The sequence below is a fragment of the Citrus sinensis genome, chromosome 1 (genome assembly GCF_022201045.2).
Source record: "Citrus sinensis cultivar Valencia sweet orange chromosome 1, DVS_A1.0, whole genome shotgun sequence".
Classification (NCBI taxonomy): Eukaryota; Viridiplantae; Streptophyta; class Magnoliopsida; order Sapindales; family Rutaceae; genus Citrus; species Citrus sinensis.
Genome location: NC_068556.1, coordinates 8,359,817 through 8,429,755, shown reverse-complemented (window position 1 = coordinate 8,429,755; position 69,939 = coordinate 8,359,817). Strand labels below are relative to the sequence as shown.

Sequence of the window (69,939 nt, the reverse complement as noted above, 5' to 3'; positions counted from 1 at the left end):
CTACATTAATTTACTAATATCATCTGTAAATACATGATAATTAAAATATATTCACATTAAGTTTTTGGCTTCTTTGTACATGTATTTATAACTCATTAATGAATCTTAGTGAAAAGAATAATGCATGTACAAGAAAACTCTTCATAAACTAATAAATTTTAATTTATCGATAAATACATAACCTCACTAAAATAGTATTTTTCTCGGTCCCGACAATAATATTTTTCCCGATCCCAATAATATTACTTTATACAGGTTTTACTGAATATGTATACATGTGATAGAAAATTATGAAAATTGAGTATAGATTAGCTCAATACTAAATCTAAATTCAAAATGTAGAGTAGAATGAATCTAAAAATTTTTATTATTAATTTTTAGGAGTTCAAAAATTGTTCGTCCAAAAAAGTCATATAAAAAGTCATTTGTTTGGATATCAAATACCCAATAAACTATGAATGGATAGTTTACTACAACTAAACATTTTGATTATTAGTTGTTTATTTTAATGTGTTCAAAATTAATTTGGCAAAAATTTTCTATGCAATATTGATATGTACCAAACTAACATTAACAAAACGCAATATGAGCCATAAGTAAATTTAAAACATAAACAAAATAAAATAAAAATTCGTGACAAATGCCTCTTAAGGATTTTTAAATATCGTTGATGTGATTGAAAGATTTGAGATTAAAGTGGAAAATAGTACTCAAAATTGATTTAGAGATTTTAAAAGTCAATTGACAAGAATAAATTAAGAAACCTTAATACAATTAAAATGCACACGTCAACACTAACGTTAAAAAATAAACACATAATTTTTTCATTAAAAAATAAATTAGATTGTATATTAATATTTTATAGAAATATTTTTTTAAACATACTTTCAGTAATTTAATTTCATGCTTTAAAACTAAAAGTATTGTTTACGTTTGTTGTAAACTATTTGAACAACATTTTAATTTTCCGTTTAATAAATCTAAGGGTATATTAAGTATTTAGATGGATTTATTAATTAAAACTTAAACTTTCAATTTCAAATTTTAAAGCTGAGTTTATATAGTAAATAGATTTAATAAATAGTTTGATAGTTTTAAATTACCTGTTTTAAATGACCTTACTCTTCTGCCAGTTATCTAGGGTAGAATTAGATGTATTTATTGTACCTTTAAAGGTGTAATTTTTTTTTTAAACCTCGCAAGGTGTAATTTAGATAAGTTGTTATTATTTTAAAATTTTAGTAGTCATTTAACATAACTATCTTTGACGTAATGGATCAAATTTCTTATTTCGAGGTAAGAGGGTTTAAGAAGGTTTAGACCTAGAAATTTTCAAAATATAATGTACAAAAATGCTTGAGTCGTGCGACTTTTACCCGGTAAAAAAAAAGTAATCCAAACCAGATAAAGATCTTCATTTGATCTGAATTCTCATGAGTTTTTAATAATTTTGTGTTATGTGTATTTAAGTGATAATGTATGGGTAGAATTTAACTTCTTCATTTTCCTTATTTATTAACTACCAATCACCCATTTATATTTTTTCACAAGAAGAGATCAGATAATGAGAGAATCATAATCCATTCAAACGTAGGTACAGAAATAAAATAGTATCTCGATAAATTGATTACTAGTGTTGGCAAGTAATTATTGACGGTTGAGGTCATGGCTCAATTATCGTCGGAAGATGGCTTCGATGGATTATTCCTTTTTTTGCTACTTTATATATTATACACCTTATGAGCAGAATTTGACCTCTAAATCTCATGTATATATTATATATTATACACCATATGGCTTCGATGGATTATTAATAAAATTAATTACCATTACAATTGCTATTAGTTTGATATGATTCAACTTAAATTTTCAAGGTCTGAATTGAGATTAACAAATCTCATCCATTAAACACTAAATTTTATCCCTGTTATCACTTGTAACTCAAATCACCGCTAATACTAAGCATGCTTTTCCGCCAGTTGGGCTCCAAGAGAAATCAATAACTAATAGACTTTTTTTTTCTTTTTTTTTCAATTGATACCGATAGCAAATTGTAATACATTTATGCGATGCTCACTAACGGCAAAGACTCAGAACACTTGAAGCATTTGAATTAACGGTTACAAGACTCGAATCGCAAATGCCCTAAATGGCTAAATCATGTCGAAGTTTCTTCGAGAAGCCGTTAATACTATTCGTTTCTACATTAAACGTATTTCGATCGAATTATTTAAGTGAGATATTTTCTTCATTTATATGCTGCAAGAATCTCTCATTACTCGGGATGAGATTTCACGGAGGACAATATATGCAAACTTAGTATTATTAACCGAGTCTCTCATCATAATAATACACCATCCCAGTGCATAATATGAGATAAAAGAGCTAAATTTTTCTCATGCGTCGTATTAAAACTGAAGAAAAACAACCGAATCAATCAGCCATGGGCGTTGCAGCAACATCCGGAGGCCTGAGGCTACGCTAAACGTAGGCTAAACAATGATAATACTCATGTACATAAGTTTTGTGATATCTTGGTTGGTAGTTCTTCCTAGGCAGCTATCTCTTTCTTCACCAAATTGTCTTCAGTAGAAATGTCCGGTATCTTGGTTGGTAGTTCTTCCTCTTTCTTGTCTTCATTGACAATCTGGGTTAGTAGTTCTTCCTCTTTCTTGTCTTCAATGACATCTTTATGGTTCATAAAGCTTGGCTGATTTGTTGAAGACAGGAGCCTCGCCCACATCCTATCGGTAATCACAACATGGTGCTGTTTCTCAATTATTCGCTGCATAGTGCATTCCAACAATTCAGCTATCAATCAAAGGAAGAGAAGAATGTTTGCTTATAAATATAAGGAAGGTTAAAGGACAGAAAAGGTGCAAGAGGAATAGGAGATGAAGCAAGGGACAGATCATACTTTGAAATTTAAGTCCTAATTCTTCTGAAAAAGCAACAGATATGTATTATGTAGAGTGTGAACTCACATAGAAGGGTATGTAAGTTTGTCTGCCATTGACAAGACCGGATGTATAACCAGTGTACCCAGCCATTGCTCCATGTACACAACTTTGAGCAAGAAGCGTGCAGTACACATTATCGGATGCATTGCTTGGAACAGCACGGATCATGTATGTAGGATCTGCCAGAAAATATGCAATGCATAAACACACTAGAAAATAAGCTTCCATGAGTTAAATGTGTTGTGAACACAGAGTAAGTATAAAGTAGCAACCTATATATTTAAGGTTGATGGGCATCTTCTTTTCTTTTGCAAAATGATCCTGCAAAACAGAACGGGACCTATAAAATTATCTGAAAACATTTCAATTGCATAAATTAAAATAAATTGACAAATAATAAGGAAGATTTAACATTGTCCGCTTGAAAGCTGGAGTCTTTTGACAGTAGTATGAATTAGCCCTCGGGAAAGAAACTCAAAAGTTAGGCGAAATCTAAAATCAAGTTCTTAAATACCACCCAGCCATTTGGTTGGGTGGTACTAACAGTTGAGGGAAGTGGTTCGAGTCCCAAATTTGGGACTCACCCTCCTAATTATATAGTGAAGTAGTTTGTTGCCCTGTAATGGGAGTAGATATCTCTCCATCCTGGATTTAGAAGTCTGGGTTGTACTATAACAAAAATTATTCACTTGGTCGTAGTAGATCTCTAATTCTAAAATCATGTTCTTAAGTATGCAAAAATATGAGAAAGAATCAGAATGCTGATGATAGGGAACTCATTTTTAGTTGATATTGACAAAAAAGGCAGAGCGAAATATAGGGAAACTAGAGAATTAGAGAAATTACCTTGATCTTCTGTGATAACCACAGCCCAACATCTTGGAGGAGCTTGTTTCCTGAAGCATCCTGCTGGGTTGCTGACCGAATGCTCTCAGCAAGCAAGTCCTGTCCAGCACCTTCAGCTATCACAATAACCATGTGCCCATTTTCTTTCAGTCGTGTCTCAATATATTCAAAAAGTCCACCATGCCCTTCGAGATAAAAGGGCGACTCCGGGATTAAACAACAGTCCACATCTCGGCTAGCAAGAGTAGCATACATTGCAATAAACCCTGCACAATTTATCAAGTTTAGATTTCATGAATGAGAAATTATCAAATTTTGCTTTCAATAAAGGAAAGAACTACATAAAATTAACTCAAAATGAAAAGGTAGCAGAGAAACTCTGTCGACAAGACAACCAGGAATTTAAAAAGCCAGCAAAAACATGAAACTAAACATTATACATATATGAAGTTCAGTGGGAAAACCTTTTCTTAAAGATATTACAGCTTGAAATCCTCTTAAATTATGGGAGACTTAAAATTAGTTGAAAGAAGTTTTATCACTATATTCACAAAAGATACCAACATACGAGCCAAAATATTGAGGCATTTGCTTATTTGAACTTAAAGAAAAAAAATAAAAATAAAAGCAGAAGTGCAACACCAGTCCCGGTAAGATATTAACTAAAACACTGATTAAAAAGGAAAGGAAACATAACAGAACAATCACGACAGTTATATAAACCATCTTTGTTATCTACCCATGTAACGTTGATGTAAGAACTAGTTGGACGTGTCATGCCGACTTTTTAAACTGCTGAAAGGCAGAGGAGAATGCAGTAAGAAGAAAATGTTATCCATAGCTAATTTAGTAAATGGATGTAGCAGCCTTTAATTTCTTAAAGAGATAAAGTTAAATGTTCTCCATTAGGTATGAGGAGACCTCAATGCAACTGAATGCATGCACGCACATGCTACTGAAGATGTCTTCAATAAGAAACAGGAGCTTACCACTATAGCGGCCCATCAGCTTCACAAGTCCAATACAATTCTCACTACTTTCGGCTTCAACATGCGCTGCATTAATGGCACGTTGAGCCTCTTCAACAGCAGTGTCAAAGCCAAAGGACCTGTCAATGACCTGTCATGCAATAAACAAAGTTGAGAATGTAAACAGATTTGAGGTATGAGGTGTCCTGTGCAGGCAACAGTTAAGCTGTTGACAAGTCAAGAGAGGTACCGGAATGTCATTATCAATGGTTTTGGGGATCCCAGCAACCACAACTTTGAGACCACGTCTTCTAACTTCCTGCAGACATATAAAGAAAAATATTTTCCAACATCAATAAGATGTAGTCAGTTCAAATTACTTCCAAGCATGAAATTAATACTTTCTTCAGACCAAATGAAAGGAAGGAAAATATCATATCTACCAAGGTCCTATAGAAAACCAGCAAGGAACAAATTTAATTTATTTCACCAACTACTAATATTCTACGAAATGGAATTTACCTCATATATAACAGATGCTCCCTTCTGAGTTCCATCTCCTCCAATTATGTAAACCTGAGTTGTCATATAACAGAAAATCAAAATCCTTGGCTCACATAGGTCTCTCTATAACCGAGGGAAAGCATATGTGACTCTTCACTTGTAAAAAGTTTCAAGATGAATAATAAATTCCACAAACCTGATTGATCCCACGGTCTTGGATGCTGTCAACAATCTTTGAGGTATCATGGCCACCTCGTGAAGTACCAAGGACGGTTCCACCACGTTTATGGATGTCATTCACACCCTTAGGTGTTAGAGCAATTGTATTTTTAGCATAAAAGCCCCTGTATCCTCCCTACATCAATCAATCACCTGATCAGTTGAGGAGAACCAAATGATGCATATCAAAAACCACTTTAATTAGCAAATATTCAATAATGGAGTGAAAGGTGTAACTTTCTCTTTAATTTACAACCCATTTATTCAACATAGTTGACTTTTCCTTGACAACTCATGGAGGATGAAAACAAACACAAAAAACTTTAGAATTTCCATATGATAAAAAGCTTTTGCTCGCGTTCTAAACCAGGATAAAGTTTCTGGGCCAGCGTTTGTGCAACAGTTAGGCATAATTTCCTTGTGCAAGTTAAATTGTAAATACTTGTACATGTTTTGCGCATGTATTTTGTTAACAACAAGCACAGCAGAGTATAATCATTACAAATAGTCCTGAAATCACACTTAGAAAAGGGGATGACACTGGTGCTAGATACACTGCATAACAACAATTTCAAGGAGGAAACCTTTAACCCTATAATGCCCAAGAAGGTCTGTGAAATAGTGGTGGAAAATGAACTTCATGAAGTATTGAAGAAAAGGGTTGGAAGAGTTACTTACATCAATTCCCAGCACTCTCTTCACTCCATACATGTAGTAAAGACTGTAAACTATCTCTCTAATCACCGTGTTGAGTCCAGGGCATAAGCCACCACATGTCACGATACAAGCATAAACTTCATCTGACTCAAAATACACCTGAGAAACATCAATCACCCAAAGAATATGTAAATTATAAGCAGGTACCATTCCAATCTGGTACATTGGGTATATAAACACATACCTTTTGACGAGGTCCAGCTCTTCGGAAGTGAGTCCCTCTTGGACTATCCTTATGAACAACAACCTACAGTTGAAAAAAAGCAACAATCTCATATAAGTAAGCAGTTTGTGTTAATTAATCTCATGTCATGTCTCAGAGCATGTATATCCTTACTGGCCCAGTCTACCTCACAGAAATACAGACACATAAGCATTAACTAGCTCCGTTACGCATGATTGGGCACTTACATACTGGGGAGAGATCATGTAACAGCCCGGGCCAACAACCAAGTTGATATTGTTCGCTTTGGGCACACAGCCCATCACAGTTTCGTTATTTTGGCTTTGCAACCCAAACGCATTTACTTAGATAGGAGAGCCCTCAACTTATTAACCAGTCCTAGAACTCACTCACTAGCGATGCAGGATATTTCAGATCAACAGCTAAAAGATTCTCGGGTCAGCCTCTCTAAACCAAAGAATCATGGTAACATTAAATAACGAAGAGGCAGACCACTTCCAACTCCTCAATAGTGAAGCAATGTAGTTAGTAAAGTTAACTAAGACAAAAGTCGTTAACCTAAAATTTGAAGTACAAGAAAGAAAACAAAGTCAGAAGTTGAAGCTCACCTTTTGTGGTACCGTGTCATCCACATGAACAAAATATTGCCTGAAAAAACAAAAGAAAAAAGAAAAAAAAAAAAGAGATGACCCCAATGAATGATATGATAACCAAAAGCAGACATAACAGAAATCTGATTAACAGCAACAATAGAGACAAACAAAGCTAAATCAAAACTCACTTAACAACAGAATATGCAGGATTGTCTTGCAGCGGATTCGGATATGTCTGCAAAATCAAAAATTAATAAACAAATTAAAAGGGCGGCAATATTAAAATAACAGATCAACAGGTCAACAAGTCAAGCAATTAGAGAGTCTATAAAATATATTAACAAAAAGTTTTTCTTAAAAAAAAAAAAAGGAGGAAGTGAAAAAGCAAGTTACAGGAAGATCGGGGATATAATCAGACAAATGAGGAACATCTTCAAGAACATAACCAGCAGGACCAGTCACAATCTTTCGCTGTGAGTTTCCATTGTTGGATGCCGCCGCCATCGAAATAGCTTTTGTCGGAGATCGAAAATCGGAACACGAACTCGAACTAAAACTGACCGAAGATAACAACTGCTTCGAGTTCTGGGAAGGCTTTTGCAGGAAACGCGATTTCAAAGAAGAAGTTGAAGTTGAGGGTGATGGTGAGGGTGATGATAGAGCTACTGAGTCCATTCAAAAGAAAACGAACAATAGGAATCCATATTTATAGGAAACAAGCAAGAACCAGAGTGTTTTTGACCAAAGTAAAAGAAAAAATTAAAAAAATTAGAAACAGCTACGTAAATGTTTAGTTGGTTTTGAAAGGCTGTTTTGTGCGAAAAGTGTACGCAAGAAACGAAACGGGTGGCTTATGCCTTGTTTTAACAGTTTTTTGTTAGTGGTTTTCAGACCGCACAAATAAAAAAAAATGGTATTATTGAGAAAAAAAATAATAATAATAATTAATTAATGAAGAGAAAAAGGAAAAATTATAGCGTTGACACTTGACACAGAGAGAGTGGCGAAAAAGAAAAAGAAAAAGAAGACGAAGCGTGAGAAAGAACAGCACAGGTCCGACAGGATGTGTTTCTTTGGGGGACTTATATGTAATTTCAAGATTCCGTTTAATTTTCATTTTTTGTTTACGGCGACTTACTTGTTACAGTGGCTGTCTTGGGGGCTACGTAAATTATTTGCTAAAAATAATTAGTTTTTGGTTTGTATTATTATTATTATTATTATTATTTTGTTTAATTTGAGTTTTGTTAACATTTTTACGTTGGATTCTGTTTCTGTCGGACAGTAAAAAAGTATGCGGTTTTCACAATAATAATATACTTTTAATATTTTAAAAAAGAATTTATATATATATTAAAGATATCATTATTTTACTATCAAATGTTTTTTGACAATTACTTTTATTCGCTTAATATTTTAATTTTTATCATTTTATCACTAAATCATTAACAATTTATTATCAGTGATTTTTTGTTTTCAGACCATATAAATAAAATATTAATATTATTGAGAAAAGTAAATAATAAAAACAATAACTAATAAAGAAGAAGAAGCAGAAAATTATAGCGTTGACACTTGGCACAGTGAGAGTGGTGAAAAAGAAAAAGAAAAGAATAGTGTTTAGCGTGAGAAAAAAAAAATAGGATTTTTTTTTGGGTGATTTATATATAATTTCCAGATTTTTACTTGTTTCAGTGGCTGGCTGTCTTCAGGGCTACGTAAATTCTTTCTATATAAACAAGTAAAAAATAAATAGTTTTTGGTTTATATATATATTTTTTGTTTAATTCGAGTATTTTCGGTTACATTTTTATGTTAGATTCTATTTCTCGCGGACAGTAAAAAGGCACGTCTTCAGGGTTTTCACAAAAATAAAAGAACTTATAAATGATTTTTTTTTTTTTTATAAAGAATATGAGAGAAATTTTCTGTGGGACACCGGTCTATGATGACTTACTATCGGTCTATTCATGTGCAAATATTCCAATATGACTTATATATTAAACTTTTGATGAATAAAAAGAGTATTTTACAATTGAATTTAAAATACTATCAGATAAAATATCAAGGGAGCTTCTAAGTTGTAATAATTGTAACATACATCTCTCATGTGAACTACACAAAATTGTAGGATCCACAATTTATGTGGTTCACATAAAGAATGTATGTTATAATTATTGTAACTTAGCATTTATCAAATATCAATTATACCCCTACTAATTATACTGCCAACCATTTAGATGGTTTATTGTGAATGCGGAGAAAATTGTCTTTTTATCAAGGGTATTATTGCTACTTTATAGGTTAATACACGTGTAAGAGTTGGAATGTAAAGAGTTTGTAATTCCTCAATAATAAAATGTTAAGAGTATAATACTTATTGTATCAGTCTAAGATAAAAAAATAAAAATAAAATAAAATAGTTTTTATCTATCTCGACTTGCGCCAACATAGTAAATTAATAATACGATAAGTTTATAAGATAATAAATTCTTATATGATTTTTATTTTCTTATGGAACCCACTTATTATAGAAATTAATAATTACCTAATTTGAAATTAAATACATATGATAGTTCTTAGTGGGATTTGCAAAATATATTCTTTATTGTTGTGCTTGTGATTGATTTCAACTTGGATCTTATCTCTAACTTTTTTTGTAATATGAAATTATAATTAGTACTGCCATTTTGTAACAAAAAAAAACTATCAAATATCAATATCACTTTGAGTGTTCCTTTGCACAATACGGGCTTCATACGTCATCTTTAATTTAAAAAAAATCTAAAATGATCTTATTTTACTACCTATGTAAAGCAACTACTTATAATTCAAATAAAACATAATAAATACCAAATTAAGATAAATTAATAATATAAGTGTGATTATATTTTTCAAAATAAAGAATATCTTCACAGATTAATAATTTATTAATTTATCGAATATTAATAATTCCAAGCAGTTAATTTATTAAAGATTTTATTGCATCAAATACATTTTTAGAAGTGTAGATCATGTACACACGTCATAATATGCGGCATAAATTCTTAAATTCGAAATAGGCCCAATTTAGTAATTTACTGTTAATTTACTCATTTATATGATGCATGAAATGCAAAGGGAAGATGTAATAAAATTAACATATGCGACAACAGTTCGTCGAAAATCATCAACAAAATTTATATGGCTAGCAACCACACCCTCCCACCGACTGTTACTTTCAAGTAATTATTTAATCCTTGAATCATTTTTCCCCCCTTTTTAAACTCTTTATTTCGCATGTGATGCAACTGTCCAAACGAGCCATAAATTGATTAATTCTACAGCAAGAGATCCAACGTGGATCCATACGTAGAGAAGCAGCAGCAGCATATTAAAGAATGGTCAATAAACTTCTGCTTCATTTAAAAATGATGCAATTTCACATTAAACAAAAGCTGCCACGTGACCTGCGCCTGACTGCGTGTGCGATACAAACAACTTGCTGTATTATTTTTTTTTTAATCCCCAAATAATGCAATCTAATTTTTTATTATGGCATGGCCCATCCAGTTAATGCGTTTTATTTTTATATTAATCAGACGAGCGGTCAACTTTTTTCTAGAGATTGACCGTCGGCGTGCGTGAATGACGGAGTCATTTTCCAGAGTGCCTTGTAAACAGCCGCAGCTCACAGAAACTCCATGACTTGGGACAACGAAAATAATAATTTTTTTTTTCTTTTTTTTTTTTTCCTTCTAAAACAACAACAAACACGAGGTTCTTGGAAACTCGATTGCGGCCTCTCTAGAATTGCCTGGCATTCTCAATCTAGAAGCTGTGAAATAATAAAATCAACAACTCTGAAGCCTTTTATTTTGAATTTGAGTGGGTCAAATTATGACACTTGTCCTTCTATATGGATACAGCTAGCCATAAAGCCTTCAATTTTTTTTCCCCCCAATTTATATATCTTATTGGAAAATTATTTTAGGGTGTTGCAGAACGTTCTACCAAGTAGCCAAATATACAAAACAACATGATAGCACATTTTCTATGTTCCATATGGTTGAAAATTAATTGTCTTTTCAGGTCTGTGATGGCTGAGACTAAGTCTATTATTGGATTGATTTCTTAACAGTTTTGCTTCTTCTGGATGGTAAAACTTGTCTTGCATTCTTAGACTTCTCAGGTCAAATTTCATGAGGTAAAATGTCAATTTTTTTATTTTTTATTTTTTTGGGTCTGAATATCATTGCTCTTTCGTCTGGGGCATTATTCAAATGGAGATACAGGTCAAAGTATTATTATATGCACATTTTCTGTTGTGCACCACACACAAGTTTGGTACCCTAAATTTTCTCCTAATCAATAATCATTGTGGTATAAGCATGATAATTTTCCGTCTAATTTTGAGGCCAACTCATGGGCTATGAATCCATTAAAGCGATCATCATATGCTTTAATGCAAATGTCGATGACCTTCCTCGACATGTCATCTTCTAAATAAAATGGCTGTTTAACAAATTCTTCAAGAGGCATCCACTGATGATCAGGGGACAAAAAGTAAACGGGATTAGCTATGGAACTAGGAAGTAAATAAACAATAAAGCTTACGGACAAAAGCAGAGAGCAAATCTTGATTACCTTTGCAGCCTGTATTTCTTTCTCATAGATTGTGATTTCAAAGGACAGTGGCTTCAGCATGCACACAAAGAGTAAATCTGACTTCTCGAAAGCCACGAGGTGAACGTGTCTACGCACACAATGAGTACAAGGTTAGAAAAACCAAACAAACTGGCTTATATTTTTGTTAAGTTAAAAACTCCACCTGAAAGCAACCATTTCCAGGAAAATTGTGTCAACCTGCAAAAGCAAGGACGGGTTAAAAGAATTGTAATTAGCAATTTCAGGAAATTGATAATTGTAATGTGCTTACACCAGTTTCTTCTTTCACTTCTCTTACAGCTCCAGAGAATAAATCTTCAGACTGAGATGATTCAAAACAAGCACATTTTTTTGTATAACTCTTTTGTGAATCAATCATTTCAGGAAACAGGACAAAAGAATTGACACTATAAAGTGAAAGGCATCATCACCTTATTGATGTAACCAGTAGGAATCTTCCACATTCCAGAGCAACTACGAGGGCATTTTTCTTTCACCACAAGGACCTAATTAAATGTTGTAAAATTTTTCAATATGAAAGGATAGGTTATAATGTGCGGCGAAGAGAAAAGGGAAAACAAGAAGTTAACTGAACCTCTCTTTTATCGTTCATCACGAATCCGCCTACGCCAATTTGATGTGAAGGGCTACCAGGAAGCATGCATGGCTCCACAGGGATCCAGTAAGTTAACATAACATATCCTGGTTCAGCATGGTGGTAGCTAAAACCTTCCTGAAAACAAAAGAAAGAGAGAAGTTGAAATATTACAATGCAATTAGTTTGTGACGTAATGAAAGATTGATGATTAGATATTCTCTCTGTTGTTGGACAAATTTAACACACCTGAATTGCAATTGGAACAAGATCAGCTTGCTTGGATAGTATCTTGAGCCACACTCCTTTCTTCCCCTGCATGTCATAGGAGTTCACACGTCAATTCTCAAGGCACTTCCGCAAAGGGTGAACTCTATGGGGTCTCATTTATATAAGTGGGCTGATGAAAGAGAATCCTACATTATACTAAAGCCTAGATTGTTTTGCTATATAACAGTACTAAACAATCAATGCATGTATGAGATGATCTGATAATTTTAGAATCGCGTAAATCAATGTGTGTTTGTTCATGCTTCAAACCTTCAACTTCCAATTGGATAGAGACGCTCGAAGTGCTGATACAAAAGCATTTGCACTCGAGGGTAAGTTTTCCGGATTAATAATGACCCCATCATATTCATCATCAAATGCATCAAGAAATTCCGGGGCAAAAATTGGTGCCGCTATGTCCGGTGACAGAACGTTAATTTCTTTTTTCTTGATCACTGATCCACCCCCCAAAAGAGATGGCATCAATGAGGAATTCAGTTTTGCACTAGTGGATGTTGATGATCCCTTAGACGAGAAAGCTATAGAACACATCGAATAAGTTAGATAACTAAAACACAATAAAATGGTAAGTTGGATAACTAAGATACAATAAAATGGTCACATAGCTTTGAAATTACTCACCCTTTAACAGCATTGGGAAAGGGCGGGTTTTTGGCAGTGAAGTTGTAGGTTCCTTAGCAAAATTCTGGCAATGAAAACCTGATGAGCATCGAGCCATTCAAAAGTGCTGCTGCCATCATTTTTGTTGTTGCAGAACACCATGAGGCACCTCAGCTTGCATAGTTGAGTGTGTGTGTGTGTGTGTATAAAACCCGCAATCAGATGCATGGTCTGCAGAAAAAGGAGGTCAATATTGGAGGGAATAGCATCCTGCAGGACAAGTAGAAGCAAAAAGTTGAAGATCAAAGATTTAGCCATTTGGACAAATGCAATTGCATTACACATGGACATGGCGAACCCACTTAATTAATTACAACATCCAAATAGAAAAGTATAGTCAGTTTATTATATTCTTCTTTAAACCATAAACAAGCACAATGATGGCACCGTACAAGTGGAACTGCTATCCTATAATGGATGGGCATATTCTCTTGATTCTAGTACATCATTTTGTATAATTTTGTTCATGTTTAATTTAGGTAAGAGTAGATTTCACTCGACTGTTGTTAATGAGAGTAGATTTTGGAGCTAGTTTGTAAACCCCAAATTGAAATCTATAAGCAGATTTTAACCATTTCAGATGAAAAAAAAAAGTTGGTTTGAAAAAGGAATGTTGGACATTTTGCGACTCAATATTCGTTATCTGGCATCGTTTATGCTATAAATGCGACGGCAGAGAGGCTCAAGTTCCTGTCACACAAGGAATTGTTCTCATTCGGTTATTCCTTAAAAGGATAATTCCATTGCTTTGTTTTGTGAATCAAATACTATTCAAATTGGACGTTTCTATTTGCTTCGTGTGCATTGTTGGGCCACTCGCGCACTGACAGAACATTCTTGCTAGCACTCTTAATTTGTTTCGTATCAGCTCTTTAATTATTAATCTAACGTTATAATTAAAGCATTGCCAATTCAATGGGAAAACTTCCTTCGATACCGTCCTCCTCAAATCAGGAGAACATTTGGATTCATCATTACAGTTTTACAACGGTTATTCCATTAAATTACTTGTAGGTATCAATGAGAACAGACCTATGATTCTGCTTAAAAACAAAGCTTTCATTTTCAACACGTCACGAAGATAAATTAACATTAATAACTGTCTGCAGCCACAAATCTGGGTTGGATTAATGGCTAAAGCTGTCTAAAGCCACAGATCTGTATTGGGTTATTGGCTAATCAATGGCTAAGGGCCAATTTGGGAATGATATAGGTTTTAAAATAACCGTTATTAGTTGTACTGTAAAAATAATCAGCTGTGAAGAGAATTAATTAAGTGTTTGATAAATTTTGTTTTCAGAAGTGCTGTAAGTTTTTAAAGCACTTATGAATATTTGGTAAATTTTACTGTTAAACTGTTGAGAGAAAACAAATGACTAAAAATATATATAACGTAAGATAAGATTTACTTATACGTATAAAAACATGTACATATAATATTTTTAATTGTATATTATAATAATTTTTACTAAAATAAAATTTGTAATATATTGTTTTTTTATCTTAAAACAATTGATAATTAAATTTATAATATAATGAAACAAATTTAATAATAATTCGACCAATAAATTGATATTAATAAATTTATGTTGATGAATTATAATAAAAATTTATTAAAGTATTGATTTTGTTTCCAATTTTAATAAGGATAATTTTGGGTTTAAATAATTTTAAAGATATTTATGGAATTGTATTAAAGGATAAAATTAATTCTCGAAATTAGAATATAAAAGTTACTCATTTTTTTCTTTTCAAAATCAATTGTAGAAAAGGGGCTGATTTTGACAAAAATGATTGTTGAAGTGTGAGTTCTGAAACTGGTTTCCAAAAGTTCATACGTTTTGTCAGTTCGAAGTTGTAATGGTATATGACATGTCAGTTGATGTTCTAATTAGCTCGTATGACAATGATGTTGTGTCATCTATATCTGAATAAGTAGAGCACGTGGGCATCACGTGCTTTCACTTATCTATATGGCTGGTTAAGTCATCGTTTTGGGCTTGTAATTAACGTGATAGAAACAGGTGTCTAGGAGGCTATTATGTTCTGTTACAAAAGCGGGAAAATTCTGGGTGCTGATAACAAAACCAGAATGCAGTTGACTAATAAGGGAACTTTCTGAACTCTCTTTGGCGGGTATATATAGTCTTAAGAAAAGGGAAATTAGGGTGTGAAAAGCTTGTAACTTCGTCTTTAAGCTTGTATCCTGATCTTGGTGATTGAATAAAGACTGTTGCTCTGTTCTTCAGTTGATGTAGGCCATCTCCAGGCCGAACCACTATAAACTGTTGTTCCTTGCTTGCTGATTCTGATTTGTTTTCATTTCTTGTGTGGTTATTTTCAATTTCTTTATCAAATATCACAGAGTTTAATAGGTCTTGGGGTTTCTTGATTGGCTATCTTCAATTGAGATTCAACAATGATTTTGATTTTTATTTTTTTACCAAACACTAGCATTAACTTTTAGATTTTCAAAATCATTTTTAAGTCTCTCAAGAGAACTAATGAATATTTGGTGGGTGATACATTGTTGATTTCATGTAATGAATATTTTGTTTCACGATGTTCAGTTTCTTTATCAAATATGCTTCTTTAAGTTGCAAGGCACCTGCAAACTGAAATAATTTTTTTTTAAAAATGAAGAATTGAATAAAAATCAACAACTATATTCTTAACTTTTCTAGCTATAATTAAAAGAACTACATATTGCCATAGTATAGCTGCCCCAAACGTACCCTGATTCAATCAACAACATCAAGAAAACAGCATGCATATTGCATTTGACTTCATCAGCTGCACTTCAAATTAGATGTCGGATCTTCTATAAAGCCAATGTAAACTGTGATGTTTTCCGCAACTCCATCATGTCCAACAATCATCTTTGACATCATAGGAAACGCTACTCTCTGATCTACCCATCTCTTCAATCCATGTCTGTTTTCACCATACTTGCTTGCAGCATTTGATGCAACATGAACTAATGCTATAGTTGAAGAACACACAATCACACCCATTCTCTCAACAAAAGCCGAGTAGAATCCAATAAGGAACAACCAAATCAACCACTATCGATTTATCCAACAAGTTGAGCAACTCAGCCTTAAATAACCTTCTCGTCACTTGATTAACTCACCCAAACGATGTAGTAAGCATCACTTCATACACTTGTTCATCTTTCAAGTTCGATGGCATAATAATCAATGTGTTTGTAATATCAATGGCGACATTTATTCCTTCTATGTCCTTTGCCTCAAGATATGAACTTATCATAATCTTAACAAAAAAAAAATATATCAATAACAGAGGAATTAGTCTTCCCTATCTTGTCCAAAAGTAACACACAAGGCCTATTTCTCACCATTGTAGCAAGTGAACCAACAAAATGCTTAGTTCAAGCTTTGCCTTTTTAGAACAATTGGGTCCGGCGAAGAGAAACAACCTTGTAGTAATCAGCTTATTCTTGAACTAAACAAGGTTGATCACTACCCAAGATTTTTTCGATTAAATTAATTCAAGTTGCACAAATACAAGATTGAATAGATCATATCACACTCAATGCAACAACAAGAATTAATCAAGAAACAATAATAAACAAGAACCAAGAACAAAATCAACAGACGTCAAACATTTACATGGTTCAGGTGCGCACAGAATGCTCAGCATACATCCACATAAGAAGCCTTTAGATGAGTTTTATTGATTCAACAACGGAGACAGTTACAGAGCCTTATACTAGATTTTACAGAGAACGAGATGACATTTTCTCTCTCTCAAATCTCTTTCTACAGGACTTTAGAATCATGCCCAACTAGCACTCAAAACCCAGCCTTTATACTTCGTTTCAATAGCAGGCTTATTTCTAGATTGTACAATTTGTTGGCATGTAGTTAACAAACTTAACTAATTGAATTCAAGTTTCAGCACATGCTTCCTCACGTGGTTACTTAAGCTGCTGACAAAAAACGCACGATTAACATATCGTCTTGTAAAGTCGGGTTTTTGTTATATGCAAGTGAGTATCACGTGACTTTCTAAAGCTTCTCAAGCCTCAAATGCTGTCGTTACTGGAGAACCAATTTGATTCACCAGCCATCTTGACAAGCCCTAACGGTCGCCTTAATAATCTGTCTTCGGCTTTAGGTGGCTTCTTTATCAAGACATCAATAATTACATTAATTGAATCATTTTGTCCAATTACACTCTTCTTCAACCATTCTTAAATTGTCTTGTATCTTTTTTCAGGATTTATACAAAGCCAAGAAGCTGGTATTCCAGTCAAGTCACTAGCTACCTCTGCAATTTCTTCACCACCTATAGCCAGTTTTTTCTTGAATAATTTCCCACGAACCCATGCATCAATTTGGTCAAGAATCTTTGAATAATCATTCATTATTCTCTCAACATCATGCATATAAGCAACAAAATCATCATCATACTTGGCTTGCATTGTCAACTTTATAAATGAAGCCAGATCATAAAAAAACATCCTTTAATTCCTTATCAATCTGCCAGAGCCAAAAAGATCTATTGTTATGATTAGTCTTCCCTTTAACAAGCTGCCCATACTTAAGCACTGCTCGGTGGAGAATGTACTTGTGTTCGTCGAGTTCTTTTTGATACTTGTCTCTATTATTATTATTTACTTAAGCAGCCCTTGATAACCTTTAAAAGAATATCAATGAATCTCACATGCAATTCATCATCGGTGCCTTTATTTCTTGGTTGTTGTGCAATAAAAGAGGCTAAAAAGAGAGCTTCATCTTCAATTTGAAGACAATGATATCTCTGCAATGACACTATTTGGTTTTGCATATCCCTCCTTCAACAAAAACCTATGATCTTTCATCTTGAAACAAAATCTAGCTGTTGTGACTCGAGATTTTTAGTAGTTTATTTATTCTAATTGGTTCTCTTTTTGAGACACTAATATTATTTTATAAATTGGGTCTTTTGTATGCTATTCAATTTATTGAAAGAATTGCAACCGTAATTCAAGTAATTCCTATAACATTTAAGGGTTATTCAAAATAACTTTTAATTAAACAATTTTTAGTATTACTAAAATAAAAAATTATTGAAAAAATATTGCTCAAATTTAAGTATTTTTGACGTAATATAGATAATTTTTTGAAGAAGGAAAATCCTCTTTTAACTAAGATAATGAAGAGAAATTTCAATAACCATAAAAAAACAAAATTATTGGATTTTCTATATCATTCTATGATGTCGTGATTAAAATTACGGCATCAATACCATAATTAAAAATAAATTGTGTAAATGAAACATAATATTGTAAATTTAACATAAACTTTTAAATCAATGTTAAGTGTAAAATAAAACATAAAATTATGGCAATAGAACATAAAACTTGTAAAAGGAAGGTAAAATAAGTAAATTAACATAGGAGTCGTAAATTGGTGTATTATTGGTAAACAAAACAAAAATTTATAGATGTTTCATAAAACTTGTAATTCAATATTAAATCCTAAAATGAAAAACAAATTGTGTAAATTGAACATAAGACTTGTAAATAGAAAGTAAAATAAGTGAATCAACATAAGAGAGGTAAATTAATGTACTATTACTAAATTAAAACAAAAACTTATAGATATATTATAAAACTTGTAAATCAACACTCAGTGTAAAATAAAACATAAATGACATAAATGGAATATAAGACTTTCAAATGAAAGTAAAATAAGTAAATTAACATAATATTGGTAAATTAGTGTATCAGTGGCAAACAAAACAAAAATTTACAAATATAACATAAAATTTATAAATCAACAATAAGTTTAAAATCAAACATAAATTAAATAATTGAAACATAAAACTTGTAAATGGAAGGTAAAACAAGTAAATTAGTATAGAAATAATAAAAATTAATATATCATTGGTAAATAAAACAAAAACTAATCAATATAATATAAAACTTATAAATAGAAGGTAAAACAAATAAATTAACATAAGAGTAGTAAAATGATGTATTATTTTGGAAAACAAAATAAAAACTTACAAAATTTAACATAAAATTTGTAAATAAACATTTAGTGTAAATTAATATCAGAGTTATTGAAAAAAATAAAAACTTACCAAAAAAAACTCATTATAATAATGATTGCCTTCTATATTTACTGATTTTATTTCTAAATTTTTGGGTCTATGTAATGCATGTGATGATATGTGTGGAATTTTATTAAGGATAAGATTTATTCTCAAAATTGAACTTTAAAAACTATTCTTCTCATATTTTTCAGAACTACTTGTAAGATAAGTGATTTTGCATCTTTCTAAATCTTCTCTACAACATCACTAAATGATATTTTAGTATAAGTAAGAAGTAAAGTTTGAAACTACATAAAGTATAATAACACTGAAAGTTAGTCCAATTTTATTGATATTTCCTATGTCTAGTAATATAATAATATATTTTTGTTTTGTTTTGGCTTTATCCACATCAAGAAAAATAATTTTGCTTAATTAACATGAAAAAAAAGTTTATAAATTTCCTAGCATGAATATGGAATTATGGTTAAACCAACTCAATAAAACTTATTCCAATTATTTTCAATACAAATTTTTTGTTTTTATTTGATAAATGATTTTTTTTGCTTAATTAAATTAAATGAATAAACTATTTTTAATTAAAGTTTAATGTTGATTTACAAATTTTATGTTATTTTTAAGTATTTGTTTTGTTTGCAATTTTAAAACACCAATTTACTACTCTTATATCAATTTACTTATTTTATTTCCCATTTATTAGTCTTATGTATAATTTACAAAATTTATATTTGTTACTTCATCATAAAATTGGATTTTTCAATTAAATTATCTTCTTATACATTTCTTTCCTCTTTAATAAAGAATTATATTGGGATGTGATGAATGTTTGTATGGATTTGAATAAAAGACACTAATTAATGAGGTTTAATTAAGGGCAATTTGGAATTTAAAAGGGTGTGCAAAATAACAATTAATTTTCAAATTTAATTTATGGGTATTCAAAATAAAAGTTAAGTACATTCATAGCTCAATTTCAATTTATTCATATTCCCAAAACATTAGGGTTTGTATGGTAGTGAGGTCTGTGGCGTTTAACCTACAGTTATTGTGAGATAAAAGATAAAGGTCAATTAGTAATGTTGTACATTTTAAAATAATTGCTGCTAGTTATGCTATAGAAATAATCAGTTATAAAAAAAAATCTGTTAAACATTTGGTAGAATTTATTTTTAAAAGTGTTGCGAGTTTTAAATATAGTCATATGTGTTTTAGAAATTTTATTGTTAAACTACCACAAAAATATAAATGACTGAATTAGACATAGTATTAAACAAAATTTATTTACACATTTATAATATGCACATAAAATATTTTTTATTGTGTATATATAATAATTGATAACTAAAATAAATTTTTTATATTATTAATTTTATTTTTTATTTTGTTATTTCAATATAATTGATGATGATGATAATAATAAGCTCTTTAAAGTTAATGATTTTATATCATATAATAAGGATAATTTTGAATTTTTATAATACATATGAAAATCTATATGGAATGTTATTAAGTATAAAATTGATTTTTAAAATCAGATTTTGAAAAGTTATTCCTATCCTACTTTCCAAAATCTGCTACAAAGATGAGCTGAATTTGCCAAAAGTAATTTCTAAAAAAAATTACCAAACAGTAAAATTAATTTTTATCATTTCAAAATAAGTCTTAAGCCTCTCAAAGGTAATCCTAAATAAATGGACTCTAAGTTTGTCAAGAAAAAACAAAAAAGCTTATAGATTATGGTAAATAATAAATTTTATTTTTATTTTTATATTTAACAATTATTACAAAAGTTATGAAATTGAAAACAAAAGAAAAAAGAAAAGACCATCAGCTGGGCTGTGGAGCTACACTCCTAGGGGTTTTTCCAAACACCACAGCCCATCTGCTAGAAATCAGACCCAAACGGGTCCTCAGCTTTGTTGTCGCCATGCCTGAGTATTCTACATGCGCCGTTATACTGAAAAAAAAAAGGAAAATACCGATAAATAATCAAATTTAGAAATAAAAGCTCTCTCTTTCAAAAAAATAAAAATAAAAGCAAAAGAAATGGAAGCGAAATACCCAGCCAAGTTGTCATAAATAGACGGTTGAGATAAAATCAACAGAAAATGATTTAACGCACCAGATCGCTCACGCGTGTCCATCACTTCCAAGTAAACCCAACTGCAATAGAGAGAGAGGGAGAGCCTCTTTCTCTCGATTAGCTGCCAGTCTTCAACACTTGTCCCGTTCAAATTAGGGTTTTGGAGAATTGACTATCAAATCAATCAGCATGTACAGAAACGCAGCCTCTCGTCTTCGAGCCCTCAAGGTCGGTAGTGACTTCTCGATCCTCTCAAAGCCCTAATTTTTATTCGTTTCTTCTGTTTTCTCTTTCTCAATCTGCGTGAGCTTATCACTATCATATTACAATAATAAACTACTCGGATTGAATTGGATTTGATTCTTGTTGTTTCATTGGTGATTGAATCTGTGGTTGCGGTGAATCTATAGCTGGTAGATCTGTTGATACTTCTTCGCTGGCGATTTTGTGGTTGCTATTATAATCATCATGTTATTTGATTTGTGCAAAAATGCAATAGGAACTAGGAAGAATAAAGAAAAAGGCGATGCTAATAATTTTGATTCAATTTATTGATATTCTCGTTTGAAGTTGCATTTGATGCTGAATTTTTAATGTTGTCGAATGTGGACATTTTATAATTATTTACAGCGAGGACAACTGTTTCATTTTGGTTTATGGGAATTTATGCTCAAGTGGTTCCATTCATTAAGAAACCAAATGATGGAGCCAAAATGCGAGGATCCAGTGATCCAATTGCAGTTCATTTAAATCTTTATGGGATAAAGCTATGCAAATAATATTTCTGCAAGCTTGCATTAGTATAGGAACTTTGACATATTTTGTAAAAGTATTAGAATTTAGCTATTTGTTTCTTTGCTGCAAGTTACGAAAATAAATAAATAAATTTGGAGATTTAAAAAAAAAATAAAGAACAGCTAAGAAAAGGTTTGCAAGTTAGTGGAATGGTTAGTACTTAATATGAAGAAGTAAAATTTTGACTAAATAGTGTTTTAGCATTTGTTGGTAGATTTTCTCATTCACTTGTGATCTGGCCGGTGGTGCTTGTTTATTTTGTGTCATTGCATATGGGTAATTATCTGATTTCCATTATGAAAACAGGGCCATGTGCGTTGTAGGGTGCCTTCAGCCACAAGATTTGCAAGTTCCAGTGCCGTTGCTTCAACTTCATCCTCTTCGGGTGGTCTCTTTAGCTGGTTGACTGGGGAACGGTCCAGTTCTTCACCTTCTCTGGACTTTCCACTTCCGGGTGTCTCTCTTCCACCTTCATTGCCTGATTATGTTGAACCTGGTAAAACCAAGATTTCTACTCTACCAAATGGTGTCAAAATTGCCTCGGAAACATCAGTGGTATGTATGTGTATGCCTAAGGTCTCTTGATTTTGGGAAAATTGTTTTTCTTTATTTTTTAAATTTTTAATGAAAAAAGTGGTTATTTTGTTCTGTTTCCTTACCAGAGTCCTGTAGCCTCAATATCGTTATATGTTGGTTGTGGTTCAATTTATGAGTCACCAATCTCATTTGGGACAACACACTTGCTTGAGCGTATGGCTTTTAGAAGTACAAGAAATAGGAGTCACTTGCGTATTGTGCGAGAAGTGGAGGCAATTGGTGGCAATGTCCAAGCCTCAGCTTCTAGGGAGCAGATGGGTTACTCCTTTGATGCTTTGAAAACTTATGTTCCTGAAATGGTAGAGCTTCTTATTGACTGTGTGAGAAACCCTGTTTTTCTGGATTGGGAGGTCAACGAACAGGTACCTTTGTCACTTTGTTCGCATCTGCATACATTTCTTGTTCAATGTTATATTTATTATAATCCTCATGAACGTGACATTTTATGTCCTGCAGCTCACAAAGGTGAAATCTGAGATTAGTGAGGTTTCCAACAATCCTCAAAGCTTGCTTTTGGAGGCAATTCACTCAGCTGGTTACTCTGGTGCATTGGCTAATCCTCTTCTAGCCCCGGAATCTGCTATAAATAGATTAAACTCTACACTTCTCGAAGAATTTGTTGCTGTAAGTCCATTATGTGGGAGATGCTTGTTTCTTTCGCTAATTAAATCACAAGATCCTCTAACTGAGATTTTGTCCGAGAATTTCAGGAAAATTATACTGGTCCTCGGATGGTACTTGCTGCTTCTGGTGTTGAACATGACCAGTTGGTGTCTGTAGCAGAACCACTTTTATCTGACCTACCCAGTATCCATCCTCGCGAAGAGCCCAAATCTGTGTACACTGGAGGTGATTATCGTTGTCAAGCTGATTCAGGGGTATGTTATATAAAATTTAATCTTCTGTCTTCTTATCTAGTTAGGGGAGGTTTAACTCTGGTTTTCCCTTCCAGGACCAGTTAACCCATTTTGTTCTTGCATTTGAACTTCCTGGTGGTTGGCATAAGGATAAGGATGCCATGACTTTGACAGTTCTCCAGGTTATGATATCGAATCCCCATGATGAGTTCAAACTTATAATGTTTCCTTTTAATACATTTTGCAATCATGTGATTAGGATTTGGTATATTGATGGTTCCTTTTATTTACATCTTCGCTTTATGAGAAACTCATGCATCTTTATTTTTTCTTTCCAAGGCTTGCATCTTTATTTTTCTTTCCATGGCTTTTACTGAAATTATAAATATAATATAATTATATTATAGATGCTTTTGGGAGGAGGTGGATCATTCTCAGCTGGGGGCCCTGGAAAAGGAATGTACTCAAGGCTGTGTAAGTGAATCCAATCATACTTTTATCTCTTACAGGTCTATTGCTGAGTTTGAATACTTACAGTGGGCTGCATAATTTTGGAGTTTTGCTTGTGATACGTGGATTGTCAAATGGATGCCTTTGTCATTGTTTTCTTTTTCGTATTAAACAATGCTTTTTGTTTTATAGATTGAGCCTGTAATCTGCAATTACATCTTGGAATTGTACCTTGTCCTCTTTAAATAACTTTGACTTGTAAAACTTTATACTGCACAGATCGTCGTGTGTTGAATGAGTTCCCGCAAGTTCAGTCCTTTTCAGCATTCAGCAACATCTACAATCATTCTGGCATGTTTGGAATCCAGGGTACAACTGTAAGTCACTGTTAGAACTTCACTTTGTTACCTGCATTGCACCTTCAGAATAGACTGGACGGCTTTAGCGGGTTGCTTGTTCCCAGGGCCAAGCCAAAGATCATCTTCGGATTATTAAGTATGGGGCAAGCATAGTTTCTGAACTGGGAAAAAAATATTTATCCTACTATACTATTGCAATATCAACTATACCCATTTTTTAAGGTAGTATTGTTGCGTAAGATGTTTGGTGATAGGGTACACCTCCCCATTTATTGATTGTTATCAACTAGACTTTTTCTTTAACTGGTTATTGCAGTTCAAAAAAGAAATTATCAGAACAATGTTGATTTTGATTTCTTGTCAAAAAAGACTAAACAAATATAGACTTGGTATAATCTTGCAATGTAGGTGATCAAGGTTTGGGTAAAACTATGGGATGCCCGTGTGGACATCTCGGTGGGATTGCGTCTGATTTTATCAGAGGGTTGGGTTATGTTTTCATGGCTTAGAATCTACCTGGTGTAAGTTTGTAATGATTAAAGGGATATTATCATTTTCCCACCAAAGGTATTCTGACACATCATGTCAGTACCACGGCTTGGTAAAACCATCAGTTTACCACCAAACGTTTAAAATGTTAGCATTTTCCTACTATTCCGTTAAAACTCAGTTAATATGTAACGAAAAATTCATAAAAGGTCAATTTTACCCCTGGGGCGTAAAAGACCATGTAGTTAACCTTTTATGAATTTTGTTATTAAATCATCATTTGATGTTCTTCCTTCTTAAAGGGCAAAAATTGTCCTTTATGAATTTTGTAAAATTGATCTTTTGAAAGACCATGTAATTAACCTTTTATGAATTTTGTAATTAAATCATCATTTGTTGTTCTTCCTTCTTAAAGGGCAAAATCGTCTTTTACGCTCCAGGGGTAAAATTGACCTTTTATGAATTTTCCGTTATATATTAATTGAGTTTTAACGGAATGGTGGGAAAATGCTAACAGTTTAAACGTTTGGTGGTAAATTGATGGTTTTACCAAACCATGGTACTGACATGATGTGTCAGAATACCTTTGGTGCGAAAATGATAATATCCTATGATTAAATAATGTTCTATGGGAATAAGTTAACTGACAGCTTTCCATGTGAGAAAATAAAGTAATGAAGGCATGGCTGGATGGTAGTGAAAGCTGTTGCATGATACATGGACGTATTTCTACAATCTTCCCTGATTAGCACCAGTTATTCTCGTCAAGGCTATGTGATGTGTTATTTTTCTTCACGAATGCTTGAATGGTAGTGGAATTTTCCTTTATGCTTATGTATCTGGATTCAGGGCTCTGATTTCGTATCAAAAGCTATTGATTTAGCAGCGAGGGAGCTTATTTCTGTGGCAACTCCAGGAGAAGGTTTGCCCCATACCTTAATCTTCTAGTATATATATGGCATGATGATCTGGTAGCAGTTAGCTTAATAGTGACTTACACTTCACCATATGCTCCATGCAGTTGATCAAGTACAGCTAGACCGCGCCAAACAGTCAACCAAGTCAGCTATTTTGATGAATTTGGAATCAAGAGTATGTAATTTTTTTTTTCCCTCAATTTCTTGATCGCAGATAATATTTTTTTTCCATTTAGGGATCAATGCTCAACTTTATTTTAGCTTTTTGTTTCTTTCCCTTTTATGATTTTCTTTTTTAATTTTTTTCTTTTATTTGCAGATGGTTGTTTCCGAAGACATAGGTAGACAAGTTCTGACATATGGTGAGAGGTATGGCTGGAGACCTGATATCTAGTATTTTAACCTCAAGGATATGTTCTCATACATTTTATTTTCTTTTTTTCCTGTATGTGTCTGGTATTTTATTGTGTATTTACATCAATAAGTAGAATGCTGCAGGTGCAGATATTTTCAATGATCTCTGTTATTACTAGTTTTTAATTTACTTGGAACTAGTTGGAGCATGGGAAAGTTGCTTTGTGTGAGTTATTGCAGACACCTTACAGTAACTTTAGAAATAGTTCAAACACAAAAGTCTATTATAGATATAACCTTCTTTCTGTTTCTCCATGGTGATGGTGTGTTTCTGATATATTCGTTTCCGAATTTCAAATTTTAGTTCATGGACTGGTGTCTAACCAAGAATCTATGTTCACATGATCTTTATACAGAACCTAACATGTTGGGAAATTGTAGTGTATTTTATCCCAAAATCACATTGAGCATTACTTTATAATTTCATCGTCTCTGACTGTGCCTCTGAGATGGCAGAGATCTTCCATCTTCTGCTTTGCTCTCTGTTGGTGATAAAATTTGCCCTAACCTCAATACCTATTAGTTGTATGTTTTCCTCCTAAAATGTCTCTTATTTTGTAGGAAACCCGTGGAGCATTTCTTGAAGACTGTGGAAGGAGTTACAGCAAAGGATATTGCTTCCGTAGCACAGAAGCTTCTTTCATCTCCTCTCACAATGGCATCATATGGAGATGGTATGCTATGGGTTCAGTGAGAATCTGTTCTGTTGTATTGGTTTCCTTCTGTGATTATCTTTAACGGCTTCCCTCTTTCGTCTTGCAGTCATCAATGTCCCAAGCTATGATGCAGTCAGCAGCAAGTTCAAGTCAAAATAAAATTGATTTTTTTTCCTTTTTGGTATCAAACTGGGCAGGCTCCTTACCCGTTGTCTATATTGTTGTGCATCTGCATTCCGTTGAAGCTCTTTTCCGGTCAACTGCAGTTCAAAATAAGAGATTTTCATGACACTCCCATTTTTATGAATAATTTGGGTTTTAAGCAAGCAGCAGTTTTAAATATGATGCTGTATTGACAAACTTAATTGCCTCCTAGAAATATTTCTCATATTCTTTTGTAGTTTGTTCCAGAAATTATCCAAAGGGAATCAATTCAAATAGCTGGTAGCGGTAACTCTTGTCTGTGGCTGTTGAATGTGATGAAATTGCCTTTGATATTGTTTGTGTTCCATTTTTTTTTTTCCTCCGATTTTGCTCTTGATTGCCTCGGTACCATGGCAAGTTTTGACCTAAATGTGAGGCTCCTTTAATACACCACTACGGATAGGGGTGGGCAAAAAAACCGTACACTAGAGAAAACCGAATCGTTTCGTTCGAACTGGTTTTAATTTTAAAAAATAACCGAAATATATGGTTTGTAAAAAATTTGAAATGCAAGTTCGGTATTCGGTTCACTCAGTTGAACTGAGAAATCAGATTATTATTGGAATTTTATTTAAATAGACACATGTTAAATTTTAATTGGTTGTTTAAGATAATTAAAATATTTGGTAAGTACTTTATTAGTAGTTAGTAAGATATTAGTGATAAAATGTGTTTTGAATATGTTGTATTTATTGTTAATATTTGTAATAAAATTAGGATAAATTAATTATTGAAAAAAATTATTACATTCATGAGGTTTAATAGATTAAAAATTTAAAAATTCAAAACAAGCCTAATAGGCCCAAAACTAAAAAAATCGAACCGAACCGAACCGATTCGAAAAGATCTGTTTATATTCGATTTTTATTGAATTTAATTCTTATTTAATTCTGTTTATAAAATAATCGATTTAAATTAATTCTGTTTAATTTCAATCCGAACCGAACCGGACCGAATCGTGCCCACCCCTAACTACAGAGCAATTTTGTGTCCGATCAATCAAAATCTGGACGGAGTTATCGAGTTTTGGGCAAATCTCATTTCTGTCCTAATAATTCATCTTCAATATTTTTTTTTTTTAATGAAAAGTACCTTCAATATTAATTGCCCAATATTTATACACGAACCACCTGATACTCGCACCTGATAGTGAGGGTGGCAGTTGGGAATTGGGATGAGCGAGCCTAATTAATTCAAAGCTTTCACTTTTCTGTGGTTGTAATTCAATGTTTTCTTGCCCACACAACTGCTACTGGGCATTGCAGTTCCCTCAGAAACATAGTTCTCTCTCTTTTCGAAGTTGCAACCATTTCTTTGAGAAATGGGTAACATCATCTCCAGCTTCTTATCATCTGAGTCAATTGGTTCAGCTCTATCTTTTGTTGCTGGAGAAGCTGAAAATATATGGGGTCTCCAAGGTAATTGTTGATGCCGAAATCTGCTCGTCCTTAGACCGACCAGATTCTTTCACCAACGTTTAAGTTATCGACTGCTGCACGAACCGCTAAGGCTGGAATTATCCTCCTTTCTCTCACTAGACCTGCGTTCACCGAAAACGGATCAGAGACGCCGGTGGTTTTGCCGGCGTAAACCCTCCGATGCCTAAGTTAGTACAAGGTGTTTACGAAAAAACAGTGTAATTTGGATTTAAGGTGTTCATCAGAAATTTGTAAGGAAATGGCCTGGTTCCAATTTGGCAGCGTTTTCCCTCTTTTCAGTTTTTCTGTCCCCTTATTCGTCGATTTCTTCTTCTTTTATAGCCGCTGTCCCCACATTCCCGTTTGCCCTTCATCCCACCTTTTTTGGGCAGTGGCAGCCCCTCATGGGACTCTAACTGCTGCATCATGGGCAAACGTGGGATCTCGCATCTCCCGCAACGATTCTGGGAAAGCGCAACTGCCGCGATTCTGTGAGATCGTGTTTCCGCTTTTTGAGGTACGGGTACCGGCTCGGTATATACCTCTGGTCAGTATTCGTCTCGGCTCGGCTCATGTTGCCCCTGCTCTGCTCGTACCATTTGGCTGAGGTGATTCATGCCGGGGTGGAAATAGTAGCATGACCGACTTGGTGCTTTTATTTACTTAACACCAGTCCCCCAGTTTCTGGTCTTGTGAGTGAAATGAGTCAAGAGTAGAAACTGATTGTCAAATCTTGCCAATCCAGGGGCTTCTCCTCTGGTTTTCTATCTACAGGGACGGACCTGAGGATTTCTTTTCTTCAGGGGAGGTTTTGACCTGAGCATGGGCCTAAATGAGCATGTCCATTGCGTATCTGGGCTTGCATCTAGCCTGGCCTCTTGTAACAGTTGGTGACGTGGCATCCGCAGACTCTTCATATTTTGAAATTTGAAATGACGGGCTATCTGTCCTCGATGTACGGTGCGTCTCCATCACTTTAATGCTTTCATTTCCCCCTTTTCGTTTCAAATCCCTAGACTGGAGTCATCATCATCTTGTTACTCGTTCCTCCGCCGTTAACCAAATTTTCTCTGAACTTTGCTCATACTCCCAGCGTCCGGAGTATCCATTTGCTAGGTGTTGTCTCTGTCACGGCAGCGCTATCAGTGTCCATCTGTTCCAGGTATAGCCTTTAACCTTTTCTTTGGCTGTTGTTGATTGGGTTCTGTGTTGCCCCTTTTTGTATTCGTGTACTTGGGTTTGTTTTGGTTTTTCTTTTGAGATTCCGATATGTCAAACCGAAAAAGAAAGTTAATTGTTGATGAGGGTGATGAAGAATCAGGGGATTCAGGCCTCAACGTGCCAATACCCACCGATTTCTTGGGTCCCTCCAGTAGTGTAGGTCCATCCCATGGCAGGGATACCCTTGAGTACCCACACCCTCTGGTTGTCTCTTCCTCCCCCGAACTAGCGCTTGTAAAAAATAGAGGTGGACCTGCGTCGGGCTCAGGTGAGAACCACAGCTTTGGTAGGGTTGGGATCTCTGAAGGAGTTGGCGATGGTGAGGGGAGCAGTTCCAGACCGAGCCGATCTGCTCAGAGAAGGAACCTAGGCCATAGGGTGGAGGCTGATTCCTACCCTATTGATTTCATGGCTTGTGCCACCACCCCCACTGACCTATTTAAACTTAGGAACCTCTACAACATCCCCAGCGAGGTTCTTCTTGTAGTTCCTGGAAAAGGCGATGTCCTTAGTCGGCCTCCGAAATGGTATGTGACGATGCACTTGGAGAGTTTCAGACTAGGAGCTCGGCTGCCCCTTCAACCTTACTTTGCCAAGATACTGGGCGGTATGCACCTGGCCCCAAGTCAGCTACACCCAAATGGGTGGAGGGTTCTCTCGGCGATGTTTGTGTTGTGGGAGAGGTGTGGGTCGGAGGAGCCTTCTCTTGTCGAAGTGAAAGATCTGTATCAGCTGCGGAGTAGCCCAAAGGAGGCAGGCTGGTATTATTTTATGTCCAGTTCTGCCAAGAGGAAACCGATCATTGGGTTTCCAACAAATTCTTCTTTGCTGGAGGGAACTGGTGTCCAGCAGTTCGGTCGCTTGGTGGGGACATTTATCTTCCCATCCATTTTGTCACCCCAGGTCGTTCATTTTTGCCTATATTCTTAATTAGACTGCTACTTATTGGGTTCTTTAACCTTTTGTGCTATTTCAGAGTCGTGGGGTCTGATCGAGGGGCTTGAAGATCGGCCTTTGCTTCAGGTGGAAACGGCTCTATTGAACGCGTCTACCTGCCAAGACCTCCTGTCACCAACAAGTCTGGTCGGCTCGGGCTTAGTGGATATAGCCGCCGGGATGGATAGCAAGATTCTCAGTGCTATGACCAGAAAGCGTGGTCGGGCTTCGAGCAGCTCCAGCAACCCTCCTCCTCCCCCGAAGAAACCTAGCGTTGGTCCTTCCAAGGCGCATGTTCCTGCTTTGCCCCCACCTCCACCTCGTAAGAGTGTTGGGGAGAAAACCTCCGACAAGAGTCCTGAGGTCAGCTTGCAGTCTGGGGACCGCTCTTCTCCTCTACTATCTCGGGATCAAGTGGACTACCTGAGCCCGTATCAGAAGGATTACAAAAAAGCGATGGGGCCCAAGATGGTGAAGGACATCGAGAGTATGAACCTCTCCGAATTAGCTGCTTCCGTTCAGAGAGTGTCCTTCAGGTTGGCCACCATGGTTTCGTGCTACAAGATTAGGTCCGCGCGCCATGAGAAAAAACTCCAAGCTGACAATCAGGAATTGAAGAAGAAAGCTGAATCTGCTGATCGCTCTAAGGAGAAGCTGGCTGAGCTGAACAAGCAAATTATGGAGCTAGAGGAGAGAGTTGCGGTTGCTGAATCCACTTCCTCCAAACTCGAGGGTGAGCTGGGTGACCTGAGGTCTGATCTCCATGCTACTCAAATTGAAAGGGATACTCTGAGGGCCGCCCTTGAGGGGGAAATCAAATCCTTGAGTGAGCAGCTGGCTGAGGAGAAAGGCAAATCTGCTGATGTGGACGATCGGCTGGATGATGCCAAGTATGACTCTGGGGTTGCCTTCTCCTATAAGTGCATAATGTCTGTGCTTAAGGAAGAATATCCCGAGCTGGACATGAGCAAGCTGGAGGCTGGAGTGGAGAGGTACATGGCTGAGGTCGGCCAGGGTGATAAGGAGCAGGGCGGGCAGGATCAGGTGGAGGCTTCTTCGGATGGCGTGCAAGAGGGGGAAGTTGGGGGACGCACTCTCGAAGTGGGTCAAGGGTCCATGCCTCCTCCTCTCGGCATTGCTGATCTTCCACCTCCTGATGTTGCTGATCCCTCACTTCCCGAGCTCGCTGATCCTTCAGCTGCTGGAGCCGTTGATTCTCCTAACCTTTAGGCCTATTTTTTGTATAAGCTCTAGATTTGCGTTTGTTTTGTAAACAATTTAAACATTTATAAAAAAAAAATTTGAATGCTCTCTATTGGTTTTCCTGTTTGGTTTTTTAGTGCATTGAACAGGAATAGGCATCCGTTTGCCTTAGCGAAATTTTCGCAAAATTGCCTGCTGGTCTTCGGTGACCGAGCAGGAGTAGGCCCTTACTTGCCTTGGTAAAATCTTCGTAAATTTAGCTGCTGGTCCTTCGTTGACCGAGCAGAAGTAGGCACTGATTTGCCTTAGTAGAATTTTCGTAGCTTTAGCTGCTGGTCTTTCGTTGACCGAGCAGAAGTAGGCACTGATTTGCCTTAGTAGAATTTTCGTAGCTTTAGCTGCTGGTCTTTCGTTGACCGAGCAGAAGTAGGCACTGATTTGCCTTAGTAGAATTTTCGTAGCTTTAGCTGCTGGTCTTTCGTTGACCGAGCTGAAGTAAGCACTTACTTGCCTTGGTAAAATCTTCGTAAATTTAGCTGCTGGTCCTTCGTTGACCGAGCAGAAGTAGGCACTGATTTGCCTTAGTAGAATTTTCGTAGCTTTAGCGGCTGGTCTTTCGTTGACCGAGCAGAAGTAGGCACTGATTTGCCTTGGTAAAATCTTCGTAAATTTAGCTGCTGGTCTTTCGTTGACCGAGCAGAAGTAGGCACTGATTTGCCTTGGTAAAATCTTCGTAAATTTAACTGCTGGTCTTTCGTTGACCGAGCAGAAGTAGGCACTGATTTGCCTTAGTAGAATTTTCGTAGCTTTAGCTGCTGGTCTTTCGTTGACCGAGCAGAAGTAGGCACTTACTTGCCTTGGTAAAATTTTCGTAAATTTAGCTGCTGGTCTTTCGTTGACCGAGCAGAAGTAGGCACTGATTTGCCTTAGTAGAATTTTCGTAGCTTTAGCTGCTGGTCTTTCGTTGACCGAGCAGAAGTAGGCACTTATTTGTCTTGGTAAAACTTTTATTGATTAGACTAGCAGGGGGATTTCATGCTGAATTCATCTTTATTTGAAATTTGAATGCATTACAAGAATACTGAATACATACATGTGCAGCAAAGCCATGATGCAGTTAACATAGATATCTTGTCAAAATGGGGATTTAGTAGAGCACTTTGCTTACTGGAAATACTTCTTCAGGTGTTCGGCGTTCCATGACCTCTTCACTTCTCGTCTATCTTGGTGCGCTAATTTATAGGCTCCTGGTCCAGTGGCTCGTATCACCCGGTACGGGCCTTCCCACTTTGGGCCAAGAGCGCCATGGTTAGGATCCCTGGTGTTCTGGTTCACCTTCCTAAGTACCCAATCTCCTGCTCGGAACTGCCTCACGCACACGCTCTTGTTGTAATAACGCATGACCCTTTGTTGGCACTGGGCCACTTTCTGCACTGCCCCTTCCCTTTTCTCCTCCAGCAGGTCCAGACTTAAGCAAATCTGCTCGTCATTTTGCTCCTTAGTGAAATATTCCGTCCGATGTGTTCCTACTCCAACCTCTGCTGGGATTACCGCCTCATGACCAAAAGCTAAAGCGAACGGTGTTTCTCCTGTGGCGGTTTTGTGAGTTGTCCTGTAGGCCCACAGTACTCCCGGTAGCTCGTCAACCCAAGCTCCCTTCTTCTCTCCCAATCTAGTCTTTAGGAGCTTCTTTATCACCTTGTTGGCTGCTTCCACTTGTCCGTTTGCCTGGGGGTGTGCGGGGGTGCAGAACTTCAGGTCCACCCCCAGGTTTCGGCAAAATTCCCTGAAGTTGCCGTTGTCAAATTGCCTCCCATTGTCTGTGATGATGGCGTAGGGGATCCCATATCTGCAGATGATATTTTTCCAAATAAAATCTGTTGTCTTCCTCTCTGTGATCTGGCTGAGGACTCCTACTTCCACCCACTTGGTGAAGTAGTCTATTGCCACAATTGCATGTGTCGCCGCTCCTCGTCCCTTAGGCAATGGACCAATCAAGTCGATTCCCCATTGAGCGAAAGGCCACGGGGATGTCATAGCCGTCAGCTTTTCCGGGGGTTGTGCAGGAACCTCGGAGAAGTTTTGGCATGTTTTACAATTCATTGCCATCCTTTTGGCATCCTGGTGCATGGTTGGCCAGAAGTATCCTTGCCGGAGTGCCTTGAAGGCCAAAGTTCTTGCTCCCGAGTGATTGCCGCATATTCCCTCATGAATCTCGCTCAGCACATAATCCGCCTCCTCATCATCCAAACATCTCAAAAGGGGCAAGGTGAACCCTCGGCGGTACAGCACTCCATCCAGTAGCGTATACCTTGCTGCTCGGCATTTTAATTTTCTTGCTTGCCTTTTGTCCTCTGGTAAAACTCCATCGCGGACATATGCGCGAATCGGGTCCATCCAGGATTCTCCAATACTTACTCTCATCACCTCTGCTTCTTCCTCAATACTTGGTGAGGTCCTTACCTCTAGTGGAACTGACTTCGGTAATTTAGGATCTGCAATGGCTGCCATCCTAGCCAGCATATCTGCTCGGAAATTCTCATTCCGGGAAATCTGCTTTACCTCCACTGCTTGGAAAAGCCCAACCATCTGCTTCGCCTTCTTTAAATAAAGACCCATCTTCTCTCCCCTTGCTTGGAACTGATCATTGAGCTGATTACACACCAGTTGGGAATCTGCTCGAATTTCTACCCTCTCTGCTCTTAGAGCGTGTGCAAGTCCGAGCCCGGTGATAAAGGCCTCATATTCAGCTTGGTTGTTTGTGAGCTGAAAGTCAAACTTCACTGCATACGTTATTTCGGTTCCTTCTGGGCTCCGTATTACAACTCCTGCTCCGGATCCTTGCTCACTGCATGATCCGTCAACCATTACCAACCACAACCCCTCTGGTTTCTCCTGCTCTGCTGCTTGCTCCTCCCGAATTTCTTTTCCTGTATCGGCTCGGTCAACCATAAATTCAGCCAGAGCTTGGGCCTTGATTGCTCCTCGGGCCCTGTAGGAGAGGTCGAACTCACTTAGCTCTACGGACCATTTTACTAGTCGACCCGATGCATCTGGTTTTTGAAGTGTTTGCCGAAGGGGCTGGTCGGTCATAACAATAACCTGATGGGCCTGAAAATATGGTCGGAGTTTTCGTGCTGCCGTTATTAGAGCTAGCGCCCACTTCTCCATCAATGGGTATCTAGTTTCCGCCTCTACCAAGGCCTTGCTCGTGTAGTATACCGGGTGTTGCTTTCCTTCTTCTTCCCTGACTAATACCGAGCTGGTAGCCCATTTAGAGATTGCTAAGTACAGTAACAGCTGGTCACCCTCTCTCGGAGTCGATAACAATGGGGCCCGGGTTAGGTATTCCTTCAGCTGCCCAAATGCTTCCTCACATTCCGATGTCCACTCCATCTTTTTCCATTTCTTTATGGTTTGGAAGAAAGGGTGGCATTTATCTGTGGCCCGCGAGATGAATCGGTTTAGTGCTGCCAACTTCCCTGTAAGGCTTTGCACCTCCTTAACTGTTCGTGGGGACCTCATTTCTGTCACTGCCCGTATTTTCTCCGGGTTGGCCTCGATCCCTCGGTGGCTTACCAGGAATCCTAAAAATTTGCCCGAGCTGACCCCAAATGCACATTTCTCCGGGTTTAGTTTCATCTCATACTTCCTCAGTAATTCAAAGGTCTCTTCTAGATGCTTCACATGATCCGTCGGCTCTTTGGACTTTGTAATCATATCATCCACATATACCTCCATAGTGTATCCAATCAATGGTTTGAAGATCTTGTTTACCAACCTTTGATAGGTGGCTCCTGCATTTTTTAGGCCGAAAGGCATTACCCTGTAGCAAAACAAACCCATGTTAGTTATAAAGGCAGTGCTTTTCTCATCCTGCTCGTCCATGGGTATCTGGTTGTATCCAGAAAAGGCATCCATGAAACTGAGCAGACTGTGACCTGCTGTTGAATCCACCAGCTGATCTATTTTGGGTAGGGGAAAACTGTCCTTTGGGCATGCCTTATTGAGGTCAGTGAAGTCCACACACATTCTCCACTTCCCGTTGGCCTTTTTTACTAGGACTACATTTGAAATCCATTCTGGGTACTTGGCCTCCCTTATAAATCCTGCTTTCAACAACTTCTCCACCTCGGCGTTTATGGCCTCGTACCTTTCCTGCTTGCAGCATCTCCTCTTCTGTCTCACCGACCTTGCCCCCTTCTTGATTGCCAACTTGTGGCAAGCTACCCCGCGATCAATTCCGGGCATATCTTCATGAGACCAGGCAAATATATCCGCATGAGACTGTAGGTAATTTACCAGCTCGCCTTTTACTGCCCCAACAAATCCTGACCCGATCTTCACTACTCTGCTCGGGTTGCTTTTGCTTACCGCAACTTCCTCCAGTTTCTCAACAGGCTCTTGGCGGCCCTTTTTAGACTCTCCTCGATTATCTAGAGAAGTAACCTGTAGTGTCTCCTTGGCCGCCGTAGTATAACAACTCATTGCCATCCTCTGGTCGCCTTTTACTACGCCAACCACTCCATTTATTCTGTATTTCAGCGCCAAGTAATGCGTGGATACAACGCATTGGCTTATCCTCATGAATGGTCTCCCCAGTATCATCTAGTAAGGGCTTCTTTCCTCTACCACGACGAAGTCCAGCATCATCGTTCGTTCAAACGGCTTTGTCCCCACCGTAATCGGGAATTCAATGATCCCCAAGGGAGTTAACCGTCCCCCTCCAAATCATTTTAAGGAAGTATTTGTCCGCTCCAGCTTTAAATCTGAAATCTCCATATCATCTAGGGCTAACTTAAATAGAATGTCAACTGAACTGCCCGTGTCCACCAGTATTCGCCGCAATTCTGTGCTAGCCACTGATGCTTTAATCACTAGTGCATCCTCATGAGGATACAAAATACCCTCTTCATCCTCATCCGTCCACATAATGGGAACTTGTCGCACTTTTGCCTTCTTGGTTGCTGGCAAATTGAAAAGCACTTCTTTGCTAGTCAGGGCGTATCTCCCATAGTTCTTCCGTGCCCTGTTCGAATCTCCGGCCAATGTTGGCCCTCCTGCTATCACACGGATGGTCGGCTGTTCACGTTCCAGATCCCTCTCAACTCCTTCATCCCGTGTGTACTGTGATTCCATGACAGGGGATATTCCATCTACATACTCGTCCAAGTATCGGTTCCTCACTAAATCCTCCACTTGAATCTTCAGGTCACGACATTGGCTGATAGTGTGACCGTGAGTGTCGTGGAACTTGCAGAATCTGCTCTTATCCCGTCGGTGAGTCGGTTTTGTTATTGGGGCTGGAGGGTACAGCAGGCCTCGTCCCTCGATCCTCTCATACAATTCCTCCATGGAGATCTTTAGTGGAGTGTATTGTCTATATGTCAAGCTCTGGTCTACCAGCTGAACTGCTCGGCTATCATGAACGTCACCTCGAGCTGGCATAGTCGCTAACTGATCTGGTCATCTAGCCCTGGAATTGGTTGCATATAATGCTCTGAGAGTGTTATGATAGGGGTCGGCAGCCATCTGCCGGAATTCTCGCTGCCGATCCGGGAATGGGGGACGTAGAGGTTGAGCCCGGTTGTGCTTGAACTGTTGTGATCTCGGAGCTATGGGGTAAGGGCGGGATCGAGCTGATGTTCCGCCCCTTACTGAGGGTTCCCCAGCTCGCTTTGCCGACCCGCTCCCATTTGGAGTTCTCCTTTCCTTTCGTCTCAGCTCCTCCAGCTGTTCATTCTTTATCTTTGCCGATTTTTCTTCTTCGATTTCGATATCTCTCTTTGCCTGCTCATATCCTGCTGAATAATTCTGCACCAGGGGGCTTCTCAGGTTATACCATAGCCGGCCTATCCTCACACCCTCCTTTAAACCCCTCAACGCCTGCGGGTGATTGAAAGCTCCTAAATCAAGTACGGCTCGGTGGTATCGCTTTACAAAATCCCGTAGGGGTTCGTGCTCCTCATGTTTCATCCCCATCAGTTCCATCATGTCATCCTCTGGGGCTACTGCCCCTCGGAACTGCTCGGCCAACTCCTGGCACATCTGCTCATACCCCTTTATACTTCCTCGGGGCAGCTTGCAGTACCATTCTCGAGCTCGTCCCTCTAGTGTCAACGGGAACGCCCTGCACCTCTGAGCTGATGTCAGCCCCTGCACACCCGTCATATCGTTGAAACGCTCAATGTGCACCAGTGGGTCACTTCGTCCGGAGTATTTGAGGTCGGGGAAGCGAAAATCTCTTGGGATTATGGTACCCATGATCTCAGTTGATAACAGAGATTCTTCATCTAACATTATCCTCCAACTCGGGGGCTTTCTCTTGCCCTGTATCTCCTCTATCACCTGCGCCAACCTGCGCACCTCCCCCTCCAATTCTATAGCACGGTTAGGATCACGCGCAGCTATCTGGTCTCGCTCTTGCTCGGCGTTCTGCAACCGCTGTCTGAGCTCTCCTTTATCAACACTAGCACCTCGGCCAGTAGTTTCCAGTACCCGTCCGGGGCGAGGTTGGTCTCTCCCTTCATCCCCGTGTTCTCCTGGGATCCGACCAGTATTTCTGTGGGGATGCACCCCATTAGGTTGGTCCGCGGGCGGAGGAATGTCCTCGACTCTACGTCTCCGGAGGCTGGGTTTTGCTCCGACTTCATCTCTTCCCACGGGGGTTTCACAATCCCTTCTCCGCTCATCCCTCAGCTCAAACAATATGGACGCGAGAGTCTCTATTTGTTTCTCCATCCGCTCCAATCTGTCTTGCATCATCCTTTCTCGGGCTTCATTCGTAATTTCCCGGAGAGTGATTGTTTCCACCGTTTCATTGTTCTCCCTCAAAGTATCCTTTCTTGACACATCCATATCTGATCGTTCGTTGCTTCTCCGGTAACTGCTAATTTGGTGGTAGCTTTTTATTCAGCTCCCCACAGACGGCGCCAAAATGTTGATGCCGAAATCTGCTCGTCCTTAGACCGACCAGATTCTTTCACCAACGTTTAAGTTATCGACTGCTGCACGAACCGCTAAGGCTGGAATCATCCTCCTTTCTCTCACTAGACCTGCGTTCACCGAAAACAGATCAGAGACGCCGGTGGTTTTGCCGGCGTAAACCCTCCGATGCCTAAGTTAGTACAAGGTGTTTACGGGAAAATAGTGTAATTTAGATTTAAGGTGTTTATCAGAAATTTGTAAGGAAATGGCCTGGTTGCAATTTGGCAGCGTTTTCCCTCTTTTCAGTTTTTCTGTCCCCTTCTTCGTCGATTTCTTCTTCTTTTATAGCCGCTGTCCCCACGTTCCCGTTTGCCCTTCATCCCACCTTTTTTGGGCAGTGGCAGCCCCTCATGGGACTCTAACTGCTGCATCATGGGCAAACGTGGGATCTCACATCTCCCGCAACTGTTCTGGGAAAGCGCAACTGCCGTGATTCTGTGAGATCGTGTTTCCGCTTTTTGGGGTACGGGTACTGGCTCGGTATATACCTCTGGTCAGTATTCGTCTCGGCTCGGCTCATGTTGCCCCTGCTCTGCTCGTACCATTTGGCTGAGGTGATTCATGCCGGGGTGGAAATAGTAGCATGACCGACCTGGTGCTTTTATTTACTTAACAGTAATCTTGATGCGTTGCAGACTGAATTCGACAAATTGATTCAGGCAAAAGATGATCTTCTGAACGAAGTTAATCTTGCTGAACAACAACCTCGTACTAGAAGGACGCACCAGGTCAAAGGTTGGCTTCAAAGGGTGCAACAAATGGGAACCAAAGTTACAAAGGTGCAAGAAATTAGAGCCCAAGAAATCGACAGATTGTGTCTTGGAGGCTTCTGTTCCAAGGACTTGATATCAAGCTACCGCTTCGGGAGAAGAGTAGTGGAGTTGAAGAAAGAAGTGATCGATTTAAAGAATGAACGAGGAGACATCGTAGACATTTATGAGATGGTACCTGAAGATCCGGCAGTTGAATTACCCGTTGAGCGAACAGTTGTGGGTCAACAATCAATTCTTGACCAAGTTTGGAGATGCATCACAGAGAAAGAAAACAATGTGGGAATTATTGGCTTATATGGTAGAGGGGGCGTTGGTAAAACTACCCTGTTGAAACAAGTCAATAACCACTTCCGCTGCCGAGAACATAATTTTGATGTTGTCATCTGGGTGGTTGTTTCAAGAGAGCTAAAGTTGCAGCAGATTCAACACGACATTGGAGAAAGGATAGGCTTATTGTCAGACAAAGAGTGGCAGAGTAAGAGTGTTAAGCAGAAGGCTTTGGACATCTCCAACAATTTAAGCCAAAAGAAGTTCGTACTGTTGTTAGATGATATATGGCAGCCAATTGATTTAACAGAAGTTGGTGTCCCTCTTCAAAGCCTAAATGTAGAATCAAAGATAGTGTTCACAACTCGTTCTCTTGATGTTTGCGGCCAAATGAGAGCTGACAAGGGGATTGAAGTGTCGACTTTGACTCATGGACAAGCCTGGAAATTATTTCAGGAGGAGGTTGGAACATCCGTTCTTGGCAGTCATCCTGATATTCCTAAGCTAGCCGAGACCTTGGCCAAAGAGTGTCGTGGTTTGCCGCTGGCACTCAAAACAATAGGTCGAGCCATGGCAGGCAGAAGGAATCGTGAGCAATGGCAGCATGCAATTAATGTCTTACGCACATCAGCTTCTAAGTTTCCAGGTATGGAAGAAAACGTGTTTTCACGTTTGAAGTTCAGTTACGATTGTTTGCCGAGGGATGAACTTCGTTCTTGTCTCTTATACTGTTGTTTATTTCCTGAAGACTTCAGAATTCCTAAACGTGAGTTGATAAATTATTGGATTAGTGAGGGATTTTCAGATGGATTTGGTGACGGATACACCATCGTTGGTGATCTTGTAAGTGCATGTCTGTTGGAAGAAGAGGACGACTATTATTTGAAAATGCACGATGTGATTCGTGATATGGCATTGTGGATAGCATGTAAGATTAGGAAGAAAGAGGAGAACTTTTTGGTTTGTGCTGGAGTAGGAATAACTAAAGCACCGAAGATTGAAGAATGGGAAGGAGTCAAAAGGGTATCATTATCGGACAATAAAATAGAGAGTCTATCGGAAATTCCCAATTGTCCACATCTCCAAACTCTGTTTCTTGATAGAAATTGTATTATGGAAATCACTGATGGTTTCTTTGAGCTTATGCGTTCTCTTCGTGTTTTGAGTCTAAGCCAAAATTCTCTTACCGAACTACCTTCAGGGATTTCAAGTTTGGTTTCATTACAACACCTTGACGTCTCATATACTGACATAAGTGGGTTGTCGCATGAGCTGAAGGCATTGCTGAATCTAAGATACTTGAACTTGGAGAGAACATATCATTTATCTAGATTTCCACCAGAATTGATATCTAGCTTTTCAAAGTTAGAGGTACTCAGGATGCTGGAATCTGGAGCTGATAGTACAGCCGAACAAGGCAGCGTCCTTTCTGAAGATGCTGAGCCTTTAATGAAGGAATTGCTCTGTTTGAAACTTTTAAATCTCATCAGCTTCTCCTTGTATAGTTCACGTGGTGTCCGGAACTTCTTAAAATTCCCTAAGCTGCTGCGCATTACTCAAGCTCTATCCATTAGCGACTGTGAAATTCCACTGCTCAATGTCTCTCATCTAGCATACATGGAGCATCTCAAGGACTTGGTCATTGATAACAGTAATTTGGAAGAGTTAAAGACTGACTGCACAGGAGAAGTGCAAAAAGTGCTTCAATGTGGCTTCCGCAGTCTTCACTTGGCCTCCATTGCTTTTTGCTCAAGAGTGAAGGACTTGACGTGGCTTGCTTTTGCTCCAAATCTCAAGATTATTGTGATAATGCACTGTGATGACCTGGAAGAGATAATCAGTGTTGAAAAACTGAATGAACTTTCAGATATCATGGGAGAGCTTAACTTTTTTGCAAAACTAGAATTGCTAGACCTTTATCACGCAGAAAATTTAAAGAGCATCTACCAGGGTGCCTTGCCCTTGCCACAGCTGAAGGAAATTCGAGTAACTCAATGCCCAAAGCTGAAGACGCTCCCTCTCAATTCCAACAGCACAAAGCTACGAAATATTGTCATCAGTGGTGGGAAAGATTGGTGGGAAGAGCTACAATGGGAGGATCAAGCCACTCAAAATGCTTTTTCTACCTGCTTCGTACCGAGTCGTTAAGGGAGCACTGCTACTCCGTCCGAATTTTCTGCCTAATTTAAAGGAGCAAGAGTTTGAATAAGATTCCTGGTGCAGCTTTTCTATTTTTATATGTGCTTATCTTTCTATTTCGTCGTCCAGTATGTTCCGATGTAATAACGTTTGATCTCATTCTACATAATCATTTGTTAAACTCTTTTGTCTACTCACTCTGAACGATTTGTATTCAAGGAGCTTGATTAAGAATTAGGCTCCGTTTGGTACAGCTTATTAAATAGAGCTTATAACAGTAGAGCTTATAGCAGTAGAGCTTATACCAATAGAGCTTTTGGACAAAAAATCATTGGGTGTTTGATTGTCAATAAAAAAAAAGCACTTTTGAACCATTAAACTGAGTGATATTTTTTATATTATCTATTTTTAGAAAAGCTCTATAACCTCTACTCCCAAAAGCTCAAATTTTGGGTTTTTGTTAATAGAGGTAAATTAGTTTATTTAAGTTAAAAAACTCTACTAAAAAAATAACCAAACACCATAAAAATTTTAAAAAAGTGTTTATACGATTAAATAAGCACTTATGGCTCTTAAATAGAGTTTTCTTTTTATCTTCTCCATAATCTTTTTTTCCAGATCAATTGTTCATCACCCATAAAAATTGTTAGTGTGAATGCTAAGATAATAAGACACTAAAATAATTTTAGAAAAAAGATAATAAATATAAAATTGAGAGATTCACAAATTAAATTTGTTTTATTTAGAGGCATTAAATATAGGGCATGTTTGGTAATTTTGTAGCCTTTAAAATAATTGCTATTATTTATGCTATAGAAATAATTTGTTAGAAAAGAATTAGTTAAATATAAGTATTGTGAGTTTTAAAAGTGGCCATAGGGATGACAAAATCCAGATTCGGATGTACATTTTCACATCCAAATCCGCAAAAAAAATATGCGGATTCAGATGTGGGTGATATCTGCACGGATTGTGGGTGGGTATTTTGTATATCTGGATTCGTATAAATTAAAATAGAGCAATTTAAAATTCAATGATTTACTTAATAATATCAAATAAAATACAATCACAATTCAACAATTAACAATTCACTAACTGGAATAACATAGAACACCGTATATTCACAAATAAAAGTACTACAACATAAATTAAATATCAATAATAACATAAATTTAAGTTTAACACCACCAAAAATTCACAAACAAAATTCTAAAAACATCACAAATCCACATAAAATAATGTGGGTTCCAATATACTTTATAATTTAATTTAACTTATATAATTAATCTTATTATTTTTTCATTTAACTTATATATTTTTTAATTTAACTTTAATTTAATAAATAATTTAATTAAAAAATAATGCAAATTTGGACATCCGATTTTTCGAATGCATTTGCATCCAGATCCAGATCCGGATCTGCATGGATTCTAACATTGAGCATCCGGATCCACTTTTTTTAATGTGTGAATCCAGATTTTTTTTTGGATTCAAATCTTTTGAATTTTTACGGATCTGGGCTGGACTTGGATATTTTTACCATCTCTAAGTAGTTGTGTGTATTTGCTAAATTTTACTGTAAAAATGTAAATGACTAGATTGAACATAATATTGAATAAAATTTATTTATGCATTTATAAACATCGATATAAAATATTTTTTATTGTATATATATAATAACTGATAACTAAAGTAAATGTTTTATATTATTAATTTTTTATTTTGTTATCTCAATATGATTCGTAATAATAATAGTCTCTGTAAAGTTAATGTTTTTATTTCTTAACTAATAAGGATAATTTTGGATTTTTATAATATATATGAGAATATATATGGAATTTTATTAAGTATAAATCTGATTTTCAAAATTAGATTTTCAAAAGTTACTCATTTCCTCATTTTTAAAATCTATTGTAGGATAAGGCAATTTTACCAAAAATTATTTCTAAAAAAAACAAATACTAAAATTAGCATATAACTTTAAAAATCACTTTTGAACTTCTCGAAAGCAATCTCAAATGGTCCCTTAGTATAATTAAAAGAGGGGTTTTAAAAGGAATTTTGAGGGATGTTATTAGCTTTAAGTCTAAATAAATAAATAAATAAATAAGGAGAGTATTATTTGCATTTATCAGAATATTATTGAAGCGGGGTTTTAAGAGAATTTCAGAGGGGTACTAATAGTCAAACTCATTAGTTTAACTTGCCCAGTCCGTTTAAGAGCACTCATCATCACTGTCAACCCTTGGGCTTAGAAATCATTTCTTATACAAGAGATTATTTTTGTTTGTGTCCATATACTTTTTCTATCATGATAAATAAAAATATCGTTTAATAAAAATAAAATCGTGTGCTTTGTCCAAATTAATGTAATTAATGATTCTCTCTTTCTTCTTTAATTTTTTTGTTAAACAAATTCTATGTAATAGTTAGCTAATTATTGCAGCTACAGGGCAATTAAGATCTTAGAATTTTTTTTTGTCTAACTCCTAACCAAACAGCCTATCAATGGTTATCGAAATAATATTTGAAATTTGAAATCCTTTTGTAATATTAAAAAAAAAGATTTATTGTACATATGCATGAATTTGCTCCAATAAATATCCTAAAATTATTTTGTTGCATAATAAAAAACAGTGAAGATGTATCTTTTATTAGCATTTGTAGAATTAAAAAAAAAATTGTTCTATTTGGTATGATTTTCTAAGCGAACATTTGATATTTCACTATTTTTTATTATGATTTAATCTTCTTATATGAGTACAATTTTTATCAGTAGGATTTTCAATAAAAACAAATATCATTTTGCCCCCACGATGCTTGAACGAATGATTTTCAAGAAAATTTATGTATGGATGGTTATTTATTCGAATTTAAAGTATGGGAAGAGGTAAGAACTAAAAATTGTTTACCCACTACTCCTACTGCTTTTTAAAAATAAATATATAGAAAATTGTTGCTTAGATAGTAGGAACTAGAAAGCATACCCAATGCCGAATTGTGTGAACTTGTTAAATCATATCTAAACGTCCAAAATATTTTTAATTAATTTTGACATCATTAGCCTAAATTCAACAATAACCTCCTTCATATTATCTATGATAGAAGGCAAAGGTCAAAACACCAATGGAGTAAATTAGAAGCAAACACCGAATATTAGATAAACCAAGGACTCAAGGAGTCATAACCAACTCTTCTCTCTTCCAAAACAAAATTTAAGTTGGCTAGCGACTCAACTTTCTTGCATGCCATGATCTCTCAATTTCTTTCCTTTTAATTTTCTTATCCTTTATAATTTTTCTCTTTTTCTACGTTCATAAGCTATCATTATTTGCACATGCATTAATAATTTTTTAGTTTTAACAAATTTATGCCAGCCATGCAAGCTACTCAATTAGAGCTATAATAATATATACATACATATATATATGTATAGATATACACTTGGGACAATTGTTAGCCAAACGCACACAAGGGGTCAATGTTGATACAATCTGGCAATGATTTTAATTGATGGGACCAGAACATTTGATTTTACACTGACAAATAAGAAGCGTGACATCTTATATATTGTAGATTTATAGGAAAGAAAATCATGCGCTTCTTCACACTTCATTATCTTAAACATTAATAATCAACAGAAAAAAACAAAAGCAAAACCAAATTTAAAGGAAAAAGAAAAAAAAAAAAGAACTACTCCAGTATCTCATTGAATTATTGGCTACACGTAAGATATGTAGTTATAATTAATGTAACAAATTGAACAAAATCAAGGTATGAAGTTGTGAATGATGATTTATGAGACTATAACCTTTCAGGAAAAAATAAATAAATTCAAAACTCCCTTGTTATTTGTCGAATTAATCATTCATATGTTCATGCATGTTTCAAAACCTATCAAGATCCCTCGTTAAAATTAAAAATTTCTATTAAAGTAGCTTTCAATTTTTCTTTTCTTTCACTATTTTAGTGCTAGAACGTTTTGATGATCAATGTTGGTTTTCATATGACTATCAGAGGTAAAATAGTAAAAGACTCAAAAAAAAAAATGAAAAGTTATCCCATTTTTTAAATGGCGAAGGGGTTTTGATGGATTTTGAAATATGAGGAGAAAAATGTATAAATTTACAGAAAAAAAAAAGATAAAAGACAAGTATTTTGAACATTTTTCCTAAATTTCCTCGTTATAAAGAACAATTTGGTTCTCATAAGTCATACTCTATACCTAATTAAATTACTTAATGTAGAGGAACTCCATGAGAAGTTGATAAGACTGGGAGACTTTTGATTAATTTTATGGTTCATATTCTCGTGCTATTTTTTATTCTTGGACGTATACTGACGACAAAAATGAATAAATTTTTATTTTGAGCCGCGGGGAGGCGGGGGGGAAAAAAGCAATAGTACTTTATTGGGAGATTGTCAATTTTTTCTCTACTGAAATTAATACATATCATTTATCCTTTATTATTTTCATAATAATCAATAACCTTCCTAGTACAATCATTTTATAATATTATCTTAATTTTTAAATATACTTTTATTTGTACTTATTAGAAATTAAATAAATCATATAAATTAAAATAAAAACTAAATACTAAATACTAAAAATAAGAAATATAGGTTTCAAAATTAATAATAAAATATTTTTATTATAATTTTTATTATTTTTTAAGTATTTTTCATAATAAATATATATTTTATATCCCTAAGATCAAATATTAAGCAAATGATCTATTTACCCCTTTTGTTCCTTTATAATTTTAGAACTGAGAGTTATTAAATATTATGAAACTAATAGGGGTAAATGATATATATTAATTTTCATAAGAGAAACTGGCAATTTCCCATAATTTTATTGATATTAAAACTTCTATTTATTATATGTTAACAGTTGTGTTTTGCATTCTAAACTTTAAAGTTCCTTCATATTCTATATATAACAAATTTGACATTTAATGTAACATTTTTAACGTTCTACCCCAAGTCATACTATTAGAAAAAAAACGTTTTTAGTAAAGCAATGGGGTTTTCATTCTAATAATATAGTTCCATTTACCAATAAATTTTATTTTTTATTTTTGTTCGTATAATTTTTGTGTGTACTGAAATTTGTGTTTTTTCTTTTTTTAACTTGTCACTAACTTTAATATAGTAGTGGAAAATTAATTTTAAGCAACAGCCAAACAAATTCAAAAATTCCATCTTACCCCTTAACAATGAAGAATAGGCACCCCGCCCGTTGCCGTTATAAACAACCATTAAGTCAATGCCAGATAGTTAAAAAAGTATATATCAAGTGCACCATGATCTGTTGATCTGCTTCAAAAATGCCGCTGTGCTGCTGCAAATTATTGTCTTAGGGTTTGGTTAGTTTCATTTGACTTGTTTATTTTTTAATGTCACTCTATCTTTTTGGTTATTCTAGTTATTTGTATGATAATTCTTTATCACTATTACTATTTCACTAAACTGATTCACACAATAATTAAAGAAGTGAAATTGAGTATTGAGAGGATTAAATTGATTAGAAGAAAATAAAAGTTTGATTTATTATTGTCGTATAAATAATAATAATAATAATAGTATTAAGGACACACTTTTTTTAGGATTAATTTGCAGAAAATTGTTTAAAATCCAATTCCAATTAGTGTAAATGAAATAAAAATACATTTAATTTTAGGAAAAAAATGCTCATTTCTAGATGTACTCATTGGTATTACACAAAAACTTAAAGATTGTGTTTGTTCTTACCCAACAAGAGCATAATGTTCGCGAGAAAAAAATGTATTTTACACACTCAACCAAATAAAATCATTCTCTAGTGAGGTCATCTTCACTTTAACAAAATAAGGATATTAGGAAAAAAGTAAAAAAAATACAGATTTTGATACATTGAAAATTTTATTTTTTGTCTGTTAGTGTCTTTAAATTTGTATATTTTTATTTTTTAATGATTATATATATATATATATACTTTGGTAAAGGATTTTAGGTAGAATGCCCATTTTCGATTCTATAAGGGCTCGGATGGATTATGTCAATTCCTTTGGGTGTTGTTTATAAATAACACTTTATATCAAGATCAGGCCAAGCCAAAAAGTCAGAGGATAAATTTCTGATGGTCAAAGTGTAAAAAGATTTGGTAATGGGTTAAAATGTTAAATAGTTCAAGTCAGATGGACTAAATCATAAAACATTCAATTGAAGTGGATAGAAATGAAAATATGTGGCTCCTCGAGAACCTCCCCACCGCGAAAGATAATTTTTCGAGCATTATTTTTTTTATGTTTTCATATCGTCACATGAGAAAAAGCATGTGCTTTATGATTATCTTATACAGACAAACCATATTCACCCAGTAGGAAATATTACATGTTGTCCCGAGGCATCATGATTAATTAAATCAAGTGTATCAGAATAAATGTAAATGTCGATTCAAGCTTCTTATAATAACCCTTTAATTAATTTTTTTAAAACGTTGCACTTCATGTAGATCAGGAGGTATGCTCTTCACAACTCCAGTTATATACATAATTAATTCATAATTAATTATGGAAGCTTCTTGCGTCACTGTTTGTCTGAAACAAAGTTTCGAGAAAAGAAAATGATTATATATATATATATATATATAGACACCAATTTGACAACGAATCATTTAAAAGCAAAGTTACTATAAGCTGAACAAAACTCTGTGCTCCAACGCTTATTCTTCCTTAATTAAGGCTTGCCTTAACGTGTAAATAGACTATCAATGTTTTAGAAATGAGCAAAATAAACTTCTTTGTAGTTTGAATTGTAATGGTTAATATCGTTCACGCGACTCATTCATTGCTCCTTTCATGATGTAGATTTTATGATCCCTTAAATCTTAAAAAATAGAGTATGATAATATATTTACCGTCAAATAATTAAAAAGACTGACAAAAAAGGGGACAATATTCATTATTAATATATTATGGACAAATTTTTAACGTCTGAATGACATTTGTCCTTTTTTTTAATTAATTTATTCAGAGTTAAATTTTATAGTTTGCTTGTGATCGACTGCAGACAAAAATCACTTCCTTATCAACGTTGTAATTATATCATAACATGTAGCATATGACAGACACATAACACCATTTGATCAATTAATAAACAACTAAAGTAAATTTTTTATTTGATTTCTACCATTGAAGAGTCTATATCAAGATTTTGAAGAAATAAGATTTATATGGTTAATCTCGCGATAGCTTGTGTGTGTGATTAAATCTTGTCTCTGTTCTCTCTGGCTATCTTCTTCATGGGAGAAAGGAAAATTTATCTATTTTTCATTATGTTAATAATATGATAATTATTCTTCTTTTTTTTAATTTTCCTTTTTGGTGAATTTAATCACTACTTGGTCAGAGTACATTGCCATAAATTTTCTCCCTTTATTTGGATATTTTGGAAGCATAACAAATCTTATTGTAGTTTACGGTTTGTGTTCAAATCTTATCTGGGTAAACATCTCCCTTCTAGTTGGAGTTCTAACAATCTATGAACATGCATTATAGTTAAAATGTCTCGTTTTTTTTCAAAAAATTTGTTATCTACTAGTGCATTTCTTCCAATATATGATATTTTTGTTACCTCATACCCTCATCTTAGGTCCAAGAAAAGTTCATTTAAGAAATTTGAAGCTTTCTTTATTATTTGGAAGAATTCTACAATTTTATTTATAGCATTTACTTATTGAGCTTTTTTATTGTAATTTGTGTGACATAAAATATATCTCGTAATTCTAATTAAATTTTGATGAGACTTTCAATTGACATTTATTTAAAAAAATAAAAGAAAAGGCAGAAAAGGGAGAGGCACAAGATTACGTCATACCTGTTCTTTTATTTTCCGACTTTTAAATCAAGGCCTTCCATCTAGGGGACCTCCGGCAGAAAAATATTTTCAGTAAACATAAGAGTCTTCAATGCAATTTGCCTTTTTTAAGTTTATGTTTTCCACCCCTCAAGTTTGTATATTTCTTTTACAGGCATTAGAGTTTGTTACTATTCCATTGTAATCCCTGCGTGTCCAGTGCACCCCAAAATCGTGGTTCTAATACTTTCTACATCTTTAAATTAAATCACATTACAAATTAATTAGTTATTATAGAATTTTAATTTGTTTGATACTTTGATTTCTATCCCCGCTATAATTATTTGTTTAATTTCCTTTTTTATTTTTTTTTTGTTTTCCAAAAGAAGGGACATAGAAAATCTTCTCTTTATTGCTAGAAAAAGGAAACACAAAATAAATCTAAAGAACATATGCTTGACTAAACTACTTTACAAAAAAAAAATCAATTAAAATACAAATTCAAACAATACTTCAAAATTATTATTATTATTTGTGTTAGTGATGTATTATATCTTTATAATTTTTTGTAAAGCTATAAAATCCAAATTAAATTGGATATATCTCTTTGAAAAATGCAATTGAACCCACCTTTAACCTCTTGCTTCTACTACAAAGAAAAAATCAACTAAGCTAGCTATCATTTGAGAATGTGGAGTTACATTCAAATTGATTTTAAAATAGTTTTTAATCATTGAAGGACGAATTTTGAAGAATATATATATGATCTTTAATTAACTTATGAGCATATGAAGAGTTAAAGAAATAATTCAAAGATATTACTGATTCCACATTCCTCACCTAGTTTATTTGAATTCTACCAAATTATAGATATGGTTCTACAATAATTCTCTTAGTCAGAGATATTCATATTCTCATACATGAATTATATTAAGTCTTAAGATGCTCCCCTAATGGACCTTGAAAATTTTTTATAGGAATATTTCATGTTCAGTACAGAATTCCACTCCATATGCAGCTAGAATACCTTTTTTTTCCTTTTCTTTCTTTCGCCCCCCCCCCCCCCCCCCCCCCCTCCCCCCCATAATATAAGATGATACAAATAGAGCCAAAGAAATTAGTGGCACATGGTTAGTATCAAGAGGCATAAAAACCAGTGTTAAGATATGCTGGTTCCATCTTGTTGATTGGGAGTCAAAAGTCAACTTATAGGATAATTTCAGCAATCTGATTCTATAATCCCAGTGGACAAAAAGAGAGCCCTAATCAAAGGTTGTTCACAAGTTGAATGATAATTTGTGGTCCTCATCTCTCTTTATATTCACATAAGTGCTAATGATACTGTACAAAGAATTTATTTAATTTATTAAACACGTAATTTCTAAGAATAATATTATTTTTACTATGTTCTAAAAAAGATAGAGATATTTAAGATGAAATCAAATATTTTTTAACTATTTATTTTTCATAGAATTCGAACTCGAATACTCAGTTAAATAAAAGTATCTAAAAATAGCTCGAGAAAGACCTGAGGCAACTTCCTAATTAATAAGAATTCATAATGAAAAAATTAAAAAAATAAAAAATAAAAAAATAAAAGATAGCAGACAGGGAAGGCATCATAGCCATCTACATACCTGTTGTGAAAGAACATATTTCTGGTGGCTTCATCATGTAAATCTTGACCGGACTGCTCAAAAGAATGTTATAAACGTGAATGCGAACCCATCGTCTCATCAATACGCTTTTGGTGGCAGCAGCATCCTTCCAATCTCGGCCCCACTTCCTGTGGGTCCAGGTCAAACATGTAATTCTACGAGTGTGATACACTTTAGATTTCCCCATAATAAAAAATATTTTTCCTGTTTTAAAAAATTAAAAAAAGGTTAAAAAATATCGCCAGTTGAGCTAGCTAGCTTACTCGGTGATGCTTGTTTTTGAAGGTTCATAATAGGTTTGTTTTATTTGTTTTTTTCTGGGTAAATTAAATTTTCTCAAAAAATAAAATAATAGTAGTGTACGGGTAATTAGAAAGGGGGTGGTGGTGGTCCATCAAGTACTAGTACAGGTGAATTTGCCTTGTTAATCAAGCAAACCCTTAAAATTCCTTCTCTCTGCAACATTCATGGCTAAAGTATCATGATCACCACTCCACCTCAATACCCATGTGAGTTCTTATCATCTTATATAAATATATATATACAAGTTCTACTCTATTAGTTTTTATTTTTGCTCACATAATTAATCAAACGGTAATTTTTCTTGATCTCTTCTTTTCTACTCAAAGTTTACTGCCATCTCTCAACTAAAACTAATATTTTCAACCATGTAAAACTTTTTTTTATTTAAATAAATAAATAAATCAACAGAGATGGGTTTTAGGGGATGCTGGCAAGGCAATAGCTTTTGAAAGTGTGGCTTAAGTAACAGCTGTGAAGGCCGTTTCTTGCCTTTTGCTTTAGTAGTAGTCAAGAGACCTTGAGTGTTGAGAGAAAGAGGGAGAAAGAGAGAGATTTTTATTTTATAATTTCTAATTTCATTTTTTTCCCCCTTTCTATCCTGTTTTCCTTCTTTCTTTCTTTGTATCTTTGTTTCTTTTGTTTCTTTCTCTCTCACACACACACAAACACGAACCGCCTATACTACTAGTAAGCTGCTTAAATTAGCAAAGGGCTTAAAAGTAGGGGAGGGTCAAGGGGTGTGTGTAGTGTGTAGGCTTGAGGTTGAGGGGCAACTTTTTCTTTTTCATCAGCAGAGCAGCAGCAGTCTTCAGTTAAAGTAAAACTGAGAGAGCAATTTCTGGTGTATTTTATGCCTTAAAGCAGGTTTTATAGATCAATCCCTCCTGTTACAGTTTCCTCTTTTCCTCCTCCTTGTTCCTCTCCTCTCCTCTCCTCTCAAACCCAGTTTCAAAATTTTTTATTTTCTTTGCATTTTCTCATCTGGGTTTTCCTCAACGTTCTTGTTTTAGATTTGATTTGCCTACAAAAAGGTCACTTTCTTTATTCTTGTAGGTATTTTGGTGGGGGGAAAAAAAATCCCTTGGAATTTACTATTTCATGATAAATCTCCAAAAAAACCACAACAAGAAACTGTAATTTTTGTTTTTAATTTCCAAGAATATATACTTATCATGGCTTATGGTTTTTTGCTGTGTAGAGGGAGGTAACTGGGATATGAGTATCAGCTGGTTGTTGTATGGAGAGTCTGATTTTTATTTCGTTGAATATTATTATTACAAGAGTTTGAAAGAGAGAAGCAGATAGCGTCTGGTTTTTTTGCGCACATCGAATACTAATAATAACAATAAGCTATGAGTGGTAGTAAGAGTAATTTGGGCACCAATATCAGCAGCTCTGATCTCATTGATGCCAAGCTTGAAGAACATCAGCTGTGTGGATCCAAGCAGTGCCCCGGTTGCGGACACAAGCTCGAAGCAAAGCCGGTACGGGAGTATCATCCTTCATATTCTTGCCTTCAATCTCAAGATTTTTCAAATTCTTTTTTTAGAAAAAATAAAAAATAAAAAATAAAAAACAAGAATCATCGAGGAAAAACAAGAATTATGCTTGCTGTTTTTATTCCATGGCTTATAGATTATATTATTAATTAATTCTGTTTATCAATGCTTTTTTAACCAGACCAAGTTGAGATTTTAACTTAAATTAAAGCTTCCTCTTTAATTTCTTTTAGGTTAGTCTTTTTTTTTTTTTTTATAACTTTCTTATGTTGAATATAATTTGAATGAATTTTTGCAGGATTGGTTAGGTCTACCAGCTGGAGTGAAATTTGATCCAACAGACCAAGAACTGATAGATCACCTCGAAGCAAAAGTTGAAGCCAAAGACATGGTGAAACCCCACCCTTTGATAGATGAGTTCATTCCAACTATTGAAGGAGAAGACGGGATTTGTTACACCCATCCTGAGAAACTTCCAGGTCCCTTAATATTAATAATTTTTAAGTACAATTCCCACTATTCATATCAATATTGCTTAAAAAAATAATGAAGAGTCTTAATGAGCCAATATATAGCTAGCTGTAGCTTCTCAATCTTGTTTGTTTGTTTGTTATGACTTTTTTTGTTTTCAAGAGAGCGATCTCATCTCTAATTGTCTCACAATTTGTTACACCTAAGTCAACCTAACTTTGATTGTTTCTTCACACATTTCTTGCAGGAGTCACACGAGATGGCTTGAGCAGGCATTTCTTCCACAGACCTTCCAAGGCTTACACTACTGGGACAAGAAAGAGGAGGAAAATTCAAACCGAATGTGACTTGCAAGGCGGAGAAACAAGATGGCATAAAACCGGTAAGACGAGGCCTGTCATGGTTAATGGCAAACAGAAAGGGTGCAAGAAGATCCTTGTTCTCTACACAAACTTTGGGAAGAATCGAAAACCCGAAAAGACCAACTGGGTAATGCACCAATATCACCTCGGTCAGCACGAGGAGGAGAAAGAAGGCGAGCTTGTGGTTTCCAAGATATTTTATCAGACTCAGCCGCGGCAATGCAATTGGTCTGAAAAGAGTGCAACTACAGGTGAAGGAAGCAGCGATCCTAATAGTCGAAGAGATAGTGGCAGTGGAAGCTGTTCATCAAAAGAAATGATTCCACATAGAGACCATGAAGTTTCCGGAGCTCAGGTTGCTGCTGCAATGTCAAGTTACGGCGCCATTGATATGCAACAGTTGAAATCTGACCATTTCAGTTTTGTCCCATTTAGGAAAAGCTTTGATGAGGTACGTTCATTTTGTTTATTCATACATTAATTAATCTTTCTGCTTATTTGCACTAACGTTGCTGTTTGAGTTAAGTAATTAATAAGCTTTTTAATCAAATCTTTTGTTGTCATACATATTTTGCATATATAAGATAAAAGTAAAAGGAAGGACTCAAAAAAGTTATAGGGTTGCTTTTATTCTTCTACTAGTTGCTTGAACAAACAGCATGCAAAAACCCTATGGACCTTACTTGATTATCTTTGTCAGCTAACTAAGTAAACTTTGTTTACCCGCCAGAAAGGTTACCACATGAATAATTAACCATATTAATTCAAACAAAGCAAAAAAAATAAAAATAAAAAAAATAAAAGAGAGAAAAAGATGTTAAAGCGAAACAAAAAGAATGTTGAAAATGGACTTGCTAGCAAACTGTTTCAATTCAAGATTAATGTTAATATGTATAGTTTTCAAATGCAGGTGGGGATAGGGGAGGCGTCTACAGCAAGGGAAGCCCCAGCACACGGCACGTGCGAAGATATTCGGGATCACCATCAGCGGCCGCATCATCATCTGGCCCATGATCATCGTCAACAACAGCAACAACATCAGCAGCAGCATCAACAACAACAGCAGCAACAACACCATACGCATCATCAGCAGATTGCTACCACAGCATTCCACATCAGCAGGCCTTCGCATCCAATCTCTACTATCATCTCTCCATCTCCTCTACATCACACGTCTATCATTCTTGACGAAGACTCTTATCATGTCTCCAGAATAATGCTTCAAAATGAAAGTTTCCAGGTACTTAAACAAAACCCAGTAGTATTCATCTGACCGTTCACATTCGATCAGTTTGACCAAGTAATTAATACACACAGAGTAAACTAGACAGTGTGGTATTTTTTTTTCTTTCTCTTTCTTAGTTTAGTACATTACACACCCAAAAAGAGAGGAAAGAAAATTAGGTAACAAGTGCCTCTAAGATTTCTTGCCTAGTGGCAAGTTAATACTCACAACAATATTGGGGGCACCAATTCAAGTATGAAAGATTTTAAGTATTCTTAAGTGCGGTAGTAGAGGTCTTATCTTTAACTGATCGTAAATTGTTGAGCTATACTCTATAAACCTTTGAATTATATAATAAATTAATGAATTTACACTTCCAATGGATCCCACGTTGTAATATATTTGTAGAGTGAAAACCCTAAAATATATATATATATAGAAACCAAAATTATTAACAAGTGAGGTTACATGCCAAGTGGCACTGTTGATTAGTGTCAGCTAAGTTGGGAACATACTCTAAATTGTCTTTTCTAGATATCAAACCTTGCTGAAGACATGATGATTAAGATGTTAATTTTTTGTTGCCTTTTTCTAATGAATAAATGCAGCAACAGCAACAGCAGCAGCAGCAGCAGCAGCAACATCATAAACTGGGAGGAAGGTCTGCATCTGGTTTGGAGGAACTCATAATGGGTTGCACTTCATCATCAGATATCAAAGAAGTGAGTATCAACTTTTTGACCCTGAAATCCATGAACTCCTTGTCGTGCGTCATAATACTAACTAAGGAGAGTAAAAGGAAAAGCAAAGGATCGAAAAAGACAAAATATAAAAATAAAATAGTATCAAATTATTCCTTATTACTATTATTTTAAATTAAAGAGAGAAACCAGAACACCTTTCTTTATTTATTTATTTATTTATCCTCTTTACCTCTTTTATTCTTCTTTTGATTTTCATGTTTCGGTGATTTACTATATCATACTACACAGTATCCTGTAAAGGAATGTAAGTAGCTATCATATCTACCCTACACTGTACTGTCTTTCCAGTACCTCATAAACAAAATCAAATACAAAGACAAGCATAATTTGCTTTTCTGTGTACGCCTTTTTCTTTTTTTCCTTTTTTTCACCTTTTTTTTCTGTGAAGGAGGCAAATGGTGAAGATGTTAAGTATTTTTGAATTTGGACGCTGATGGAATTCTTATTGGATCAGCAAATATAGGAATCTAAAGAATAGATATAGAGCTAAACCTATACAAAATGTGAAACAACGAGCATAAATTGTTAAAATACATGAGGATCTTTATTCTTATTCTTTTCCTCGCTCTTTTGAACAAGAAAGATAATTAAACCCGAAACTTTGGTTTCAATTTCAAATGTAAGAACAATGGAGAGGGACTAAAAGCTTTTTTCGTATGAATTGTTTAAATGTGTTTTATGAAAATAATATCTCCACAAAATATAAACACATGTTTATATATTTCTCTCTCTATCTCTCTCTCTCTCTCTCTCTCTCTTTTAGGCGTGTTTGAGTGTCTTCAAAAGAAAGTGGATGATAACTCATAAGCCCTTTTTCCATGCGTAGCATTGAGAGTAAAACACACATCAGACAATTTGATAGTGGGAATAAAAAGAGAAGAAAGAGGCAACTCCTATATATAGATGAACCCTAACCCTAATTTTTGACATGCTTGTATTTGTTTGCAGGAATCATCAATGACAAACCCACAAGAGGCAGAATGGTTGAAGTACTCCTCCTTCTGGCCTGATCCTGACAACCAGGATCATCATGGGTAGGCGCAAAATATAAAAAAATAGTGAATAAAAAAAAAACTTAAAAGACAACATTATTATCATCATCATTATAGTACTTGAAGCCAAGATGAGGCTGGCCATCTATATTTTGCTCTTTTTCCTTCTTTTTTCTCTTTGGAGGGGGCCCTGGCAAAGGTCTCATGGCCTCTCAAGTCTCAACTGAACTAACTGTACAAACAGTCCATGTTGAAAGAGAGGAGAGAAAAAGAACAAAAGGAGAAAAAGAAAAGAAGCCACAAAAGGCTGCTTCCATACTGACAAATTAGGAGGAGAACCAAAGACCCAAAGTAAATCCATCCCAGCTGCATGAAAATCATCACCATTATCATTACAACATCATCTTTATGCCTATTTCTTATTATTTTATTATTTCAAGATGTTTTGTATATTGTTTTTTTTCTTTTTTGTTCTTTTAAAGAGAATACCAAAGAGTTTGTGCAAATTGCAAGAAAAACATTGTTAATTGTGTTGCTTGTGTAGTCACTTTAGTAAATTATAGATATATGATTTCTTTTTCGATTGTGTGTTGCCGAATTGTTTACTTATTATCCCATTAGTCCCTTACTTTCTCCACTTAATATATTAGTTTGATCTACAAATCTTCACCTTTCAAATTACAAGATTAGATGAACTGGCTTGGAATCTTTATTCTGTATAAAATAAAATAGTGAAAAAGATGAAAAATCAAAAGATCGAGTAGTCCTTCAGTGGTTAATTATAGATTTTTGAATTATGATTACTTTTGTTAATATATTTTTTTAGGGATATATATAATAATTTTTATCGACATGTGCCTGTTTTCTTGTTCTCATTGATCTATCACATGCATATCTGCTGATTTATATATCCACAATTTTGAGGTAGAGATTTCTTTTCTTCTTTAAAACATTTTATCATGGGTCAAAATTAATTTTGTTTTATTTGGTTGTTTCTGTAATTCAGAAAGTAATATATACTCATCTTGTTCTAGTAGTCTATAGGCATATACTACATGCTATGTAGTTGTGTGTGTGTGTGTATTTGAGGAGATTATTATACATTTGCTCTGAGAATAGCTTTTGGACATAAAGACTTAAAACAACACTTTAACTATCGAACTAATTTTTTTAAGTATGATAGCCCAATTTCATTGCACATGTATCCTCTAAAAATAAGTAATTTTTTGAGTTAATATTTATACATTTATAAATATTCATACCACCACCATTGTACAAACTGAATTGACAATTTTAATCAAAAAAAAAAAAAGAGATTAGTTGTGTCTTATCAATATTCTTTATAGATTAATTAGTAAATATCGATATTTCTTCCTCTTCAGATTGGGCGCCTCTACTCACCTTTAATAAACAACTAATGGGTGCATGTCTCGTTAGCTGAAATGAGAACTCTTTTGGAGTTTGTATTAATGTTGGTGTTGGCCTTAATGAAAAGCAAAATTACTTTGGATAGATTGATAGAAAATCCGATGGGGTCCTTTTTCTACACCCCTCTAAGTGACTTCCTGGAAGGCTCTTTGTTTTTGTGGTTTCAAAAATGACAAATGATAAGACATTGCCACATCAAAACTTCATTTCTTACCCATTTAAGATTTAAAGTGAGAGTCTCTAATTAAATAAAAGATTAACAAAAGTAAGAGAGAAACAAAAGTGAGGAGCTTGGTTAAATTAAGCTTTTAACTGAAAACAATGGAATCTTTCTATAGTATTAACTAGAAAGAGTTTAAAGTTGATCTCTCTCTCTCTCTCTCTCTCTCTCTCTGTTTTATAAGTTTCTTGGGAAACTTCTTTACTATATGCTTTATTCTATTATAGATTCGAGCTTTTTCTGCAGTATTAATTATAGAGTAGTAATGTGCTTGCTTATCACATCAAGAGAGAGAGAGAGAGAGGAGGGAGGGAGTAACGTGCATATTATCTTTTCTTTCATGGGACGTGCATGAAATAAAGATAAATCAACAGTTAAGTGAGGGCAGCAGCTTCATTGTAGTTTCTAAAGGGAATAAAGAAATAGAACAAGGAATTGATGAGAAGACAAGAATAACCTTTAATCTTGGATTTGACAGTTCTTATGACTTATCACAAATTTTATTTTATCTTGTCATTTATATATACACAAAACGTGATATTCTTTACATATTCTTACCTTATTCTTTCAATTATTGATTTGTACTATATAGTATACGATATTATTCCCAAGCACATACCCATTGAGCTCATTCTTGTATCACAAAAGAATTATCAATGTCTTATACTAATTGAAGTAGGGGAGATGTAAAAGTGATTTATGCCATTTTGAAATTGTTTAGAGAATCTAAACACAGTGGTTTACTGATGCTTTAACTAAAAACAAAAAAAAAAAAAAGGAAAAAAAAAAGAAAAAAAAGAGAGAGAGATCTTGTAAGAGATGGTGGAGAGAGTTTGGTAAGGGGCCAGGGGGAAGTGTCTCTTTCCACATGCAGTATAAAATAAAAAGGAACGACATGTCTTGTTCAACCTAAAAAGGTGATATTCAGTTCTTCCACTTTATAGAAGATTTTGGATGCTTTTTAAAGGAGGAAGAGTATGAATTAGCAGCAATTTTAGGGTTACTCAGAGTGCAGAGATTTGGTCCCGTAAAGAAGTTGCAAGAAGAATTAAGTAGTGCAAGGAGGAATATCACAACATGGCCATGCCAACTTTTTTAGATTCTTCCATATATCTCACGTACCTTGTTTTCAGATGTATAGCGATAGTAGTCCACCTTCGGCCCAGGCAAATATAATCGATCTTGTAGGAGAAACACTAGAATCCATGATAGGTAATACAAGTAATTATGAATTAGCAGCAATTTCAGACTGATTGCATTCACTAGCGACATGGGATATGGCTTTAATTTATGATCCTAATTCAATTTTACAAGAACCAGAATATGAATTAATTTAGATCTACGTTGATGTCTCGATGAACACTGCACTAGTCCTGTCGCGTTAGCAAAAATTCATGCGAAAGTAAGTAAATTGTTAAAGCATTTATCCTTTATAATTTGCTTTTTCTTTTTGTATAAAAAATGTGAAAGAAGTAGATTACTAAAGTATTCGTTCATTCTTCTTTTTTTTTTATCTTTTGTATTATGATAAGACATAACTACATGATTGGTCATGGCACAGAATTGGTGGAGCCCATTAAATCCCCATCGAAGTTAGTTGAATTTAGGAAAGTTTGGTGAGCATTCTGCACTTGAGTATGGATAGAGCCAACCATAGTTTTTTTTTTTTTTTTTTTTTTTTTCTTTTTTTAATCGATAATATTACAGTAATTAATTATTATTTTCCCATATTCCTATTTTTTTTTTTATTATGTGCTTTGCAAACATGGTTTTGGATCATAAGAATCTATGCAAAAAAAGAAAAAAGAAAAGTCTTTTTTAAATTTAAAAATAAAAAAGCGTGTCACATGATATTATAAAATGTGCACATGTGTACAACATATAATATGTGCTCAAAATAAATAATCGAGTAATTTAATAAGGTTTTTAAAGAACTAAATATGATGGAAGTATTGCAATAACCTCCTTCAATTTAGCTTAGTAAACAAATTTCCTTCTTCTTTATCTTTCTTCTTTACTCCTTGTAATACTAATATTTGGATTGTTGTGTCGCGATTGGAAAGTCTTAAATAATTTTATTTCTGTTTTTTTTTTTTTGTAATAAAGAAATATTTCATTAATACCAGACCAAATATATTATATTAATTTAAATCCTAACACTGACAGCATAAAGCTACAAGATATATGTCACTGTACGCAATTGACTTGTTGAGGTCCAGGAAAAAATTGTGTGCACTAGGATACCATCACAAAGGACCAATAAAGATGTGACATAACCACTTGAGCTCCAATGAAATATCTCTTACACCCATTCAAACTATTATATCTACGATCATTGCTGTTTTAATAAAATAAAAAATAATATAGATTTTTCACCAACAACTATAGAACTTAATTTAGGTCTAGTAGTTGATGTAAAAAAAAAAAAATTGTAACTATAAAATACAACTTAGTAGTATATATATGACTTTTAAATAATAATTTTGATAAAATAATAAAAATATTACAAATTTTCATAATATCAATGGTAAATTAAATCAACTTAACTTAAAAGTCACAACAGTTAGTGTTTACCAAATACTTTAGTACTATAAACATTTAATTACATATATATTATCCCGAATTTAAGGCGCATATTGGCACACATGTAATAAGAGAATCACCAAAAGGCTCCACAAATTTAACTCTTCAAATATCTATTTACTTACTTATGTGGCAAAAAAGAAAGTGAAAAAATATGCTATCCTCCAAAAGCTCTTCAAATTGAAATAAGTTAATATTGATAACTATTTTTTTTAAAGGAAAAATGAATAGCAATAAAAACACTTCTCTCTCTCTAATAAAAAATAATAAAGTATAAACTGAAAATGGAGAAAGCACTCAACAAAATTGAAGAGAGATAAGTATTTCTTATTTAAAAAATCGTAATTTGAGTGTTTTCTGCGGCCTTAAATGCTAATGTACTTCTTCAAATAAAAAGTACAATTTTATTCAAGGAGTCTTTTGTGTTAGAAAATTATCCTTTGGTGAAAATCATAACCTAAAAAACTAGGAATATTGATATTGTATTACCTAGAATCAATGAACGAATATAGGAAGCGTAACTGAATCCATAGTGCTTAATTACTTTTTACAATTGTATAGTTTATCTTCTAGATCAACACATTATCTTAGAGAATTCTTTAAGTTTCTCTCTACACTCTCTATAATGATGGGATGTCAGACAAGAATAGAATTTTACATTTGATTTGTAGACCATAACCACTTATATAGATAAATTACTTGTTATCTCTAGGTATTCCTATTTCAACTTATTATAAAAATAGACTCTTAAGTCTTTACACATTGAAGGCCTACATCATATCAAATACATTAAAGGCTAAATTACTAAAAGCCTTAATAAATCACTTTTAATTAGATTTAATCTTATATGATAGTCTGCAACACATAATTATTCACATTTGAGCTAAATGTTGGATTAAGAACTCAACTTTAGATTAAGAATACAAAATTTTGGTGATGCTCTAAGGCTGGCCCAGTTACTACATCATACTCTATCATATATATTCTCTCAGTTAGAAACCACAAGCACCCTCAAACTCATATACTACTCTTTAATATTAATTTAAATATCTAAAAAGAATCATCATAAACTTTATCAAATTCATTAAAAATATATTGTCTAGCAACTTTATGGAATTAAAAATAGGAACCGGCACTCAATTTCTCTGATTCCATCAAATGTAATTCAATTCAATTGTTTAACTGCACTGTACAAAAAAAAATTCAAAATATCAGTTAGTCGAACAAAAATCAATTTTAAGAAGAATTTAGATTCAATATTGAGCAAGCAAAACGCCTTCCATTTGCCCAAATTACACGTGAAAGGAACGATGAACCTGAAATGGGCTTTCATAAATTCCTTCGCTTCTTCAAAGGCCATGCATGCTCAGGTAGAGGCTCTTTTGTTGGAGAAAAACTTAAGTGAGTGGGTCTCATTTTGGAGCCACTAAGTCTCACTTTGATATCGAGAATATTTGGAGTAGCCCTTTCGACACCCTCCCTAATTTCTTATAGAACCCCTCTTTAATTGAAATTGTTTAAGTAATGATAAATTAATTCTTTTTTTTTTTGTTTTGTATGAAAATTCAATTATACACTTAAATAAATTATTTTTTAACAATTTTTTATAGCCATCTCATTGCATAATTTATAATTATATTATAAAGTTTAATTGAAAATATTTATTTTAGAAATTTTTTAAGGATTTACAATAATGAAGATAGAAAATATATAGTAAGAAGAAAATAATTTAAGATTTTAGGATGTGTATACATTTTATAAATAAAAACCTAAAAGGAATACTCTTTATAGAGTTAATTTTTGGATTAGTATTTTATGAATTAAAATTGGGTATTTTATGGAATAAAATTCAAAATGATTTATAAGGATTTTTTTAAGGATGTTAAAAGCTCCACACCAAAATTTAATATTATTCAGTCCCACCATTTCCTAAGCATGCTGACTTAGTGTGCTCACTCAGTTCGGACCTGCTATTTGGCAACTCTGATACATCCTTGGTGAAATCCATAAATTTTTATTTTAAATTAAAAAAACCCATTAGGCGGGGCAATGGGTCGTGTTTAGGCAGTTTCGTATAATTTTCTTATTGTATTGCGGTTAAATTATATATTCTAAACCTATCCATTAACTTATCTGAGTCAAAATAGACAAACCCGGATCCAGTCATTAACATTATCGTGTTACCCGAACCAACCCATTTAACCCACTCTTTTTGGTCAATTTGAAATAATTATTCAAAAGAATTATTATATATTTTTAATTTAAAGCATATAACAATTTATAAAACATGCTTTTTAGAAACATAATATCCAACTAAACAAAATCTTAATGTTCTTCATGTTTAACTTGATCTAGTAATATCGTCCACAAATAATCAATAATTTAGTTCTAGACACCACTATCAGAGATTAGAAATTTAAAGAGAAAAAAAATCATAGAAAAAATTTTGTGTTACCTAAAAAAGAAAAATACAATGAGTCAATGATGGTTCTAAAATTTTTGTGTTACCTAAAAATTTTACAATAAATACTTATAGTTTTTAGGATTTGTGATAACATTATATAATTAGTGGATTTAAAGCTCTTTTTTTTTTTTTACATAATATTAAAAAAATAGCTAACCTACTTTGTCTTTGAAATTTTATAATTTAAGTTATTGAATTTATTAAACAATTAAAATTAAGGGTAATCGGGTTGAGTGAAATGGATTTTAATGCTTAAATTAAATATAGGCCAATGAGTCGTGTTTGGGCATTTTCATGTTGTTTTCTTATCGTATTGTGTTAAACCATATAGGGAAATTATCATTCAAATATCTTATATTTGCTCTGTTATCAAAAATACTACAACACTTTAAGGGTGTATCAATCGTCTACCCTTAGTTGACAAAATGTATCAGCCGACCACCAAACCGTTAGTTGACGTTTGAAAGTTAACGGAATTACAGTGAATTGACGATTTTGCCCTCGAAAATTATCACTTGTATACCCTTAAATTCTCTTTTTATCACTTGTATACCCTTAAATTATCACTTGTATCATATGAAAAGACCAAATTACCCTTCTAAAGTCATCATACTTAAACGGCAACTAACGGTTTGGTGGTCAGCTGATACATTTTGTCAACTTAGGGTGGACGATTGATACACCCTCAAAGTGTTGTAGTAGTTTTGATAATGGAGTAAACTAAGGGTATACAAATGATAATTTCCCAACCATATATACCCAAACCCATCCTTTGACTTATTTGGATTAGAATATATAAACCCGCACTCATTCGTCAATATTATCATACTACCCGAAATCTTTAGTTTATTTTAAAACATGTAATAATTTTTAAAAATATAATATCAAACGAAACAAAATCTGAATATTCTTCTTGTTCAACTTGATCTAATAATAAAGTCCACAAATAATCAATAATTTAGTTCTAGGCATCAATGTGAATGATTAAAAGTCTAAACAGAAAAAAAAAATTATACAAAGAAATTTGTATTACCTGAAAAAATCCTACAATTAGTCAATAATGGCTCTAAATTTATAATAAACACGTAGAGATTTTAGGATTTGTGCTAATATTATAATTAGTTAATTTAAAACTATCTTTTCATATAATATTAACAATTTTAATTTACTTTTTTTAAAATTTTATAATTTAATTTAAACTATTAATATTAATTGTTATTAGGTTGGGTGAGATGGGTTTTAATGCTTAAATTCAAACTCTTATCAAATTGGTTTTATGATGCATTTAATAATCAATAATTGGAATGGGTTGCAATCAGAATGGAATGGAATCGGAATGGGCTGGAATTGGAATGGAGAATGGGAATCGAAATAAATTGTTTACTTTAGTTGTGGGAATCATAATCGGAATGAATTGTATTGTCATTGATGTGTTTACTTTATCTTGGAATCTGAATGAATTATTACAAGTTACTAAACTAACATTAGTTCATTATTTTCATTATTTTTTATTATTATTATGTTATTGTTAATAATAATAATAATAATTTTGATAATAGTAATTACTATTATAATTATTAATTATTATAATTAATTCTTATTATTATTGATGTTGTTGTTATTGTTGCTGCTACTCCTACAACTAATAATAATAATAATAATAATAATAATAAAGAAATAAATAATGATAAAATGAAAATTTTAAAATTTAAGTGGCGGTAATATGATCATTTTAGGGAATAAAATTCTTATTCTTAACTCCCCTACTGGAATGAGAGCTCTAGTAATTATTTCCAATTTTAAGTGATGAACACCACTTTGATTCTCATTCCAGCTCTCGTTTAAATAAATATACAAATTATTAATTTTCATTCCTTAATTCACATTCTTACTTTTAATAAGTAAGCACGCCATTAATGGGTTGACTCATTAACCACTCGACGTGATACAGGCCGATTCAACAGTTTTTATCGGTGGGTTCATATAGTGTTCTTACGTTGGATGAAATTTTGCTGGGCCTAATTAAATCAAAACCCAACTTATCATGGACTGGGTTTTTGTGAGTTGAACCCTTAACGATCCAATAAAAATCAGCTCAACAATTGTTTTTATCGTGTGAATTCGTATCGGGTTAATTAAACGCGTGAAATTTTGCCACGCCTAGGACCCATGTCATTGAACCCATCAAACCTGTCGAATGACAGCAGGGCTTGACATGCTGAAGTGGTACACCAACCCACACAAGTCCTTTTATAAAGGCTCTCCTCTAAGGAAGTCTCTGATTTCCATCGCATCATGGAATTTATGATACGTCAGGATGACAAAATCTTGCTTTGGTTCAAGAAACAACATAGACGAGGAACGGGGAAGGAAAAAAAAAATTACCACCGGAAGGATGACTACTTCAATCACAATTACAATTGCGAAAAGTATTATTTGCAGTAATATATACCGGTTGAATGACGAAGTGTATAGAGTGTAGTGTGTAGATATACACAACATTGAAGAACTCTAATTCTTCTCATTTTTCCTTTGCCTGAAGCATGACATTGTCGGAACACTGGAAAAGATCTGACTTCTGAACTTATTTCATAATGTGTTTCTGTACAAACAACTGCTTCATAACATCTTGTTGAAGAGAGTGGTTTAGCAGGCACGTGCCTCTGGAAGCCGTCCCGTAACTGGTCCACAAACACCAGAAACTTTCAAAGAAGCAAAGAGGCACGACAGCCTGGCCATCATGGGCCTCGTACTCACAATTCTGGGTACAACTGCCAGCGCTTTACTAGTAGTATCATCACAGGTGCCATGATATCCTTCAAGATCTGCTTTTGTTATTAGCACTGCATCAACGGATGGAGAATAGGGAGCTGTAATAGCCAGTTTTCTCTGGCTGAATTCCTGAACTGCCTGGTTATCAGAATCACACAAAGGCAAGCATTAAGATTGAACATTACCCAATTAGATAAATCCTAGAACCATTGCCAAGAAAAACAGTTGCACATTTTTCAAACGGTAAAATCATCTTCATTTGCAGGGGAATAGAAGCTTATGAGCTTATTGACCGACTTTGAGATGGAGATATCAGCTTGATCCACAGGAGAAAATAAGTATCAAGTACTAAAATTAATATTTCTAAAGTGAATTGCTTATTATTTTAAACCACAGAATGTAAATATCTCCCAGCCCCAAGTGCAGAGGGTAAAATCAAAGAGAAACTGCGGCACTTAAAGTACCAAAAATGAATGTTTTATATCCAGGAAAAGGTACCTTACACTGGCCTCTACGTTTCATTTAGTGAGAAAACAAACACAAGACAATAAGGATGGTACAATGTGAAAGGTTACACTTCACATTTTCCATTAAAATAATTTTTGCGAGTAAATAAAGCGCCTAAACTACTATAATAAGTGTTAGCTATCCAAGAAGATGAGAACTTTCTGACAATAAACTCACATCTCCCTTTCATTTAAGTAGTAAAGCATAAGAAAACCTGTTTCTTACCTTCCACTGTGAGGGAGCCAGTAACACTCGAGGCCTTCTACACCTCACATATTCCAGGGCTGCAGCCGGTGCCATGTGCTTGTACTCTACCTGCACAAGGTAAAATCAACCAATCCAACAATAAACAAATGAGCCAGCTCAAATTTAATTGTCAGATCTCTTATCATCCACTAAACATAAAAGTAGAAATTACCAAAAGAGCTTAATAACCTTACCAAATAGCATAGCACAATGGTTGTGCTCCTTCCGCGGCCAGCTTTACAGTGAACATAAGTCGTTTTACCAGCACATGAATTACCTTTAGCCAAAAAAGATGACAAATTTCAAACTAAAATCAACGAGAATACATAAGAGTTCAAAAGGACCACAGAAATAACTGATATACTCACTATGAATGAAGTCCACAGCTCTCCTAATATCAACAAAAGAAGGAGCAAAGAGATAATCTCTTGTGGGAATCACTAAGTGGTCGATCCCATGGGCCTGTAAAACCATAAAAGAGAAATCGGCCCTTCAGTTTGTTAGATAGAAATCAAAACAGCTACACTCATATGACAATTACTAATCAAATAAGTTGTATCTTTTGATATTCATAAAGCATCAAACAAGAACTACAAAACAAAAAAAAAAAAAATTTACCCACATGATACAAGGAAGATGGAACCAGAGTTTCATAGGGTTCATTGAGAGTGATGACTCCACCGACCCCAAGTTGCTTCAACCGTGGAACGTCCTTAGGAAACGGCACCGCGCCAAGTAGAAGAAACTGGGTAACCAAATGAAAGGAAAAAAAAAAGAAATTGACTACTGGGTTATATAATAGATCACAAAATTTTTTAAAAAAATAAAAAAAAAGCCCAGAAAAAATAAAAATGAAAGTAAAATAAACCTGATCGACTTCGTCCCACCATCTGAACTCAGCTTGGATTTTGTTACGAAATACATTATACAAAAGGGTCGGGTAGAAGAGGATCCGAGCACCCGCCCCGACCAACGCTCTCTTAGCGTCAGCCTTCACTATCTGCGTCGTACGGCAACCGTCGTCGTTTCGATCATGCTCCACGTCGTCCAGCTCCTCGATCTTCATCTCACCAACACTGGGCCTTCAGACTCTTCTCTGATTCCGCTGAGCCTAAATTTTACGGAATAGAGAAAACTCTGCTAAATTAGGAGATGCGGGTCTGGATAAAAAAGAGAAATTGTTGGGACCAAGAATGGAAATTTGGATAAAATCTGGGGGAGAGTGAGAGAGTAGAATTGTAGGGTCAGAGTCTCTGAGAGAGAGAGAGAGAGAGAGAGAGAGAGTGTGTGTGTGTGTGCGAGACCGAAAGGATATAGAATAGATTGCGGAGAATTTTAGGAAATGAACAGTCAAAACTTTAAAATAATCCTAATTTCCTCCGGGGTGATTGGCTGGTAGCGAGGCCCACGGCTACTTATAAATCCTCATTGTTCATTATTATTATTATTATTTTTGATGGGCCACCGGCCACGTTATTTTTTGACCTTTTTTTCTATTGATAGTACAATAACACAATTATTAGTTGTTTGATGTTTATAACCAAACAACTACTAAAAAATGCTATCCAAATTTTTTATTCTTATTATATTTAAGAAATGTCTACTTCATTTATATTTTGTTAAAGAAAAAATTACATACACTCAATTATTCTTTAATTGAGAGAGGAATTGATTATCATATTTTAATATAAGGACTTGAACGCCAAAAGTCTTGAGTGGCTACTCATTATTCTTCTGAATTTGCAGAAAATAGGAATAAAGCATTCACCATTTATATATCTATGAGTTGTGACTACAGTAGTTTGGGTAATGCATATTATATCTTAGAGTATGAGTATTATTAGAAAATAATGTCCAAATTTTGACAATTTAGAAATAACATGATTAAATTTATATTGAGATCAAATATTTGAGTGTCTTTTTAGTTTGGTTGTGTTTTTTTTTTTTTTTTAATTTGTTTAGTTACAAATTTTTTGTTAGACTTCAATTTTGATACATCAAAAAAATATTAAGTGTTTAGGTGTTACTTTTAGTTTCAGGGAGGTATATTAAGTCTCATACAATAGTATTCGTATTGAATTAAGGGAAGTATATTTGAGTTTCATTTATTTTGTGAGGAACTATATACTGTAAAATTCAAAATAAAATAAATAAATAAATTATATATATATATATATTTTTAATTTCCCTTTACTGCTGAAAATGAAAGTCTGCTGATGTCTGATGCTTGCATTTTTGGAGACAACAAAATTTGTAAATGTAAAACTACTCGAGTGACGAGAGTGGAGAGCGTGACCAATTTGAAATTAGTGGAAAAATAAAAAATTTGTTGGGATGAACGTTTGACAAAATGCCTTTCCCATTCAATTGGTTAGAAAACAAATATTATGTTTCAAAAAAAATTTTAAAAAAAATACTTCGGCTATTTGTTTTTTTTTAAAGTTTTTAATTGAGAAATAAGATAACCAATTGTTTTATTAATATTGAGAGACGAATAGTTAGAGAGTAGTTTTCATTTATAAGCAGCCTGATTGTAATGGTTCGGGATCCTCTTCTGATCTGATATTTATTTGAGCAAGTGTTATTAATAT

At 34.7% G+C, this 69,939-nt stretch overlaps 8 protein-coding genes across 11 annotated transcripts; 4 read left to right on the top strand and 4 right to left on the bottom strand.

Moving 5' to 3' along the window:
* Positions 1–2,307: 2,307 nt before the first annotated feature.
* Positions 2,308–7,985, bottom strand: LOC102607235 (ATP-dependent 6-phosphofructokinase 3-like). Its single transcript, XM_006475297.4, has 13 exons — positions 7,385–7,985; positions 7,180–7,226; positions 7,007–7,046; positions 6,399–6,461; positions 6,176–6,313; positions 5,475–5,633; positions 5,297–5,350; positions 5,025–5,093; positions 4,796–4,925; positions 3,807–4,072; positions 3,233–3,281; positions 2,985–3,139; positions 2,308–2,785 (listed from the first exon to the last, which is right to left on the bottom strand). The coding sequence occupies exons 1-13, from the start codon at positions 7,664–7,666 to the stop codon at positions 2,552–2,554; spliced, it is 1,686 nt and encodes a 561-aa protein (XP_006475360.1). The 5' UTR covers positions 7,667–7,985; the 3' UTR covers positions 2,308–2,551.
* A 2,486-nt stretch (positions 7,986–10,471) lies between these two features.
* On the bottom strand, positions 10,472–13,290 carry LOC102631463 (nudix hydrolase 8-like). Of its 2 annotated transcripts, XM_006475296.4 has the most exons (9): positions 13,146–13,290; positions 12,774–13,042; positions 12,483–12,548; positions 12,234–12,371; positions 12,070–12,144; positions 11,910–11,960; positions 11,802–11,836; positions 11,618–11,726; positions 10,472–11,515 (listed from the first exon to the last, which is right to left on the bottom strand). In XM_006475296.4, the coding sequence occupies exons 1-9, from the start codon at positions 13,240–13,242 to the stop codon at positions 11,339–11,341; spliced, it is 1,017 nt and encodes a 338-aa protein (XP_006475359.1). In that variant the 5' UTR covers positions 13,243–13,290; the 3' UTR covers positions 10,472–11,338. The 2 variants fall into 2 exon arrangements, with proteins under 2 accessions (XP_006475359.1, XP_006475357.1); XM_006475294.4 differs by having other exon boundaries at positions 10,472–11,726.
* An 8,085-nt stretch (positions 13,291–21,375) lies between these two features.
* LOC102631152 (mitochondrial-processing peptidase subunit alpha-like) lies at positions 21,376–27,321 on the top strand. The gene is made up of 13 exons (XM_006475293.2): positions 21,376–21,561; positions 22,435–22,683; positions 22,791–23,087; positions 23,182–23,349; positions 23,436–23,603; positions 23,678–23,764; positions 23,990–24,056; positions 24,312–24,409; positions 25,730–25,802; positions 25,902–25,972; positions 26,117–26,166; positions 26,773–26,885; positions 26,974–27,321. The coding sequence occupies exons 1-13, from the start codon at positions 21,523–21,525 to the stop codon at positions 27,024–27,026; spliced, it is 1,533 nt and encodes a 510-aa protein (XP_006475356.1). The 5' UTR covers positions 21,376–21,522; the 3' UTR covers positions 27,027–27,321.
* Positions 27,322–29,758: 2,437 nt separating this feature from the next.
* LOC127903051 (uncharacterized) lies at positions 29,759–31,876 on the top strand. The gene is made up of 2 exons (XM_052443661.1): positions 29,759–30,566; positions 30,687–31,876. Exons 1-2 carry the CDS (start codon positions 29,759–29,761, stop codon positions 31,874–31,876), a joined length of 1,998 nt encoding a protein of 665 aa, XP_052299621.1.
* A 4,704-nt stretch (positions 31,877–36,580) lies between these two features.
* Positions 36,581–37,297, bottom strand: LOC127903049 (uncharacterized). Its single transcript, XM_052443655.1, has one exon. It carries the CDS (start codon positions 37,295–37,297, stop codon positions 36,581–36,583), a length of 717 nt encoding a protein of 238 aa, XP_052299615.1.
* Positions 37,298–39,041: 1,744 nt separating this feature from the next.
* Positions 39,042–42,024, top strand: LOC102630650 (probable disease resistance protein At5g63020). The gene is made up of 2 exons (XM_052443650.1): positions 39,042–39,265; positions 39,453–42,024. Exons 1-2 carry the CDS (start codon positions 39,042–39,044, stop codon positions 42,022–42,024), a joined length of 2,796 nt encoding a protein of 931 aa, XP_052299610.1.
* A 9,857-nt stretch (positions 42,025–51,881) lies between these two features.
* On the top strand, positions 51,882–57,711 carry LOC102630141 (NAC domain-containing protein 75). 3 transcript variants are annotated; one of them, XM_006475290.4, is made up of 7 exons: positions 51,882–52,021; positions 53,014–53,299; positions 53,613–53,793; positions 54,033–54,598; positions 55,058–55,387; positions 55,981–56,094; positions 57,085–57,711. In XM_006475290.4, exons 2-7 carry the CDS (start codon positions 53,168–53,170, stop codon positions 57,172–57,174), a joined length of 1,413 nt encoding a protein of 470 aa, XP_006475353.1. In that variant the 5' UTR covers positions 51,882–52,021; positions 53,014–53,167; the 3' UTR covers positions 57,175–57,711. The 3 variants fall into 3 exon arrangements, with proteins under 3 accessions (XP_006475353.1, XP_006475352.1, XP_024953323.1); XM_006475289.4 differs by lacking the exon at positions 51,882–52,021 and adding an exon at positions 52,259–52,679; XM_025097555.2 differs by lacking the exon at positions 51,882–52,021 and adding an exon at positions 52,259–52,846.
* An 8,493-nt stretch (positions 57,712–66,204) lies between these two features.
* On the bottom strand, positions 66,205–68,628 carry LOC102629847 (phosphatidylglycerophosphate phosphatase PTPMT2-like). Its single transcript, XM_006475288.3, has 6 exons — positions 68,217–68,628; positions 67,971–68,093; positions 67,717–67,810; positions 67,543–67,625; positions 67,328–67,417; positions 66,205–66,733 (listed from the first exon to the last, which is right to left on the bottom strand). Exons 1-6 carry the CDS (start codon positions 68,412–68,414, stop codon positions 66,470–66,472), a joined length of 852 nt encoding a protein of 283 aa, XP_006475351.1. The 5' UTR covers positions 68,415–68,628; the 3' UTR covers positions 66,205–66,469.
* Positions 68,629–69,939: the final 1,311 nt, after the last annotated feature.

Excerpts from the sequence above, each read along its gene's own strand:
- LOC102607235 (XM_006475297.4), bottom strand. The coding sequence starts at position 7,666 with ATGGACTCAGTAGCTCTATCATCACCCTCACCATCACCCTCAACTTCA. Across the intron at positions 7,047-7,179 it reads CCTGCATATTCTGTTGTTAA|GCAATATTTTGTTCATGTGG; the intron begins GTGAGTTTTGAT and ends TTGTTTTTTCAG. Across the intron at positions 4,073-4,795 it reads GCTGATGGGCCGCTATAGTG|GGTTTATTGCAATGTATGCT; the intron begins GTAAGCTCCTGT and ends TAAATTGTGCAG.
- LOC102631463 (XM_006475294.4), bottom strand. The coding sequence starts at position 13,242 with ATGGCTCGATGCTCATCAGGTTTTCATTGCCAGAATTTTGCTAAGGAA. Across the intron at positions 12,372-12,482 it reads TTGTTCCAATTGCAATTCAG|GAAGGTTTTAGCTACCACCA; the intron begins GTGTGTTAAATT and ends TTTTGTTTTCAG. Across the intron at positions 11,837-11,909 it reads AAGTGAAAGAAGAAACTGGT|GTTGACACAATTTTCCTGGA; the intron begins GTAAGCACATTA and ends TTGCTTTTGCAG.
- LOC102631152 (XM_006475293.2), top strand. The coding sequence starts at position 21,523 with ATGTACAGAAACGCAGCCTCTCGTCTTCGAGCCCTCAAG. Across the intron at positions 21,562-22,434 it reads CTCGTCTTCGAGCCCTCAAG|GGCCATGTGCGTTGTAGGGT; the intron begins GTCGGTAGTGAC and ends TTATGAAAACAG. Across the intron at positions 22,684-22,790 it reads TTGCCTCGGAAACATCAGTG|AGTCCTGTAGCCTCAATATC; the intron begins GTATGTATGTGT and ends TTTCCTTACCAG.
- LOC127903051 (XM_052443661.1), top strand. The coding sequence starts at position 29,759 with ATGTCAAACCGAAAAAGAAAGTTAATTGTTGATGAGGGTGATGAAGAA. Across the intron at positions 30,567-30,686 it reads AACTGGTGTCCAGCAGTTCG|AGTCGTGGGGTCTGATCGAG; the intron begins GTCGCTTGGTGG and ends GTGCTATTTCAG.
- LOC127903049 (XM_052443655.1), bottom strand. The coding sequence starts at position 37,297 with ATGCCAGCTCGAGGTGACGTTCATGATAGCCGAGCAGTTCAGCTGGTA.
- LOC102630650 (XM_052443650.1), top strand. The coding sequence starts at position 39,042 with ATGGCCTGGTTGCAATTTGGCAGCGTTTTCCCTCTTTTCAGTTTTTCT. Across the intron at positions 39,266-39,452 it reads TCTGGGAAAGCGCAACTGCC|TAATCTTGATGCGTTGCAGA; the intron begins GTGATTCTGTGA and ends TTTACTTAACAG.
- LOC102630141 (XM_006475290.4), top strand. The coding sequence starts at position 53,168 with ATGAGTGGTAGTAAGAGTAATTTGGGCACCAATATCAGCAGCTCTGAT. Across the intron at positions 53,300-53,612 it reads ACAAGCTCGAAGCAAAGCCG|GATTGGTTAGGTCTACCAGC; the intron begins GTACGGGAGTAT and ends GAATTTTTGCAG. Across the intron at positions 55,388-55,980 it reads TTCAAAATGAAAGTTTCCAG|CAACAGCAACAGCAGCAGCA; the intron begins GTACTTAAACAA and ends GAATAAATGCAG.
- LOC102629847 (XM_006475288.3), bottom strand. The coding sequence starts at position 68,414 with ATGAAGATCGAGGAGCTGGACGACGTGGAGCATGATCGAAACGACGAC. Across the intron at positions 68,094-68,216 it reads GGTGGGACGAAGTCGATCAG|TTTCTTCTACTTGGCGCGGT; the intron begins GTTTATTTTACT and ends TTGGTTACCCAG. Across the intron at positions 66,734-67,327 it reads TGGCTCCCTCACAGTGGAAG|GCAGTTCAGGAATTCAGCCA; the intron begins GTAAGAAACAGG and ends TCTGATAACCAG.